The 72089-nt window shown below is 33.7% G+C and overlaps 1 long non-coding RNA gene across 1 annotated transcript, besides 1 other annotated feature; it reads right to left on the bottom strand.

The window, feature by feature from the left end:
* Positions 1–15757: 15757 nt before the first annotated feature.
* LOC124901176 (uncharacterized) lies at positions 15758–38354 on the bottom strand. The gene is made up of 2 exons (XR_007059127.1): positions 38297–38354; positions 15758–17980 (listed from the first exon to the last, which is right to left on the bottom strand). It is a non-coding gene; the product is annotated as an uncharacterized LOC124901176 (long non-coding RNA).
* Positions 53536–54037: an enhancer, noted in NCBI's record as "NANOG hESC enhancer chr5:25948319-25948820 (GRCh37/hg19 assembly coordinates)". NCBI's record gives its function as "activates a minimal SCP1, AML or CMV promoter by ChIP-STARR-seq in naive H9 embryonic stem cells {active_cell/tissue: H9 hESC(naive)}" and the evidence as "EXISTENCE:reporter gene assay evidence [ECO:0000049][PMID:30033119]".

Genomic DNA, 72089 nt, shown 5'->3' with positions numbered 1-72089 from the left:
AAACATTTAAAAAGAAAAAAGATAAAGCTGAGAATGTTGAGTGAGGTTAGTTCAAGCAGAAAATTAAATATCGGGAAACTACAATTGAGGAGTGAAAAAAGACACTGACAAATTTGTTGCCATTGCTTCTCTTTGTTTGTTTGCTTGGAAAGTGACATATTATCAGACCCTATGGGAGAGCTATGAAAAAGAAATAAAAGAAGAGTTTTATGGATATTCTAGGCAAAACACACTGAGAACAGGAACAAGAGAATTGGCAGTAGTGCTGTACCAAAGAATAATATTGGTTGTGTTTTAGAATTGCCTTTGTATCTCCTTAAGGCAATAAAATGGAAAACATATGCTATTTTTTTGAATGAAAAGTGAGGTAAAAGTCTCAACTTAGCTATTTATCTAATTTGAATTAAAATATGCACCATATCACAGTTAATATTGTACTGGTCATTGAGATCAAGTAATAAAAATATGATACCTAAATAATTTTCAGATACTGTGTCCTGTAAAGAACTTCAGTTTTCTGATTTACTTTTAAGAAAAAAAAAAGTCACATTAAAATAAAATGTCCCTTCGTCTTTGTCTCACTCTGACTTGATGATGAACAATAAATTTTTCTTAGAGAAGACTGAGTCTTATTTATGGTATAAGGATGTGAAAATGACCTCTTCCTTTCCATCACACATTGAGACATAACTCAAAGGCAGTCACTTTTCATATATGATCATATCAAACAACAGCTGTTGCTGCTCTTATTCCAAGGAGACTATCATCAGTATATTTCTCACAATTTAATACACTGCAAGGGAAATTTTAAGGGTATACACAGAGTGAAAATACCTTGTCTTAGAATCAGAGCAATGAAAACAAAGGATTATTCTAAATAGCACTATTTTATTGTTATTCATAATACACATTATATTTTCCTTAATGAATATGCCTAAAACAAAGTAACCATATAGCTAGGCTTAAGAGAGTTTGGACAATTTAAAACAGAAGAAATTCTACAACTATTCAGTCAAAATTATAAGATATATTAGTTGGTGATGGTGAAGTTCAAGGGTGTAAGGCAAAATCAAAATTGATTTCAAGTTTTTGTATAACCAGGAAGATAAATGTGTCATTTTGTAACTGGGTAGCAAGAAAGCACAGACTGTTTTTGGATAAGGTATCTTCAGGAGTTTGATGACAAATTTCATGTTGAAGGTTTTTTGAATTTTAAATGCCATTTTGTTGTTAGAAAATACAAAAGAGGAAAACTTCATTATAAGTAAGAGCTTGATTAATGATTGTGGAAGAATTGTAGAGTATTTGTTAGGAACCAGTAATATCAAGATGACTAGAAAATCTACATTAGCTTGTTAGGCTTTTAGCTTCATGGAGGCAAAACCTAACTATGTCAGATCATGAACATGGAGAACACGCCCCTTCTTTTCTTCTACAGCACTTATGTGGCACAAGGACATGGAATAAATATGAGAAAGTACTCTCTAGGAGACCCACAGAAAGAGTATTTTCCAAAAAAGTGGAGCTATTTAGATAAAAAAGTAGAGATAAAATAAAGAATGAAAATAAATAGAAGATGAGAAAAAATAAAATGTGAGAATTGATATAAATAATAACCTTATATATACTGGTGCTATATTGCAGTTTTATGTCAATCAGTATGGAATGAAAGTACCAGATTTCACAATCACAAAAGATAGAAGGGTGATACAAAGAAGATGTGTGTTAAGATCCTTGAGGAATGAGTGAGACGGTCACTCTAATTGCATGAACAAATAATTACACAGAATATCTCACATCTAGAATTGCCGCACCCCAGGTGCAGAATTAACTTTAGCATATTTATGTGATCTTGATAGGACAGTATTTTAGTTTTGTAGTCACAGGACTGACTGCCAAAATTTTAATTCATAGAATGTTTGCACAGGTTACTTACTGACTTATGGTTGAATTCAAACCATCAGTGTTGCTCTTTTGAGAAAGTTAAGAGAACAATTAAAAAGAAAATAACTCAAAAAGTAAAAATCAAAATATTTGGCACATATTAAAGACCTAAAAACTTCTCTCATACCAAAGGGCAAAAAAATGTTTTTATTCACATAGGGAGTCACTACTTTAATGAAAAGAAAACTAACTCTTCTGCTATTGACCAAATGCCCATGGACACCTGGAATCAACCTGCTCTTGGAGTTCAATGAAGATTTTGTGTAGCAATCAGAGTCACAACCTGAAGAGTGTTATTAGTAATGATTTAAAAGGATATTTGAGCAAGGAAGGTGGGAAACAATTTTGTAGTAAGCCAAAATTCAAAATGCTAGATATATTGGATTAATTTTATTTGGGGTAAGCACAAAAATATGATATCACCAGATTGCCATTCGATTTATGTGGACCTTAATGTAACACTGGTCCACCTCAAAGGGCATCTAAATGTTAGAAATAGTTTGTCAATTTAAGATAAAGGATATTAAAAGTTAAATGCCAGTTTTTAATAACTATGTATATTAGTTTGTTCTCATACTGCTTTAAAGAAATACTTGAGACTAGGTAATTTATAAAGAAAAGAGGTTTATTTGGCTCATGTTTCTACAGGCTGGACAGGAAACATGGCTGAGGAGGCCTCAGGAAGCTTACAATCATGGTGGAAGGTGAAGGAGGAGCCAGCACTTCAATATGGCCAAAGCAGGAAGAAGAGAGGTGGGAGAGAGGTGCCACACACTTTATATATATATATATATATATATATATATATATATATATATATATATATATATATATATATATATATATATATATATATATTATACTTTAAGTTCTAGGGCACATGTGCACAACGTGTAGGTTTGTTATGTATGTATACATGTGCCATGTTGGCATGCTGCACCCATTAACTCATCATTTACATTAGGTATATCTCCTAATGCTATCCCTCACCCCTACCCCTACCCCACAACAGGCCCCAGTATGTGATGTTCCCCTTCCTGTGTCCAAGTGTTCTCATTGTTCAATTCCCACCTATGAGTGAGAACATGCAGTGTTCGGTTTTTTGTCCTTGCAATAGTTTGCTCAGAATGATGGTTTCCAGCTTCATCCATGTCCCTACAAAGGACATGAACTCATCGTTTTTTATGGCTGCATAGTATTCCATGGTGTATATGTGCCACATTTTCTGAATCCAGTCTATCATTGTTGGACATTTGGGTTGGTTCCAAGTCTTTGCTATTGTGAGTAGTGCTGCAATAAACATACGGCTACACACTTTTAAACAACCAGATCTCATGAGAACCGTATCACAAGAACAGCACTGGGGAATGGTGCTAAACAATCAGGAACTGCCCCGATGATCCAATCGCCTCCCAGCAGGTCAGCCTCCAACACTGGGGATTACAATTGAACATGAGACTTGGGTGGCGGCACAGTTCCAAACCATATCACTATGTATGTCTCATAAAGCCACTTTTAAGTATGTCCTTGAAGAATCTTTCTTCCCCCACTTATGGTAAAGAATAGATTCAGCTATAGAATGCCAGAATTTTTTGGTTTTGTTTTGCTTAATTCTGCTCTCTTAGAAATTCTTGGGGCAGCATTACAATTACAGTGTTTTTTCTGATCTCAGCAATACCAGTGGATAGTAGAAATACAGGATGACCCAACACGGTGCTTCTCAGTTTTTCTGATTTCATGGCACATATAGAAAATATTATTTGTAAAATGGGTATAGCATGTCAAGGTAAGGCAAGAAAGTGGATTGTGTCCAAAGGAGACTGGCCAGTGGACTTGAGTTACCTCAGACCATGTCTGTCTGACTAAAAGAACTGAGTGTGTTGACATTACAGCACATCAGCAATCCATTTGATGCCTAACATTGTGATCTTAAAAACAACATTTTGTCCCAGAGATATGCCCTACCTATAGATGCTCCAAAGCCAGAATAAACATAATGTCATCACCCTGATGAAAAATAGGGTGGAGATAATAATCACATCTGCAGAAAAGACAAGTATACATAATTTTCACTGGCAATGAATGATCAATTATGGGGATTTTGAAAAGAAGGAAATAAGAAAGTTATATTATTTATTTGATTCATGTAAGAATGAATCCTACCAAATAACTTTAGTTTTGAAGCACAAACCAGAATTGAGCCATTAATCTAAATCTTAGGTCCTGTCCAATTTTTGAGATAAGTTGAGAGAACTTGAATGAAAAGGAACTGACGTACACTTGAAGGATTCCAATGTAACATCATAATTTTGTTCTGGAAAACTTCCCTCCAGATTATTTTAAGAAAACTGTGGCATGTAAACTGGTGACAATAGCCTGCTTAGGCAAAAGGATATGTCTAAGCATTTCAGAAATTTTGAATCTGAAATCCATGGAAATAGCAATTACTCCCATTTATGACTGCTTTAATTCCTTTATATATAATGCTCTTCCATAAATCAAGAATCTTATTTTTAAGATTGCCGTAATAGTAAGTCATTTCTTTTAGGATTGTTGCTTTTTATGTTTACTTTTAAAACACTTGTTTACCTATAGATATAAAAATAGGGTAATAGGTTTTGAAGTGTTTATAACTTTGCTTTTCATATTTAAGTTTAATCTACTGAAAGATGATTGTTATACATCTTGACAATTCTTATTATTTGATCATTCATATATATGCTGACTTTATTTTGTCAAATTCCAAAAAAGCATATTGATATTTTCACTAAAAGTTTTTCCAGTCTGTAGTCCAATTTTGGAATAATTGACATGCTTTCCTGTACATGAGCATGATGTATCTCTCATTAATTTAGCTTGTTTATTATGTATTTCTATAAAATGCTATATTGTTGTTAAAAGAGTTTCTTAATGTACCTTGTTAAAAATATTCTTTAGTACATTGAACTTTTGTTGTATTTGTGCAACTATTGGCCATTATTATATCATCATTTAAACTATGCTAATTTTTTTTTTTTTTTTTTTTTTTTGAGATGGAGTTTTGCTCTGTCACCCATGCTGGAGTTCAGTGGAGCTATCTCGGCTCACAGCAAGCTCCGCCTCCTAGGTTCATGCCATTCTCCTGCCTCAGCCTCCCCAGCAGCTGGGACTACAGGCACCCGCTGCCACGCCCAGCTAATTTTTTTTTTCTATTTTTAGTAGAGATGGAGTTTCACCATGTTAGTCAGGATGGTCTCGATCTCTTGAGCTCGTGATCCGTCTGCCTCGGCCTCCCAGAGTGCTGGGATTACAGGTGTGAGCCACCGCACCCGGCCAAACTATGCTAATTTTATGTTAGATATATGCACAAGTGAAATCTATTTTGGGAGTATTTATTTTATTTCAATAAAATTTGTAGAAATCCCTCCTGTTAATTCTAATAATTTGTTATTCTGATTTTATTTTTTGGATCTCAAATGTGTACTAAATTTTTTCAAATACATTTTCTTCACCTTCTGAGGTGATCACATGAATTAACATGGTGATTTAAAATGATTTATTGGTACACTAAGCTAAGATTCCTTGAGTAAATATTGTACTTGATATTTTAAAATTTAAATACTTCAAAATCACTACTGTTAATCCCCTCCAATTAAAAGACACTACAAATACTTAAGTCTGATCACCTCCAACTAGTTTACGTTTTCGTTATACATCATTGTAGTATTACTTACTACACTTTTTAACCTCACAATTATAAATATCATTGTTATTCTTCCTCCCTCCTCCTCATCATTTGTATACTTGTATTATTCAGTCAATATATAAATTTAGGCACTTCCTGTAGTGTGTTCATTAAATTATCTTTCTTTAATATTATCTTGACAAAAATAAAGTGGTTTTGATTATTTGCAGTGTATTTTTTACCCTCATGATTGACAAATAATTTCAGGAGCAGATGATCTAAGTAGACAGTTATTTATTCTCAGCTCTTTACAGTTATTATCATACTTTTCCTTTATATTATCGCTTTTAAAAACTTCCTGGCCATCATATTGTTTTTTGTCGTAGTGGTGGTTAATCTTCCTTTTTTCCCTGATTGATTTTAATGTAGTATTTTTGCCTTCATTTTGATAATGTTTCAGCTTAGATTTGTACACAAAATAGTTGATTTTTATTTATTTTCTAGTTGATTTTTTATTCATTTTATTTTTATTTATTTTCTATTTATGTTCTTTTAGCTCTAGTTTCGTATCTTTTATTCAGCCTGGAAAATTCACACACTGATTCACTTTCCGTTTCAAGCCTTTTCAATTCCTAATCCTTTTCGTCTGACTATTCTTTCATATTTAAAGTTTTTTATTTTCTTCAAAGTGTATTGTCGATAATCTTTTAAAATATATTGTCAATTAACAGAGTTTTTATTCCTTTGTGACTAATCTGGTGCTTTATCCATTAATTGATGTTTGTTTCTGAGTTAATTTTTCATATCCAGAGTTATATACTTTTTTCTACTTCTTGGTCATTGTAAGTGGTTCCATTTTCTCAAGTTGTCAACAAAATTTGTTATATATTTACTTGGTTTATCCATGGTTATTTTATATCCTATTTTTGAAAATAAAAGGCTTTGACAGCTTTGAGCACAAACACATTCCTGTTTATTGGTTATATTAATTCTTAGGCATAATAATCTGTTTTTTTGATTAGTGAACTATTATTAGATCATGTTTAATTAAATTTAGCATGTGAGAATCTATAGTTTCTGCATTGAGGATTTATTGTTTAATCCAGGGAAGTCTTTCACTTGTGTCTGTTAAGCACCGGAATTACAAAGTGCCTAGAAGAATTTCATCTCTCAGCCCGAGAATAATGTAAATTCATGAATGGACAAGCTAGCTCCTTCCTGGTTGAAAGTCTATGGAGAAAGATAGTGGGACATGTGTGACAGACAATGACTTCTTTCATAAGTGTTTTAAAAGGATAAATAATATGAACCTGTGTGCTAAAGCATTTCTGGATATATCTGGCCTGCAGTTTCTCCCATTAACTCTGGGAAAGTTAATGTAGATAACTAATCACATAATTTCATACAAATATTGTGTTTTATTTTCTTACCCATCAGCATTACTATCTGGAACAAACCAAGAGTTGGAAATACAGCAAGCTGTTACTCTCGGTGTCCAGCATTAGCTGGTCTGGGACGGGGGCGTCTATCTGCCTTTACTGCTATCCTTATTGCAACTATCCTAGAAGGTAGAGCATCCCCAGAGGAGACTAGAATCCTGCACTCAGCATTTGGAAGACAAAGCAATGTTACATGTTCCTGATCTCAAATCATGGTAATAGAACTCACAGATCCGTGTTGAGATGCACTCAGCTTAATCAGGTTCAGATACTGAAAAGCAGGATTTGGCTTTAAAGATTGAGTTTTCAGGAAGGATTCATTAAGCCCAGGCCAGTGCATATTTGATTTATAAAATGAATAGTTTCCAGAAAGGCTTCCAATTTACCTGAGAGAACCATGAAGGAGCTGATATAGTTCTCCATTAAGAGAGGGTTTCTGTAGAAGAAGCTAGAAAGAATTGGAGCCCAAGTAAACTCCTAGTTTAGGGGCAGGAAAAAAACTCTGGAGTTATAGCAAAACTTTAGACAAATTTCTTAAGGCTAAGGAGTTAAGAATAAGCACAAAATAAATGCTGCCTCTGAAAAAAATTATGATAATTACTTGATTAGTAGGAAAAGAAACACGGAGATAGATTGTAGTGATTACAGGAATGCAGCAGATTCTCCCTGTGAGCTCTGACTAGGCAACTTCAGCAATGAAAGGAAAAAATATCCATGATACAAAAAATAATAATCTAACAGCTTTCTTGATTGAAGTAGAAACTATTTAAAAAAAGCAGAGTCATAGGATGACATAAAGAAGAGACATTCTCACCTTATTCTATACTAAGAGATAGTCACTATCTCTATAATTCTCTTACAGGATCTTAGAGAATTTCAGTAAATTTCCAAAGTTCTTTTATTTAGGATGTGAATAGAAGACCTTGAAATTAACTGAAAGCTCCAGACTACGCTCTCTTTATCGTTAGTTTTACTGAGCCCCAGAAGAATTCACTGATATTGTAAAGCCAATGTTATAAGTAAGAATATTCTACAAGTCATTAATTGATGAAAACATAACTTGGGGTGAAATGTAAAACTACTTTTAAAAGTAACACAAAAATTATCCTTTTATATCAAATACTATTTTAAATAGCAATTTATTATAAATATGTAAAATAATAGTTATCAGAGATTAAATATGTCTCTCGAATTCATAATACCTACTTATCATGGCAAAGCAAAATTTTGAAAGGATGAATACAGTTTGTTATTTTTCCCCCTCTGGGTTGCCTAATAACCAGGTTGTTGACTGAAGTGACTGGTCGTTTTATTTATTAAGCAAACATAACCTAAATACTATGGAAAAGAACATCAAGTGTTTCCAGAAAGCAGATTTTAGAGCTGAATGTCTGATGCTAATGCTTCTGTTTTTCTCTCCTTTAAGGCGTCTACTCTGGAACATTTGAAAGTGTTAAATTCATAACCAAAGATAGAGAGCAAACATGGAAAGCAATGGTTTCCAAATTTTATTACGCATTTTGAACTAAGTAATATAATTGCTGAAGAAAAATCAAGCTGCCTGCAAATTGATAGGATACAGGACTGATATGGTCACTTTCTGGCATTCTTATATATTCATCAATTTTAAACATTTGATGAATATGCAACACAACTAGATTTTAATACCAATAAATTATTTTTATCACATATTGCTCTATACCACATATCCACGTCTCATAAAACATTATGAGACATATACAATTATTATCTCCATTTCAGAGATGAAAAACCTAAGACTGAGTGGTTAAATAATTCATTTATAGTCACATGTTTATGACATAGCAGAGCTAAGCTGTTAACATAGTTAACCACTATTCTATATTCCTTCTCTAAAAATACTTGTCTTATTAGGAAAAGAATAATTAATGCAAAAAAAATCTACATGTCGAAGCACTTTGCCAAAACTGTCTCATTATTATCAAAATAAATATATTTAATTATATGATATTTTATGAAAAGAAATCTAAATGTGAATTTTATCCATACATATATTTGATAATTTTTTTTGTATTTCTCCTTTGATTTGGTAATGAGAGGAAAACACTGGAGAAAAAATGACTTAAAAATAGTTTATTCAAAATATGCAGAGAATGATCAGTGCTCCATTTATAAAAAGAAATAATGTAAGAACTTTTAATTTCCAACAAATTGAAATATTTGTTTCAATTATTAAAGTATGCCCTAAACTCATTTAAAAGTGCATATCTAATTTAAATATTTCATTTAGATATATAACTTGTTTTTCATTGGTGCCATTTAAAATATTAACATTTATAAGCGTATGAAAATATTAGCTATTACATATGACCCTTCAGGGATATTTTATTTTCTTCAAAGGAGCATGCACCACCTGTCTTTTTCACTTGTGATATCTCTGAGGTATAACCTATGATAACTAATATATACCTATTAGAATGGCTAAAACAAAACAAAACAAAACAAAACAACCCTAGTAATACAAAATGTTACCAAAAGCTGACAAGAATGTAGAACAACTGTTTGCCATACTTTTTGGTGAGAATAGAAAATGGTATACCCATCATGGAAATCAGTTCATCAGTTTTTTATAAAGTCAAGCATGTACTTACAATGTGACCAGAAATTCCACTGAGACAAAAACAAAATTATGTCACACAAAAACCTGTATTTGAATGTTCATAGAAACATTACTTCCTCCTCCAAACTGGAGATAAATGTCTTTCGAAAAAAAGAATAAATAAGCAACTGTAGTACATACATTCATTGGAATACCATTCAATAACAAAAAAGAAACAAAATATGGGCACAGACAATGACTTGGAAGAGGACATATTTATGGGAAAATGGTGCTGATAGACTTGGCCAATGCAGGGCTGCCAGAAAACTTCAATCTGTAAAAAATGTAGTATCTGCGAAGCACAATAAAGCAAAGTGCATTAAAGTAAGGTATGCTTGTATGACTTGTGGTTTTAAGTTACACCTCCCTAATCACTAACAGTTTTGTGTAACTTAGCAGATTACATAATGCTAAATTGAAGAAGGCAAACTCAAAAGGTTGAATGTGGAATAATTCAATTTTTATGAATTTCCAGAAACGACAACTCTATAGAAATGGAGAACAATCAGTGTTGCCAGGGGTCAGCAGTGAAGGGAGAGTTTGACTGTGAAGAGTTAAGATGAATGAGTATTTGGGGTGAAGAAATTTTTCTGTATCTGGGTTTATGGTGATGGACACATGAATCTCTGCATGCATTAAAACTCACAGAAGGCCGGGCGCCGTGGCTCACGCCCGGAATCCCAGCACTTTGGGAGGCCAAGGCGGGCGGATAACGAGGTCAGGAGATTGAGACCATCCTGGCTAATACGGTGAAAGCCCGTTTCTATTAAAAATACAAAACATTAGCCGGGCGCGGTGGCACGCGCCTGTAGTCCCAGCTACTCTGGAGGTTGAGGCAGGAGAATCACTTGAGTCCGGGAGGAGGAGCTTGCAGTGAGCCAAGATCGCGACACAGCACTCCAGCCTGGGTGACAGAGTGACACTCCGTCACAAAACAAAAACAAAAACTGCAACAACAAAAACTCACAGAGGCCAGGCACAGTGGCTCATGCCTGTAATCCCAACACTTTGGGAGGCCGAGGCGGGTGGATCACCTGAGGTTAGGAGTTTGAGACCAGCCTGGCCAACATGGTAAAACCCCATCTCTACTAAAACTATAAAAATTAGCCAGGCGTGGTGTCAGGTTCCTGTAATCCCAGCTACTCGGGAAACCGAGGCAAGAGAACTGCTTGAACCTGGGAGGCAGAGATTGCAGTGAGCCGAGATTGCTCCACTGCACTTCGGCCTGGGTGACAGAGCAAGACTCCCTCTCAAAAAAAAAAAAAAAAAAAAAACCCACAGAATTTCATGCCAACCTAGAAAGAATAATATGCTAACCATAAAAGAATAATATCATTTTAAACTATCATTTAAAAATTAAAATAATATTTTAAGGAATTTGAGTATAAAATTGACATATATGTATAGTATAAAGCATTGATCTGTCCTCATTCATGTAGATTATGTCTACTAGAAAATTCATATTTTTAATTTTAGTATGTTTCATTTGACTTGACAGTATAGGAGTAGTATTCCGCATTAGATTTTCCAGCTCTAAATTCAGCCTATGTACAAATTAATGTGTTTTGGAATGAAAAAATTGCACAGATGTCATTTTCCTCAAAAGCAAGCAAACTATGAATGTAAATAATGCAGTGTTTTGGTTTGGAGCTTCCAGAATCACTTGGAATCTGAGATATTGAAATGTCAACAGTTTGAGACCATTTTCTGCCATAAAAATGAGTAGACTGATAGCCACTTTTCTTATTTGTTACTTTCATTTACTTTTTAAAAAATCCTTATTAATAAAATTTGGCAGAGTTTTCTGTATCTGTGATTGTTGTGACATTATACTGTTTTGAAAAAAAACAACCCAAATATTACAGTTATGTCAGATTTATTATGCATAATTATTATTATTACTGACATTATATGGGAATATCAAGGATATTATACAGGAATATAAAGGTGAAAAAAATAAAGTCAGAATACAGTTGCAGGCATTATTCGTATATATTGAGGGTTCGATTCCAAACCACCACAATAAAATGAAAATGACAATACAGCAAGGCACACAAGTTTTTTTTTGGTTTCCCAGTACACATAAAAAGCTGTTTACATATGTGTGCACGTGTCTTTATAGCAGCATGATTTATAATCCTTTGGGTATATACCCCGTAATGGGATGGCTGGGTCAAATGGTATTTCTAGTTCTAGATCCTTGAGCAATAACAAAGACTTTGAACCAACCCAGATGTCCATCAATGATAGACTGGATTAAAAAAAATGTGGCACATATACACCATGGAATTCTATGCAGCCATAAAAAAGGATGAGTTCATGTCCTTTGTAGGGACGTAGATGAAGCTGGAAACAATCATTATGAGCAAACTATCGCAAGGACAAGAAACCAAACACCGCATGTTCTCACTTACAGGTGGGAATTGAACAATGAGAACACTTGGACACAGAAAGGGGAACATCACACACTGGGGCCTGTGGTGGGGTGGGGATGTGGGAAGGGAGAGCATTAGGAGATATACCTAATGCTAATGACAAGTTAATGAGTGCAGCACACCAACATGGCACATGTATACATACATAACAAAACTGCACGTTGTGCACATGTACCCTAGAACTTAAAGTATAATGAAATAAAATAAAATAAAAAATAAAAAACAAAAAACAAAACAAAAAAAGCCATTTACATTGCATTGTATTTTATTAAGTGTGCAATAATATTACGTCTAAAACAACCAATGCACATACCTTAATTAAAAATACTTTACTACTAGAAAATGACAGCAATCATTTGAGTCTTCAGCAAGTTGTAATCTTTTTGTTGGTGGAGAGTCTTTCCTCAGTGTGACAGCTGCTGAATGATCAGAGTGGTGGTTGCTGAAGGTCAGAGAGACACAGCATCTTCATCAGAAGCAAACATCATCTCAAAAACACTTTCTTGGCTTACCTATCAAAAGCAACTCTTTATCTATTCAAATTTAATCATGAGATGACAGCAGTTCGGTCCTATCTTCAGGCTCCTCTTCTAATTTTAATTCTCTTTTTATGTTCACCACACCTGCAGCTGCTTCCTACACGGAAGTCTTGAATACCTCAAAGGAATCCATGAGGACTGGAAACAACTTCTTCAAAACTACTGTTAGTGTTGATAATTTGACCTTGTCCAATGAGTCACAAATATCCTTACTGACATCAAGAATGTTGAACCCTTTCCCAAAATATTTCAAAGGACATGGCCCAGATCCTTCAGAAGAATCAGTATTCTCTGGTAGCCATAGCCTTGGAAAATGTATTTATTAAATAATAAGAATTTAAAACAAAATTACTCCTTGATTCATGGGCTTCACAATGGACGTTGTGTTAGCAGGCATGAAAATAAGATTAATCAGCTGGGCTCATGCCTGTAATCCCAGCAGTTTGGGAGTCTGAGGTGGGTGGATCATTTTAGGTCGGGAGTTTGAGACCAGCCTGGCCAACATGGTGAAACCCCGCCTCTACTAAAAATACAAAAATTAGCCAGGTATGATGGCAGGCACCTGTAATCTCAGCTACTTGGGAGTCTGAGGCAGAATAATCGCTTGAACTCAGGGGGTGGAGGTTGCAGTGAGCTGAGATCGCGCCACTGCACTCCAGCCAGGTGACAGAGCGAGACTGTCTCAAAAAAAAAAAAAAAAAGGAAAAGAAGATAAATGTCCTTGTACAACTCCATCATAGCTCTGTGTTGGTTATGTTTGGTGTCTTATATGGCTGTAGTTATGGGACCACAAAATAATTACAACAGTAACATCAAAGACTACTGATCACAGATCACCATAACAAATATAGCAATAATGAAAACATTTGAAATATTATTAAAATTACCAAAATGTGACACAGAAAACACAAAGTGAGCACATGCTATTGTAAAAATGATGCAAATAGACTTGCTCAATACAGGGTTGTCAGAAATCTTCAATTTGGAAAAAATGTAATATCTGCAAAGCAAGATAAAGTAAAGTGCATTAAAATAAGGTTTGCCTGTATTACTTGTGGTTTTAAGTTACACCTCCCTAATCACTAAGAATTTTATGTACCTTTCATGTACTTACTTGCTTTCATCTTTCTTCTTTGGTGAAGTATCTGCTCAAACTTTGGCTCACATTTTTAATGCTTTTTTGTGTGTGTGTTTGCATTGACAAATTTGAGAGTTTTTTCACATTTTCAACACAAGTTATTTACCAAATTCTCAATTTTCTCCCAGCCCGGCTTGTCCTTTTATTTACCTTTGTAAATCATATAATACATGTAGATTAATACATATGAGACAGCTTATAGTAGATTAAGTAATACTATATTTTCTTGTAGATATACCTGTTTTATTCATTTAAATACCAATGTCTATAAATACTATTCCTGGAGAATTACTGTGTAGGTTGGAATTTTGCATTTAGTTTAGAAGCCATATGACTAAAGGTTAATTGATTTAATGTCTTTTTGCCATCGTGAACTTATATACAAAATGGAATAAAAATAGTGACTAAATTATAAGGCTACTGAAATAATGTATATAAAGGTACTTAACATAAAGCATAGCCTAAAATGCATCCTCTATGGTTAAATATTAGTAGTGAGCTTTAAAAATAACTTTATGAAGTAAGATAAACTTGACTCTTTTTCTGACTTTATCTCGTATTTTAAAATATTTCCAGGCTTACTCCTTTGTTGTGTTATTCTGTTTTTATTTTAACTTTACTGGATATCTTACTACTAGCCATTTATTAAATTGCTGCCACAATATATCAAGGAAATTCTATGGTAACCACATTGTGTATAGCACTATTTCACATATTGAGAACATTAAGCCCACTCAGTTAATTCCACATTTATTCATATGTTTTTAATGCATCTCATTTCTTTTTTATCAGTACTGCTATCTTATCAGTACTGCTATCTTATCAGTACTACTATTACTTTTAGTTCCTACAACTCAACATGAACTATATTTGTTTCTTTTGGTTTTTGTATTTCCTAGAATAATCATGTAATAATGGCTGTTTTGCTCCCCCCATCCATTTTTAGACAGTTGTTTTATACATGAGCAACAGATCTTTTTTCCACAAATAATTCTTATTGTTTTTGGGTAGAGGGTGTTTCATTTCAGAGCTTCTCAGAACTACAAAGGAGATGCAAGTGGGTTGAAAAAAGATTTCTCCTGAAGTTCTGATGTGTTATTTACTGAGGAAAGCCTTCTAGACTATGGTAAATGATGAATATGATATTTTAAGATTAATTATGTTGCATGTTAAAATGAATAAAAATTATTATTGTTACATAATTAAAACTGGCAAAACCTTCTATCAATTTAGGTCTAAAGTATAAAAAGTAAAAAGATAAAGGTGATTTTACTACCCTACTTAAGATTTCAGATTATTTATTTTCTGTGTCTTTACGTGTGGCTGCGAATGAAATTTAAGCTAATGCTATCTCTGAAATCCTTACTCATTGGGTTCTCATTTACAATTGTTTGTATTGTTCTTGAGTGGCAAAGCGTCAGTTTAAGCCTCAAAGTGTCATATGCCCCAGCCAGAAGAGCACTGAAGGTAGTATATTTCCTGTTTGTTGTTTAGCCCCCTGATAATCTCCCCTGTTTGCACTCCTTTGTCATCTGTTCTAGGAAACGTCAGATGGAAATTGCTTCCTGAAAACCTTCTATCATTATTTTCCTTCTGATTTTCTTCTGATTCAAATAATGAAAGTTCGGTTTTCCAGAAGGCAGGCACTGAGATGGAATTAGAATAGCCAATGTATCATCAATTTATTTTACCAGTGTCTCACTGTCTTCAGTGTATAGATCTTTCACCACCTTGGTTATATTTATTACTAAATATTTTACCATTTTTATGCTATTGTATATAGAATTGACTTTTTTCTTTCTTCTCCAGATTTTTTTGTTAGTGTATAGAACCAAAAAAATTTCTGAGTTAATATTATATCCTGCTACTTTACTGCATTTCTATGTTAGTTCTAATAATTTTGGTGAAGTCTCCAGGGTTCAAAATTGAATAAGACACAAATAAATGGAACAATCTCATGTTCATGGGTTGAATGCATCTTTATTAAATTCCAAAAAGATTTTTTACAGAAATAGAAAAAAAAAATTCTAAAATTCACATGGAATAAAAAAAAAACTCAAACATCCAAATAAATCTTGAGAAATAGGAACAAAGGTAGAAGCACCACACTTTCTAATGCCAAATGATATTTCAAAGTTATAGTAATCAAAACAGTCAGTTCTAGCATAAAAACAGACATAGAACCATGTGGAACATAATTGAGAATACAGAAATAAACTCATGCATATAGAGTCAACCAGTCTTTGACAATGACACCAAGAATATATTAGGGGAAAGGATAGTCTCTTTAATAAATTATATTGGCAAAAACTGATGTCCATATGCAAAAATATAAAATTGGACATTTGTCCAACTGCATATACAAAAATCACCTCAAAATGGATTAAAGACTTAAATATAAGATCTAAAATCATAAAACCCCCAAATAAAAAGTAGGAAAGAAAAGCTCCTTAATTTTGTTCTTGACAGTGATTTTTTGGATATCACATCAAAAGCATAGGCAACAAAAGCAAAAGTAGAAAAATGGAACTATATCAGATAAAAATCTTCTGCAGAGCAAAAGAAACAACCAACAAAATAAAATGATAGCCTGTGGGATGGGGGAAAATATTTGGAAACCATAAATCTGATTATGAGTTAATACTCAGAATATATGAGGAACTCATGCAACTCAAGAGAAAAACAAACAATGACAAAACTGAAACAAACCAATAAAAATGGGCAAAGAAATTGAAGAGACATTTTCTTTAAGAAGACATACATGTGACCAACAGGTATACAAAAAGGTACTCAATATTACTCATTATCAGAGAAATGTAACAAAACTACAATGAGATATTACCTCACAATTGTTAGGATGGCTGTAATAAACAAGAAGAGCTCACAAGTGTTGGCAAGGATGTGGAGGAAAGAGAAGCTTCATACTTTGTTGGTGGGAACGTAAATTGGAACAGCCATTATGGAAAACAGTTTGCAAGTTCCTCAAAAGATTAAACTAGCATGAGAATTTAGTAGTTCTAAAAATGGAGCTACTATATGATTTGGGAATCCCACTTCTAGGTATATATCCAAAAGAAATAAAATTAGTATCTCAAAGAGATATCTGCACCCCATATTCATTGTAGCATTATTCCCAATAGTCAAGATACAGAAACCTGTGTGTCCGCAACAGATGAATGGATAAAAAATATATATAATATATAAATAAAATTGTGTATATTTATGTGCAAACACACTATATATATATGATATGTCATTGTGTGTGTGTTTGTGTGTGTGTGTGTGAAATGAAACATTCTTCACCCATTAAAAAAAAAAAAAAGAAAATCCTGCCTGTATGAATGTAAAGAACATTACGCTAAGTGAAATAAGCCAGCCACAGAAAGACAAATACTGTATTATGTCTCTAATATATGGAGTTTAATAGTCTAAATCACAGAATCAGAGAGTGGATTGATGGTTACCAGGAGTTCGGGTTTGGAAGAAATGGGGAGATGATCAAAGGTTACAAACTTTGAGTTATAAGATGAATAAGTACAGGAGATCTAATGTAGTGTGTGGTTACTTAGTTAATAATACTGCATTCTTTACTTGAAATTTGCTAACAGTGAAGATCTTAAGTATCCTCACCATACACACATAAATGCACACACACAGGCAAGATATCTACGTTTGATGACAGATGAGTTGGTCAATTTGATTGTGGTAATCATTACACATCACTACAATGTATGTAGATATCACCTCATCACACTATAGACCCTGAGTATACACAATTTTTATTTGTCGATTATACTCCAAAAAGTCTGAGGAAAAACACAATTGCAAAATTATATTGGGTAGTAACACTTGTGAAAAAAATGAAAGAAAAATAGGTAGAATTGGGCAACGCCAACAATGAGACCATGACCCTGGCCCCAAAAATTCTGAGCCAGTCCAATGGACAGTCTTCAGAGCAAATATTGTTCCTTAAAGCAGCTCCTGTTTGGAGTGGAAATAGGCAAATCCTTTTAATATCATCTTGGTCAGCCATTGGCTGGGGGCCTCCTTGATACCTGCATGGATGCTGCTGGAAGGCATAGGAAGATTCTCAAAGTTCTGAGCACTGGAGACTTTGAGCCAATATGCACTTTTCAGGTGGACAGAGGCTTTCTTGAATGAGATGATCTAAGCGGTGTTTTTGCTTCTCCGTTTATGCCATGGCAAGCAAATAAATACAGTTTAACTTTTAGTTAATTGCTTTAACTGACATTAAGGGATAATATGAATAACATTGGACATTAATGCTTGTCAAAATCAACTTATATTCATGTTAATTACAATTATTAGCTCATAGTTATTGATCATTCAGAGTTTGTTATAAAAATAAAACATATATACTCTAAATATATTTGGCTTGAGAAACATGGGCTAAGAACAGAAGAGCCAAAAAATCCTAGTGTCGTTTTATAATTTCTAATGAGAATTTAATGTAAATAATTTTTAAAAGCATAATTAGTAGAGGAATATGAACTATTTTATATTTATGCTTAAATGTGTGTATATGTGTGTGTGTATATATATATATCAGAATGTACAGTATAATAAAATTATGACCTACTTTTGAGTAAATGTCCCAAAGGGCCTAATTATCCATATAAAATAATATATTACTCATTTTAAATTTTAATTTAACAACTTGACATACTCCTGCTTTTTCAGACTAGATAATCAACTTTCTTAGATATGTAATTTTAACAATAAAACTTTTATGAAATATAATTATGCACATTGTTAAAACAAATATTAATTTTTGCAAATCAATCATAATAAAGTAAATAATCAAAATAAATAATGCACACAAAGGAGATTAGAATTATAACCAGTAAATAACATAGGATATTTTCACATCAGAAAAATGAAACCAAAATTGATTCACCTTATACTGAGGTTTTAAAAAAGTATACAAATAAAACAATACATTCAAAAGGTTAAATTTGTCTAAATGTTACTTTTCTATGTATTATATCTTTCATATAATTTTAGAAAATATAAGATATTAAAAAGCACATTACAATTAGCACAATAAGTTATCACATAGTATTATTAAATAACAAGTGTGGTGTTCCATTTTGTGTGTTCTACTTACTGAGCAACTATTGATAATTCATACTTATTTACAATTTTGTAACTTGGTATTCTTATTTAACTCTCAGAGGAGAAGAAATGCATAATGAATCATTGATGACATCGAACAGAAGGATATCTATACTGAATACTTAAATGCGTATTAATGGTTTACTGTTCTAGCTTACATCAACTATTAAAAATTGATCTATTTTAATTAAAAAATATGGCGTAGATATTGAACTCAGAATGTTGTAAACACATTGGTATTCTTCCTCTCTGGTTGCTTTTCAATTTTCAATCTTTTAAGTGAGAAGATAAAATTTTCAAATGTATTTATACTAACATCAAAATAGTAATTTAACAAAATAAGTGCAAAACGTACACCTTGAAGACTATGAAACATTGTTGAGAGGAATTATAGAAAATCGAAATAAGTAGAAAACTTATATTTCATATGCATGGGATGAAAGTATCTATATTGTCAAGAGAGCAATTCTCAACAAATTGGTTATAAATTCAACACATTCCTTGTCAAAATTCCAACAGATATGATTGTAGGTGTTGACAAGTTGAACTTAAAATTTGTATAGACTTGAAAATAACTTATAAAGTCACAGTGATCAAAATAGTGTAGCTCTGGAGCAAGAACAGGTATAGAGATAAATCAAACAAAATTGAGCATTCAAAGATAACCTTTACATTTATAGTCATATTAATTAATCACAGGTGTGAATACAAATAAGGGAAGGACAATATTTCCAAACTGTTGCTGGGACAATTAGGTATGCATGTGCAAAAGAAATAATTTAGACAATTTGTTCCATACATAAAATTAACTCAAAATGATTCAGAAATCTAAATATAAGAACAAAAACTATAAAATCTCTAAAAGAATACATATGAGAAAATGTTCATGACTATGGGTTAGGCAAAGATTTCTTAGATAAACCACCGAAATATGATCTTTAAAAGAAAAAAATATCAATTTACCTTATCAAAGCTAAAAACTCTCTCCACTTTAAAAGACATCATTATTAAAACTAAAAAATAAGCTACAGATTGGGAGAAAGTATTTACACATCATATAGCAATAGAAGAATTGTATTCAGAACATATAAAAAAATCTTAATTCAATGATTAGATGCTAACCAAACTAATTAAAAATAGGTAAAACATGAGGATAGATATTTAACCTTAAGATACTTATGCCTAAACATAATTTTATATGTAAATATAATTAATTGTATTTTATTAGCCTTTATAATGTTTTCTAATGTGTTCCATTGACACTTAATAAAGCATATTTCTACCATTTTTAAACTCATGGTTTATGTAGATCTAAATATTTTTATTTTGTAAGTGAAGGCCACGCTTTTCTAATCTATTGGAAGTACACGTCATGAATGTGAATGGAGGTGACAGGGAGATATTTAGATATCTTTCTGAAGGTTTAGTTTAGTTTACATTCTATGATGATGTATTACTCTAGTGCACACATATGATTAGACTGAGAGAGAAATCATTTTGATCATGTGTTTGTTATCATGAACATGCTCTTCAACCTTTTTGCTGCAACAAGCAGATCATTCTTAAATGTAAGTCACAGAAATCAGGTTTCTAAGATAATAAGAAAATATTTAAAATGAAAAGAGTAAGATAACTTTAACAGTCGCAGCTGTTCCTTGATGGCATGGCTGCCTGACAAGAAAGATTTCCAACGCAGGAGGTAATAAAACAATTATTGTATAATCACCTTTGGGAATGTTGTAGAACAGAGAAAAAATGCTCAAACGTCTACAGAGGTTAGTATATAATACAAATGAATGAATCAAGCCAGATGTAAGATTCACGTTTTCAAGAATTGTGAAGAAGATCAATCTTTTTACATTGTTCAGTTTTCACGGAGTCATGGATACAGTAAAATCGTTTCTTTCTTTTTTATTTTTCCATGAAGAAAACACAAAAAAAGTATGGTAATTAATGGTTGTAGACACTGGGCCCGAATGTCAAAAACCATGAGAAGGGGTGGTCAGTAGCAAACTATTAAATTCTGTGATGTAGTTAATAGGTGGCCATTATTTAGCTGTGTAAGAGTGTTACAAAGGTTCCCTCCCCTCACTTCCACCCCTCAACAGGCCCTGGTATGTGCTAGTCCCCTCTCTGTGTCCATGTGTTCTCAATGTTCAACTGCCTCTTTTAAGTGAGAACATGCGGTGTTTAATTGTCTGTTCCTGTGTTAGTTTGCTGAGGATGATAGGTGCACCAAACCACCATGGCATACATATACCTATGTAACAAGCCTTCACGTTCTGCTCATGTATACTGTTTTTTTGTTGTTGTTTTTGTTTTTGTTTAGAAGAAAAAAAGAGAGTTACAAAGGGATGAACATGGATAATTGATATGGTTGGTCATGTCCCTACCCAAATCTCATCTTGAATTCTCTCATGTTGTGGCAGGGACCCAGTGGGAGGTAACTGAATCACTGGGGCAGGTATTTCCTGTGCCATTCTTGTGATAGTAAATAAGTCTCAAGAGATCTGATGGTTTTAAAAAGGGAAGATTCCCTGAACAAGTTCTATTCTCTTGTTTGCCTCCATGTGAGACGTGCCCTTTACCTTCCACCATGATCGTAAGGCCTCCCCAGCTGTGTGGAACCATAAGTCCATTAAACCTCTTTCTTTAGTAAATTGTCCAGTCTTGGGTATGTCTTTATCAGCAGCATGAAAACAAACAAATACAGTAAATTGGTACCAGTATAGTGGGGCACTGCTGAAAAGATACCCAAAAATATGGAAGCAACTTGGGAATTTGGAAACAGACAGAGATTAGAACAGTTTGGAGGGCTCAGAAGAAGACAGGAAATTGTGATAAAGTTTGGAACTCCCTAGAGACTTCTTGAATGGCTTTGACCAAAATGCTGATAATGATATGGACAATGAAATTCAGGCAGAGGTAGTCTCAGAAGGAGATGAGGAACTTGGGAACTGTAGTAAAGGTGACACTTGCTATGTTTTAGCAAAGAGACTGGTGGCATTTTGCCCCTGCCCTAGAGATTTGTGGAACTTTGAACTTGAGAGAGATGATTTAGGGTACCTGGCTGAAAAAAATTTCTAAGCAACAAAGCATTCAAAGGGAGACTCAGGTGCTGTTAAAGGCATTCAGTTTTAAAACGGAAACAGAGCATAAAAGCCTGGCATAGGACAATGGGAAAAATGTCTCCATGTCATGTCAGAGACCTTTGCAGAAGCCCATCTCATCACAGACCTGGAGGTTTAGGAGGAAAAAATGGTTTCATAGGCTGAGCCCAGGGTCCTTCTGCTGTGTGAAATCTAGAGACTTGGTTCCCTGAGTCCCATTCACTCCAGCCATGACTAAAAGGGGCCAAGGTAAAGTTTGGGCTGTTACAAAGTCTCAGGATACAAAATCAATTTGCAAAAATTGCTACCATACCTATACACCAACAGTGAAGCTGAAAAGCACAAATGAACTCTCATTCACAAGCTACACAAAAAGAATAAAATACTAGGAACACAGCTAACTAGGGAAGTGAAAAAATCTCTTCAAGGAGAACAACACACTACTAGTCAAAGAAATTAGAGATGACACAAACAAATAGAAAAATAAGAACCTCTTTCTTTAGAAATTCTTTAGTAAAGATCTCTTCAATGAGAATGACACACTACTGCTTAAAGAAATTAGAGATGACACAAACCAACCCAAAACTAGTAGAAGAAATAATAAAGATCATAACAGAAGTAAATAAAATTGAGACTAAAATCCAATGCAAGGAATCAGTAAAACAAAGACTTGGTGTTTTGAAAGAATAAACAATATTACTTTTAAGACTAAGAAAAAAAGAGAGAATACAAATAGAAACAGACAAAAATAGGAGATATTACAACTGACACCACAGAAATCCAAAAGATCATCAGAGACATATGAACAACTATACATCGACACATTGGAAAACTTAGAAGAAGTGGATACATTTTCAGACACATGCAAGTTGCCAACATTGATTCATAAACAAAGAGAAACACTGAACAAACAAATAATGAGTAATGAGATGGGTCAAAGGGTCCAAAGTTATAACTAGGAGAAATAAGTGCTAATGTTCTATTCCATATAGAATGGATAGAGATAACAATAATATATTGTATATTTCTGAATAGCTAGAAAACAGATTTTTGAATATTTCCATCACAAAGAAATCATGAATATTTAAGCTTATAGATATGCTAATCATCCTGACTTGATCATACACAATGTGTATCTGTATCATAATGTATTTTTGTACTCTAAATATGCACAACTATTACATGCCAACCACAATTTAAAATTCTGAAAAGTTATGTGATAACACGTATTTGAAAACAAATTTAATTACCACACACACACACACACACACACACAAACCCAGATATTTCCTGTGGACCAATATTTTTATATCCAAACACACTTTCAACTTAGGCAGTATAGAGCAGATGATTTGCCAGTTTGCAAACTTTAGGCAGTAGGGATACTTGAATTGGGTAGATATTTAAATTAAATGTTGCTATGACATCCTAAATATATTGAAAGTGACATAGTTCTGAGTCTAAAATATCAATGATTGGGTGTAAACTCTTAGTATCTATGATCCAAACACAATTACTATTTCCATTTGCAATCTCAGTTTAAAACATGAATAAAGTATGTTTCTTGAAAAAAGAGATGTGTCCATTTTATCTTCTCATATGCTTATCAGAGAAACAATAACATAGTAGGTCTGCTCTAAATATTTTGTAATAAATGAATAAAGACTCAAATTAGTATGGCATTCTTTATATGCTTAATTATTGTGTAAGACTTGGTGATTATATGCCTTTGTAAGACAAAGCACCTAAAATTATTCCTTTTTTCCCTAACTTTTACATTTCATCTTTGTCAAGTATATATAGCGGACATTAATTTTTGGAATCATACAAAACATCCGTTACAGACATAAGAGTAAGGGAGAATGAGTCTCCATGGACTCTTCTTTCTACTGCTAAATGAATTTCATAAAGAAGTCATGTCCATTATGAAAAGATAAAGTGATGGTGTAATTCTTGAGATAAAACTTATATCTACAGAACCAAGAAATGTTGAAAAATTGTACTTTTTTGTTAACTAGGTTAAGTTTGAGGATGTTATGCTTTGGAATATCTTTATCATAACTGTTTCACAATTTCAATGGATTGCAGATGCTAGGTGATAATCAGTGTAATAATTCTATTTAAATATGTTGGAATATTTGTAATTTATCAGTTATAATTATAAAAGTCTATTTAATATCATTAGACTTCAAAGAAGACAACTATTTCTATGATTCCCATCTCCACTTTAGTTAGACTGTCTATATAAGATATAATACCACTGGCCTGTGTGCTAGAGCATAGCTTTACTGGCAACACATGAGTATGTGACTGCTTATCTCCTAACAGTTTAAACAAAGCAAACAAATATTTTGAATATGTTGTTCCTTAAAGATTTTGCCACAAGAAAACTAGTCAATCAATCGAGATTCCCATGTTGGTCAATCTTAAGCCTCTTTGGCAATCCCCAAATAATTATATAGCCATTGAATAATACTTTTCAAAAGTCTTATCTTTAACATGAAATCATGAGCACTGTGGTGTAAGAACTTTATTCTACTGAAACTAGAACAAGACAGAATCAGTGCTGGTCACCTAGAGTAGAGAAATTTGGAAGTATTTTAAAAATGTGTTCTCAAAGTTTACAGCATAACCCTATCTCATCATACTTGGTGATTTGGTGAGTGTCCAACGTACTTATTACAAATAAAGGAAATACATTCTATTTAAAATACCCTTTCAGTGAGTTCCATAATGAAGCAAATATATTTATACGTATGTATCTTAATGAATTTTTTCATTTTCAGATATTTTTTCCATTTAGAAAGCAATACATTAAAATTTTATTTTTAAAAAGTAGGATAAGAATCAGACATTAAAGGATAGTTAATGCATGATATTGTAATCAGGAAAAATAGGAAAAAATTCATAGTAACTAGAAGTAGGAGTTGAAAGAATATACTCCTGCTTCCAAGTAGACTATCGCAACTGCAATTTATTCATTAACCGAAGTAAAAAGAGTGGAATTTATGTGGCTGCTTACTTAAAATATCAATTTTATTTCTCTGAAGTTTCAAAAGAGTCTGCATTCTGCTGTTTCTTATGAGAGAAAATCCTGAGCATTAACTAAATGGAAATATCACTCAGAGGAATATTTTGAAGCCGATAATGCAAATTGTGAATGAATATGGCCAAATTGTTTTTGCAACTCCAAAGAGAAAATTCTTAGCTGGGAGCAATGCAATGAAAAGTATAATCAAACAAGAAAATTAATTAATTGCTTGGAGCTTCCTTTTAGAAAAGTTTGAAAATTGCCTGATAAGTGAATTTTAAGAAATAGATGAAAACTTGCCATCCCTGTAAGTAGATATTTGTCATATATCAAAGAGAGTAGTCAGGGTCTTAACAAAATTACCTTAGGACACAACTAAAAATGCGTGCACTTGAAAGTGTTTAAAATATGCTTGAAATAAATAAGAAAACTAAGATTAGGTGAATGTTATCATTAGATAAAACAATGGATGTCATCCACTAAGTGTATTTTCTCATCTCTTTTTATTTTAGTGATATTAATGGCTTATAACAGTAACTAACAAAGTGCTTGATGGTAAATGTATATCTGTGAAGAACAGAAAAAAGTGACTATTCAGATGAGGCTAAATTGACTGGGGAAAATTAAGTGCTCGTAGCAGTAGTTGTAAACACAATGATTTGCAAAAAGTATCACTAATATTAAAATCCTAGCTGCATTCCACCCCTCTTTGTTTGTATTATTAATGACACTAAGGGGGAAAAGTTTAGTGACTTATGTCTTATATATGTGATTTTTCCAGTAACCACCCAAACAAAGATTAAAATACTTCTAGAATATTTCAAATAAAATAAAATTCAGATCACTTAAATATAAAAGACAAAATCATAATATTTAACCTTAGAAGATCATGGTAACATACGGCATACACTGAGTGTGGGATAAGCTGAGAACAACTTTAAATACTTTATATCATTTAATATTCAGCACATGCAGATAAACTATGAATTATTCCAATTTTAGAGGCAGCAGCACCAAGGCTTAGAGAGGATAAGTAAGCTGACCTAGCTAGCCCCTAGCGATACCAAGATTTAATCTCTAATCTGCCTGGCAACAAAACAAAGCCTTCCTGTATTACACTCAACTGACTTATCTGGTGGCATGGATGTTACAATTCCAGTTTTACTTAAAACTTTTTGTTTGCTTGTGACTGGTTTTTCATTATTTGGGACAAAGTTGTGGTGAATATAAATCTGTGCAGGGTGATTTTCTATGAGTTTACAAAGACATAGATATCACTAGACAAGTGTGCAATCTCCTTTTAACATCTGAGGGTGACATGAGGATAGCATGTCCAGAAATGTTTGTGTTATCTGTCTACAAAAAAAAAAAGTCTTCAGTTTTTTGTACATGTGATTCCTGAGTGACTTCAACTACTTTCCAGTAACAATGTTAGCAACTATTTTAGTTCAGACTGTCAGCTAACAAATTAATTTAGAAATGTCCTCTTGTGAGTGGATTCTCAGACTCATGCGTGCAACTGTGGAGCAATATTGTTAGGATTGTACTAGCTGCCTTTATACATCTAGAAGAAGCATCACGTGGCCCTTATTCTAAATAGTGATGAAGAAGATTTACTGTAGTTGACTGCTCATTTTTAAACCAACATTGGCAATTGAAATTTATATATCTAGTATGTGTTCATCTGTGTGTTGCGTGTGTATATCTTGATATCTGTGCATATTTGATATATTTATATATAAACAAGACATGGTATGCAATGTATAACATATATGGATGTGTGTATTTATTGTCTAATCTAGAATGGAGGTAATAACAGAATTTGTTTCATGAGCTTCAGGCAACCAGAATCAGAATTTCAGACAGAAGATAGATGAATATAATCTGCAGGTACAATTACAATCTCATGTGTCCTAAACAGCCTACATTTGCACAGTAACTGGAAAGAAACGTATATTGCCAAAATTATTCATACAATAACTAACCTGGTTTCTTAAAAGGGAAGTTCACTACAAAAAATTCTATTTTAAAGAACCAATGTTTATTATTTAAAAAATTAATATCCAATGGTGGTTCAATTTAGCTATGTGAATGTTATAAAATTGTGTTGAATTTTTTCTGCCATGGTTCTGAAGTCAGATTTAAGTCATTAAAATAATAGTTATTTTAAATAATTACGTTTAGAAATAAAACTAATTACTCAAGTTTTCTATTGGCTATTTTCTTGCAAAATATCTATTAGTAAATTTTAAAATATATGTTTGTACAGTGCTTGAATGATAAAAAATCACAAATACTCCTATTGCCTGTAACGAAAATAGATATGCAGATTCTGCCATTCAAATGTTCCTTTTACTTTATCATATTTTACAGAACTTTATATCCAAAGGGGAAAAGGAAATTTGCAAATATTTCTTATTCGATGAATAAACATAAGGACAATCCTCACAGCACTTTGCAGATTGTGCTAAGGCATCAGACTGGCAAGAATGTAAAGGCTCCAAATGCTTTTGTTGGTCTAATTGTTTTGCATCTGCCAGCCCTGCCAGCCTGTGTGTGTTCTAGTTGCTGACACCTGCTTCATTTCATTTTGCAAAATTCCACCTAATTTTCAAAAGAGAGGGAAACAAACTTTAATATTTGAAGAAAATATATTACATTTGAAAAAAACAAAAACACCTCTGGCATTGTGTCAAAATATAAAACTTTACATTCAAGAGAATCCTATACAAAGCCATCTTAATGTACATGTACACCTTAGAAATAATTCTTGCTTGCTGAACAACAGGGAATTCATGTTACATGAATAGAATTTTTAGGAATTCCATCTGCTACCTAGTTAACTGATCAAGAATATCTGATTAGTTTTATAATCACAAAGTATTTGGGGGGAAGAAAGAGGATTTTTTATGGCTATAAAAAGATTATCAGCTATTTCTTTACTGGACAAATATTATTTTATCAGGTACTATTCTAGCCACCTGAATTACATCATTAAACAGATCTTTGCCTTCATGGAACCTATGTCATTGGAAAAAAGTATAAGCCATAGAATGAATAACCATAGCCCTGCTTGCCTGTGATAACTCCAATGTATGCCTCTTGTCATGAGATACTGTGCATAGCAACCTCTTTCATTCCTCAAATTTTACGGGTTCAGTTAACACATTGAATGGTCACCTTAGCAATACACATAATAACTAGGTAAATTACTTAGAATGTTATGTAATAAGTACTTTGGGGAAAACATAAGTAAAGTGAGGTGGAGGGTTATCAGAGTGTGGGAGATGATGGAGAGGGAGTTACAAATTACAAGGGCTGCAGGGGTAGACCTCACTGCAGATTGATACCTAGCAATTACTGAAATGAGTAGAGGTGCATTTTTTTTTTTGAGATGGAGTCTCACTCTGTTGCCCAGGCTGAAGTGCAGTGATGTGATCTCAGCTCACTGAAACCTCTGCCTCCCGGGTTCAAGCGATTCTTCGGCCTCAGCCTCCCAAGTAGGTGGGATTACAGACACACGCCACCATGCCCGGCTAATTTTTGTATTTTTAGCAAAGAAGGGGTTTCACCTTGTTGTTCAGGCTGGTCTCGAACTCTTGACCTCGTGATCTACCTGCCTCGGCCTCCCAAAGTGCTAGGATTACAGGCGTGAGCCACCGCACCCGGTGAAGTGCCACTTTAGTGGTTCTGTGTCCAGGCCAAAGCAACTCCACTGCAAATATCTTAAAATGGGCATGTGCCTTAAGCCACAGGGTCAGTGTAGTTGGAATAGAGAGTAAATATATCCAGGAGAAAAAGAGAGCCAGAACATGTAATTACTTGTAGCCATTGTAGCATGTTTGGGTCTTTCTCTAAGAAAATTGAGAACAAAACTGGATTGGTTTCCACAGGGAAGTAACAAAATAATTTCTCTAACTGTTGTTGGAGACTTGACTGTACGCAGTAAAAACTGAAAAGGAAGACCCGTTTGGGGAATTTTCGGCTTCCTGTTTCACTGACTAAAGTAGGTAATAAAATGAATTGATTTAGTAATAGTGATATCTTTGACATTTTCACCATTTTTTTTTTATTTTGTTTTGAGAGGGTGTCTCGCTCTGTCTTGCTCAGGCTGGAGTGCAATGGCGCCATCTTGACTCACTGCAGCCTCCGCCTCCTGGTTTCAAGTGATTCTCCTGTCTCAGTCTCCCGAGTAGCTGAGATTATAGGCGTGTGGCACCACATCCGGCTAATTTTTTTGTATTTTGAGTAGAGACGTGGTTTCACCATGTTGGCCAGGCTGATCTTGAACTCCTGACCTCAGGGGATCCACCCACCATGGCATCCCAAAGTTCTAGGATTACAGGCATGAGCCACCAAGCCTGGCCATTTTCAGCATTTTTTATAAATGCTTTTTTATTTTAGTATATAGTAGCATATAGTAGCATGCTTATCCTGTCTTTTTCATATTTTGCTGTTTTGTTTGCTTTATAAGTATTTATAAAATAAATAATTTTATCAAATTACTTATTCAGCAACTTCTCATGTAATTGGGTTTTTTCCATTTAATATGTCAATATGGTGAATCAAATATGTATGCATGTGTCGACCTATAAAACAAACAGGGAGATATTTATTTGGGAATTGACATTGCAATGGGAATATACATGCCATAATAAACTGTGCATATACAGGGAGGCAAAGGACAACAAAGGTTTTTAAAGGAAAAATGAGGATAATTATTTTCTTGAGATAATTATCTTTGGCTGCAAGGATCAATAACAAATTGGCAACAGTCTGAGATTGGACAGAAAGTTGCTAGGAAAATGTCCTCACGTAAGTATATTTTTAGTTAAGTTTATGGTGGCTTTTGTGAAAAGTTGAATTTGTTGTCGTCTCTTGTGATAGTTCTTGTTACCAGATATTTGTGCATGGGAACCTTCCCTTCATGGCCTTATCTGGCTTCATTTATCAGCATTTTTTAGCACTAATGATTCCATTTTTATTCTGACAACATTCATATTTCACAGTTTTGGTCAGGGTCTTTCTCTGAAAGCACCACTGATCAGTCATTCTGTAGTTATGTTTGATGTCCCTTGGTACTGGGATGAACCTGTCCCAGGTTGTTGTTGCTCTAGCCCCACACTGGAGGTTGCAGTTGGCAACTAGCAGCCTGTGTCAAAACCTTTTTTGCCACATTTGAGTTACAAGGGAGATTCAGAAATAGTGGCTCTCAGGCTAAGTCTACCTAAAGTTCAGTGTTAACTTCAATTTTGTTTGTCTATTACCTTAAAATGCTGGGCCAGCATTATTCAGTTAGGAGTTGTAGTTTTACATACATTTAACAAATAACAGTTACAACATTAAAAATTAAAAAGAAAAAATATGAAGTGAAATTGATAATGAGAACATAGTTCCACTTTGCCTAATGGGTTTGAGCTATGAACCTACGCTTAAAGGCAACAAATTCAATAAATCAAATGAGAATAAGCAATTAGGTGGCATCTATTTTAACCATGTGCCCTACTTTCTTATTTTGTGTATATGGGTCTCAACTTTCCATGAGGAATTTATTTAGGTACAGCATGAAATATTAGCAATAGCACAGACTTTTTTTTTTTTTGAGACAAGTCTGTACTCCAAGGCTGAAAATACAGTGGTGTAATCACAGCTCTCACTGCAGCCTCAACCTCCTGGGATCAAGCAGTTCTCCCAGTTCAGCCTCCTGAGTTGCTGAGACCACAGACATGCCACTATGCCCAGCTAATTTAAAAAAATAATAATAATAGAGACAGGGCTGGTTTCAAACTCCTAGGCTAGAGGGATCCTCCAGCATTGGCCTCCAAAAGTGCTGGAATTACAGACATGAGCCACCGAGTCTGGCCAGATATTTATTTAGTTAGTTAGTTAATAGATAACTTTCAGGCCATTTTTGTTTTTCTGTAAAGATATACCTAAGGCTAGGTAATTTATAAAGAAAGCGGGTTTAATTGGCTCACGGTTTTGCAGACTGAACAAGCATGGTTCTGACATCTGCTTTGTTTCTGAGGAGGACTCAGTGAACTTTTACTCAAGGTAGAAGGTGAAGTGAGAGCAGGCACATCACATTGTGAAACCAGGAGCATGAGAGAGAGGGGGCAGGTTCCACAAACTTTTAAATAACCAGATCTTGTGAGAATTCCCTCTCAATCAGGAAGACAGCAGCAAGCCATTTATAAAGGATCCACCTCCATGACCAAAACACCTCTACCAGGCCCCACCTCCCACACTGGGGATAACATTTTAACATGAGATTTGGAGAAAACAAAAATCTAAACTACATCATAATATTGAGCAAATTTTTAATCTAGTATCCCATGACTGGGTTGAATTAGAGCAGATAGTAAGTGACAGTTGTATTATGGGTGTTTTCAAAGTTACCTTCTAGGTGGTAGTCTAAAGGATCTTTTAGGTCAGGTTCTGTCAGGATACCAGCAGAAGATACTAATTGTGAAATTTCAACTCTACCATTATCCAGACAATTGAAAAAGGTAGCCTTAAGGAAAGTAAGAGTCTCATTATAATATGGAGTCCTGCTCCAATGTCACAGAAAGAGCTGTGCACAGCATGAAGCTATCAACTTCTCATCCTGGTGTATAGTTTAAATATCTCTGGTTATGGTATCAGGTAGTTTGGTGAAATAGTTGTGTGACCCATGCATAAGACATGAGACTTGTTCCTTAAAATATATTTAGTTTCAGCTTACAGGGCTTTGAGAACCAGAACAGTCCCTGTTCTTAGTCATTACATGAAACATAGTTGGATTGAAGAAATCTAGAAGACTTCAGGGTGTAGTCCATTCTATAGGTAGATAATAAGACCTCAAAAACAATGAACAGAGCTAGAATCTAATAATAGATATAGTTTTTTCTTTAGAAAGACAACTTTTTCTCTCTATAATCTTGCCCATTATTTACCTAAGACAATCAAACAAATTTGTTTGTAAAATTTTAGGGTTATCAAATTTGGCCTGAAAGAATAGTGATTTGAACACATTGTAATCTCAGATTTAAACTTTTTTTAAGACTAAAAAGCCAAATCAAGAAAGATTTTAGAATTTCATCTGCAGTACCTAATATCTTGAGGTTCCTGGGACTTCCAAGAGGTCACAATTTTCTATTCACTCACTGTGAGGCTCAGAACCCTTGAAGCTAGGCAGTCTATGCATATTCCCAAATATAACATTCTAATCAAAGTCTTGGTGATATAACCAATGTTTCCATTTGTATCCTGTTATAAAGAGAGCATATTGTGATTGAACTTCTGCAAATAACAATATTGCCATAGAAAATAAGAATACTCATGAATAGTTTCTACATTTTGCAAGGATCAAGTAGGGAGAACAAGTAAATGCTCCCACTTTTGTTCATAAAGATATACTGTAAACTCCACATAATTTGAAAGAGAAAGTTTCTTTAAATCTGGAAAACAAAAGATTAAAGAACAGATATGTTTCAAATAAAAGTCACAAAAACATTATCTTTAGCAGTGATTTAATCTGATGCATCAGGGGAATCCGCCCCCGATAATTCAACGTTATTTCACATAGGTTCTTTTCTATTTCCCTAAGTGTCGGCCGGTCCGAGAAATAAAGAGAAAGAGTACAAAAGAGAGAAATTTTAAAGCTGGGTGTCCGGGCTAGACCTCACATGTTGGCAGGTTCCATGATGCCCCCTGAGCTGTAAAACCAGCAAGTTTTTATTAGCAATTTTCAAAGGGATGACATGCTTCAAGGGTGACAAAAGATCACAAGGCAGAAGGTCAGGGCAAAACTAGAATCACTAATGAACTTCCCTGTCCTGTTGTGCACACATTGTCAGGGTTCAAGAACAGAGAACCAGTCTGACTAGAATTCGCCAGTCTGGAATTTCCTAATCCTAGCAAACCTGGGAGTGCTGCAAGATACTAGGGCATGTTTCATCCCTATCTACATCTGCATAATGCAGACACTCCCAGGGTGGCCATTTTAGAGGCCCCACCCTGGGAATGCATTCTTTTCCCAGGGCTGTTAATTATTAATATTCCTTGCTGGGGAAAGAATTCAGCGATATTTCTCTTACCCATTTTTGGTAATAAGAGAAATATGGCTCTGTCCTGCCCTGCCCACAGGCAGGACAGACTTTAAGGCAGCCAGACTTTAAGGTTATCTCCCTTGTTCCCTGAAAATTGCTGTTATCCTGTTCTTAAGGTGCCCAGATTTCATATTGTTCAAACACACATGCTCTACAAACAATTTGTGCAGTTAACACAACCATCATAGGGTCCTGAGGCGACATATATCCTCAGCTTACGAAGATGACAGAATTAAGAGATTAAAGACAGGCATAGGAAATCACAAGAGTATTGATTGGGGAAGTGATAAATGTCCATGAAATCTTCACAATTTATGTTCAGAGATTGCAGTAAAGACAGGCGTAAGAAATTATAAAAGTATTAATTTGGGGAACTAGTAAATGTCCATGAAATCTTCACAATTTATGTTCTTCTGCCATGGCATCAGCTGGTCCCTCTGTTAGGGGTCCCTGACTTCCCACAACACTGATGTAGTTAATTTTTGTTTTGGTTGATATGGATTTGCAGTTTCACAAGTTCATCAATTTCTTCATTAATATTCTAGAACATTTTTCTTTAGTCTATTGGTTGTAAAGTTTTTAGAAATCTGCATTCAAGAGTACTATTATAGAGGTTTCCATGAATTTAATGGCAGAATCATTTAGATAATTCAAAACAATAACTATAAATAACAAAAACTGAAATCTGACAAGGAAATGTGGTTAATTTTGTGTGACGCCACATAACCCAAATTATCATGACATATTAGATTTTTTAAATATTTTATACATTTTTGGAACATTAATATCAATAATGTATACATAAATGTAATTCAAAGAAGATCTAGCATCTTTTATCATTTGACAAGTCTTTACATGTAACTCAATATTTCAGATAAATCCAATATAGTTCAATATCTCTTTTTTGTAAACATTTGAGAAGTACTGGGGCCTTTTAACATATCCCAAAGTTAACTTGAGGTTAAAAAAAAGGTCTTAAAATTTTGATACTGGGCAACCAAGCAAAGATACCAAACATTTAGAAACACTTGATCAAATAAGTTATTGTAAAATAATAGTCATTCACTTAACCAGAATAAGAAGTAAATACAGAAAGTTACATGGATGAACAACAACAACAACAATCTTAACTTTTTCAAAGCTCAGCTTTCTTAAGTAATAAAATAAAGACCTGAATAAAGACAGCAAGAAGCACAGGGTATTACAAAATCTGTATTTCCCAGGCCAGTTGCCAAAAAAGGTTTTTTAAAAATCAAACCAAAACCTAATTGCAGTATGATTGATTCTCCTTAGAGGAAACTCATTTAGATAACCTAATCCTGATGAAAAGGTACTTGAATTTAATCAGAAAAAGGAAGTGTGTGTTCAACTTTATGATTGCACACCATATTATAGAGGAATGTAAACAAATTTACTAGTGCCTTGAGCAGGGGAATACATGGCTCTTACTACGGACAGAAAGCATGGAAAATATCCTGGTTACATGAAACAATTCGGACACATCAGTGAAAGCTATGTGTACAGAACTGAGTTATATTGGAGAAAAACATTGTTTTTCTAAACCTTCAAGATAGAATATACAGTGTCAAGCCATAACAGTAGAATTAGAACCAGAAGAAAAATGTTACAAGAGCTGATGAAAAAGTTAACAGAGAAAGTTATCAACTTAGTCAAGCAATATAATGTACCTTTTCTAGGGGAGAAAGAGAAAAAGCAGAAAGCAATGATATATGACTGCAAATGACATGCAGTGAGATACAGCAAAAGTTGAACTTCTAAGATACAGATCTGAAAAGCTTCAAGAGGAAACCTCTACCTTGAGAAACAGAATTGCCATACTACATAAAAAAGATAATTTAACCTAGAATTAGGGGAATTATTTTATTTTATTATTTATTTATTTAATTTATTTATTTATTTTTAAGATGCAGTCTCACTGTGTCACCCAGGCTGGAGTGCAGTGTCACCATCTTGGCTCACTGGAACCTCCACCTCCCTGGTTTAAGCAATTCTCCTGCCTCAGTCTCCCGAGTAGTTAGGACTACAGACCATGACCTCGCCCAGCTCATTTTTGAGGGGTATTTTTAGTAGAGGTGGTGTTTCACCATGTTGGCCAGGCTGGTCTCAAACTCCTGACCTCAAATGTTCCACCCACCTCAGTCTCCCAATATGCTGGGATTACAAGTGTGAGCAAACACGGCTGGTCAGAATTAGGGAATTTAAATGGATACTATAAAACAGAAAAAAAGAAATAAGCTACAATGGAGAAGATGGTTGAAATTTTAAATCAACAGGTTTTCAAATTAAATAAAAACCTCTTTCAAATTTTAGTAAGAGTAGATCAATACTTCAAAACAACCTTGTTATTCTAACAAAGGGCAACAAATTGTTAGCTTTGTATTAGTGCATACTTAATATTAATGCTCAGTATTTAGAAAGACAGAAATAATTCCCTTCTAATTATAGCCAACTTGATAATGCACAAAATTTCTTCCATATATTTATGCTTCAAAAATCTTTCACAACTTACTAAGAACCTTCCACAACATGCTTTGACCTTTAGTTTTGTCTTATATTTCCTCTTTCCTAAATAACCATGCATGACTTTAGAACAATAAAAGTAGTTTTTCTTATATTTTTGAAAAATTATTCTCTTCTCTTTTTAACTTTTTGTACTAAAAATACATCTCTGTATGTATACTTATTTATTCATATCTCTGTCTTCTACTTACTGGTTCTTAAAATTTAAGAAACCAAGAACAAACCTATAATTATTTTCAGTAATTCATTTTAAGTATTTTAACTTAGTTAGAAATGACCCATGCATTTTATAAATATCTACTACTTAATTTCATATAACGTAATTTTAAGATTTTAAATTACATGATGTTTATTTATAAATGTTTATTCCATTTATATTTACCCAATATATTTATTTTTTACAATTATACCTCGACCACATATGAAAACTGAGATATTAGACAAAGCTAGTTATCACTGCAAGTTATTTCCCTGTTAATCATTTTTATATCCTGTGACTCTTCACCTGAATAAAAACCTTAAAGTAAATACATGATATTTTGTCAATAATTCTGAAAATACAATTGTTTTTATGAAACCAACAATATCAAATTAGTATTACGTATCAAAGATTTGAACGAACAAAGATCATTCTTTTAGGCTGTATTTAGAGTTCTATGACCTTAAAACATCTAGCAGAGACAAATAGAATTCTACTGAACAGTAAACCCAGGCAAAAATGTATGCTGCCAATTCTGAAGACATTTTTATTTTTACAATACATTTAAAATTAGCTTCCATATTAAGCATTTATTTAAGTCATGAGAACTAAAAGACATTTGGGTTAATTACTATAATTTTTAAAAAATTTTATGAAAGCTCTTTTATCTACACCAATGAGAATAGAATCCTGTAAGGGATTTCTGGCCAACTACTTCAGATTTCATCTTATAGACACAGTGTATAGTATAATATGCCTACATAGGAAAACACATCTAAGTATGCACACACACACAGACACACACACACACATACACAGAAAGATCTTATGGATTTCATTTTAGAATTTTTGTCATGAGACAATAAACTGTAGTAATGCAAACTAACCAGTTTATAAAAGGACACCTAGATCCAAATTTTGTTTTGATAAATTAGGACCTATTCACATAGATCAAATTTGTTTGTCCCAACAGATAATTTTATGAAGGCTGTGGACCAAATTTTTGGGTATATCAGTTTGTTTGTTTTTTTTAAACAAAATCTTTTTTTTTACCCTTTTTCCATTTTCAAATGATTTCAGCATTAAATTTTTAAATGTTTAGATTTTAGTTAGGTCTTGGTGAACTGTATAAGGAAAATAAAAGTTTCAAGCAGCTTTGAGTTAGTAACTAAGCTTTCCTTTATTTGTCTCGTTTGGTTGACTAGTATGCGTGGGGAAGCATTTTAGCCATTTTTTTAAATTTGCTTTTTCTGGCCCCTGCATGGCAAACAAAGCAATTTATACACTAGACAGATATATATTATTACTCTGAGTCCAGATTTTGTCCCATTTAATCTGAGAGTTTAACTTTTCTATAAACAGTTATCTAGCTTGCTATTCTTTTTAGATTGTTTTATATAAATTTAACTGTTGCATCACCGTAAGTGATTGTTAGGTAGGTAAGCCCAAATTTACATTAAAAGAAATGACTCAGTTTTTGAAGGCTATGTTGCTCATTGTCATGGAGCTGTTATAATTTGTAAAGCCATTAATTTGAAACTCCTTTAAGACTATTTTAAAAATCTTGACTGGAATGTTAAAAGCAGTGAGTTTATCTTGATAATTGCAGAAAAGTCAGTGAATTGAAAGTTGGCAAAGAAAAAAAAGAGAGACAAACAGAACTTACAAGGCTCAACATTTTAATATGATAGGTAGTTGCAATTTTCTTAGAGAGTTCAAAAAATGATCATTGAACTCAGTTTTTCTGAGTAATTGATAAATCACTTAAAGACTGTACATAAGAATGGGTCATAATATAGTGGCTGGAATCCCTGAAGGAAGTTTATTGTTGAATGTCTTCAGAATTTCAGAATCCTATTCGATTTTTCATTAGTATCCCAAGAACAAAATAAATAAATAAATAAATTCTGTTAGGAAATATCAGGAATTTGATCCAGTGTTTTAGATGGTCACTGTTTTTGTATTGACTTTTATTAGCCATATCATACTCTTCATTTAAAATGTTTACTCTTGTTCCGGAAGATGTTCAGAAACAAAAAGAGTAAAAATTGTAAAAGATCCAGATTTTTTTACAGACGTGTAACCAAACCAAAATGAAACCAAAATCAGACTGTTCCCTAAACTATTAAGCCAAGCATGCAGATCAAACTAAATATTTGTTTTGATCACAAGAACCAAAAAATGATTATGCAAGAAATGATAGGAAGTCCTCACAAACTAAATATAAATTCTGTAGAAACCAGAGTACTCGCTAAAAGAATGCTTATCAGAAAGGGCTTGCCAGAAAAGACTTATAGCCCCAAAAGGGATGCAGGGTCTTTCATTAAAGGTGGCTTATAACCAAATTAGATCCAGAATATAGTAAAAACAAACAAACAAACAAAAAACTCACCAAGAGGAAGGAGTCCGAGAATTCTAGACGAGATTCACAGGACAGAAATGTGACTCTTGGAAACAGAGAGAACAAAGGGCTCAGTCACCATTGTGCTGGATTCCCAGTGGACGCTGATTTGTCCAAGGTCAGTCAACTTCAGTTGCACTTCTGAGGCATCATTACGTCAATCTAAATAAGAGAGAGGGAGACTCTCCAGAAGATAAATAAATGTTTTTCAGGATTAGGCATTGCAATGGGAATATGCATGCTATTGTAAACTATGTGCATATTCAGGAAAGTAAAGAAAGACATAGATTTTTAAGGAAAAAATGGAAAGGATACATAATTATCTTGAGACACTTATTTTTGGCTGTAAGAACCAATAACAAGGGTGGCACCAGTCCAAGCTTGGACAGGCATTTGCTGGGCAGATGTCCTTGCATCAGTATTTTCTTGAGTAAGACTGTGGTGAGATAGAAATAATACAGGGTGGTCCCAGGAGAATAGAGAATTCCAGTCAGCACTTTCACAATACTAGCAAAAGGAAACTTGAAATAGCTGCAGCAACTAGGGACTGATAAAAGCGTGAAAAACCAGGGTGTGCACCAACCTGGCTAAGGCTGACTGGACTCAACATGGCACTGGATTTGACCTAGGTTTCACCTAGGACCTCATTATACACTAATGAACAAACTAAATCACATACCCACCAGCAGCCTGACAGTTTCCAGGACACCTATATTTGGTGTAAAAATAAGTAGTACTACAGTTTCAAGAAATCTTTACCTTTTTCCAGGAATCTTCATGAATATTCCACCCTTTGATTAAAAAAAAAAAGAAAGAAAGAAACCCATAAAGAAACGGGCACGGTGGTTCATGCCTGTAGTCCCAGCACTTTGGGAGGCTGAGGCAGGTGGGTTCCCTGAGGTCGGGAATTCAAGACCAGCCTGGCCAAGATGGTGAAACCCCGTCTCTACTAAAAAATACAAAAAATTAGCTGGGCGTGGTGGCAGGCACCTGCAATCCCAGCTACTCCCGAGGCTGAGGCAGGAGAATCACTTGAATCTGAGAGGCAGAGGTTGTAGTGAACCAAGATTGCGCCATTGCACTCCAGCCTGGGCAACAGCATGAGACTCTGTATCAGAAAAACAAAAACAAAAACAAAAACAAAAACAAAAACAAAAACAAAAAAACCCTAAAGATAGAAACCCCAAATCCCCTTTGACACAACTCTCTCTTAAGTATGCTCACATTCTTTCTTCAGCGTGTTTTTCACTTTGTAATAAATCTCTGTACTTTCACTATTTTATGACTCATTTTTTAATTCTTTCTTAAAATTGTGTCAAGAGCCTGGACACCAGCTGGGGTCGAGGTCTTACCGGCATTTGGGGTCCTCCCCTAACCCACCAATATCACTGGTGGCTTTTGTGCAAGACTATGTATTTTGCAGAGTCTTTTGTAATAGTTCTTGTTATCAGGCATTTGTGCATAAGAACCGTACTTTCATGGTCTTCCCTGGATCTACTTGTCAGAGTTTTTAAAACACATGGCTCCATTTTAATTCCGATGACTTTCACATGTACGTGTATGTGTGTACTATCCTTAGTATGTTTAAAATATGTTTTATATATATTTCTATTCCCTTTGAGATTTTTGCATGTATTTTATAATAAATCTTGACTACAGTTGTATTCATCCATTCTGCATTGCTATGAAGGAATACCTGAGGTTGGATAATTTATATAGAAAAGAGTTTTATTTTGACTCACATTTCTACAAACTGTACAAGCATAGCACAAACATATCCTTGACATCTGGGGAGGCATCAGGAAGCTTATGATCATGGCAGAAGGAGGAGGAAGAGAAGGCGCATCATGTGGTGAGAGACAGGGAGGTCCCAGACACTTTTAAACAATTGGGTCTCATGGTAACTCATTACTATAATCCTCATTGTAATAGCCATTTATGAGGCATCCTTCCCCATGACCCAGAGACCTCCCACCAGGACCAATATTAGGACCTGCAACATTGGAGATCACATCATCAACACTGGGAAGCCTCCAACGCTGGGGATGACATTTCAGCATGAAATTTATTGACCATATCAATAGTGTTTATTTCTATTATGGTCCTTGTTTTATTTTAATATCATGGGGAGACTAGACTCACTGCAAATATTGAGTACTTTCACTTTTTGTATTTTTTGAAAGAATTAAGGTATTGTTGGAATTTCCTTCCTTGAAGTATGTGATATAACTCATCTGTAGGACTGAATTTTCTATTTGGTAGGTAAAACAATTTTTTAACATTAATGTATTTGATTGGATTGCTGTTTTTACATTTATACTGGAGTTTATTTTCTTGTTATATTTTTCTTTCTTTAAATGTAAATTATCAAATATGCTGTCGTTATATTGATCATATTGTCTTACTTTTTTAATACTTTTTAAATACATGCTGCTTTTATGGCCTACTTCTTTTTTTCTTCCCTAATATTATTTCTCCTTTGAGCAGAGAAGGAAATACTGTAAAAGTACTTCAGTTCTAATTTTTAAATTTCTTTTTAGTCTTAGAATTTTTGAAAAATTATTTATATGCTTTTTTGATCCTTTCATTTTATTTTTATATTCTTTTTAATTTCTTTTTTTTGTTTTAATTAATTTTTTTTTCCTGTTTGGGCTACCCAGTAGTTTATATCTAATCATCACTATTTATACATACTTTCTTTCCACACTGCTCCCACAGCTACTTTTAACACATTTTCATTGCATTTGCTGCTTTGCAACTTCACTATGATCTGAACAAATGAGAATCTATTTATTTCTTCCTGGAATTCATTCTTTTTCATTTAAGAATTTATGACTTTAGGCCGGGTGTGGTGGCTCATACCTCTAATCCCAGAACTTTGGGAGGCTGAGGTGGGGAGATCACTAGGTCAGAAGATCAAGACTATCCTGGCCAACATGGTGAAACCCCATCTCTACCAAAAAAAAAATACAAAAATTAGCTGGGCATGGTGGCTAGTGCCTGTAGTCCCAGTCACTTGGGAGGCTGAGGCAGGAGAATCGCTTGAACTCGGGAGGCAGAGGTTCCAGTGAGCCAAGATCATGCCACTTCATTCCAGCCTGGCAACAGAGTGAGATTCCATCTCAAAAAAAAAAAAAAAAAAAAAAATATATATATATATATATATATATATATATGTATATGTATGTATGTATAATTTGTGACTTTAAACATTTCTGGAAAACATTTAATCAATATACCTTTCTATGCTGCCTCTCCAACATTTTTCTCTATTAACTTTTTCTGGAACTATAAATAGAACTATGTTAAACTTTCTTCTTTTATCCTTCATATATCTTGGTATTCCTTCCATATTTTCCATTTCTTTGTCACTCTATGCTGCATATTACTGTTTTTCTTTTTTTCATATCTTCTTTTGGGAACATCTATTTATTTTATTTATTTATTATTTATTTTAAATTTTTGATAAAATGTCTCCTAAATAGAAGTGCTCCAGTTTCTATACATCTTCTGAACATTGAAAATGGTTGAGACATGTCACCTGCTACACTCTCCTATTCTATTAGTTCTTTTCAAATTACTTCTGAAGTTTTTTATTCTTCTTTTTAAAATTTTAGTCAATTAAGAAAATCATCATTTTGGAAACCTCACAATCTTGAACAGAGGTTCTTATAACAAAGCTCCCAACTTTCTAACCCTATGACTTGTTTAGCACTCCATATAGAAGTTATAATTTGATTATCTGTGTGCTTATTTATAACTTTGAGTTCCCTTTGGTGTTTTGGTGGTGGAATTGTAAACAGTTTATGCATAATAAAGTATTTTGACTATTGCTCTAAAACACGAGAATCCTTCTACATTATTTCAGACAATGCATTAATTGTTAAACTTTTCAGCTTCTAAAGACTTACCAAACTATGGATGATAATGTCTGTTCTAGGCATTTTCACAAATGCTATAAAAGCAAAATTTACATTTTTGCTCTTGTTTTAGTTTGATAATAAGCTGGTTTTTCTTAGAGGAATTTCGTTTCAAAAATATTATAACTGGAAGTTACACAAAAATGGAATTCAAGAAAAGTAAATTTGAACATCAAAGGTCATAAATGAAGAACTCTGCATTGACAGATGGAATAATTAGGTGAAAATAAAGTGAGTTAGAAATATATAAAGGTTATCCTATATTTTCAAACTTATTATAGAATTATCTGTTAATACTGATATCTCCTCTAGCATGTTTCTAACTCTAAAGTAAAATAGACAATATTATGTCAAACTTATAGATTGGTAAAATGAATGGCACAAAATCTTGCCTAAGACAATAGGTTGGCAACAAAGCTAAAAATGGGAAATTGATAATTATTTTCATAATATAAAGACATGAGCTATTTTCCTTGTCTTGCATCTACTAGACACTAACATTATCAAAGAAATGAATAAAACAAAATATTTTCAGTTGCAAATTTGGGTAAAAAATATATTTTTTCTGATTTCAAAAAAAAAGCGTTACAATGAGCCTCTGAAATGGAAAAAGAAAATATGTAACTTTAGTTACAGCTCTAAGACTGTTCAATGCTTGGTAAAACCAAATAAAAACAGAACATTAAATTTAATACTGAGGAAGAATCAATGATAATCCTGTTAGTTTCTGTTGTGTACTACACACTGGCTTCAAACATGTAAGGCCTGAACCTAAGAACACAATTTCCTCTATTTCCTTTACTATTTTCATTCTGCTAAAATAACTAACTCCTTAGCTTTTCTTTTTCAAACTAGTAAAGTTAGTAAGGAAAGGAGTTTTCATTTTAATTCATATTCAAAACCCAAAAATAAAAACAGAGAACTTTATTAATTGCTCATATTTTCCAATAGTAGTTGAAGCAATGAGATAAAAACAAAACCTAAAGGTAAAAAAGTATCTTACTCTCAGACATTTATTTCAGTAAAATACAGTTGTACATTGTGATATATGATATAACTTTGATTCAAAAAGATGAGGAGTGCAATTTCCCATACTCTGGACATCTGACAAGTATGTAGATGACACCTTAATATCTGTGTGTGTGATAATCAGCCACTGTTTACTTATTATAGCAACTAAGAGGACCAGATAAAATAATGTACAGGAACATTACTTGGTAAACCACCAAATATACATTTTAAGTAGACAACTCCTACAGCAGAGACAATTATAAAGTGTATCTAAGTATTAAATTGATCAAATCTTGCCCAAAATTCTACTTCAATATTCATTTCGCTAATGTTCTCCTCTGCTTGTATACACTGAGGTACAGCCCCTCACTAAATATTATTTTGGTTTCTATTAGCTATTGACTACCAACCAATGGGAAATATGATGGTATATATGAGTGACTAAAAATAGACAAAATTTTGTCCTCTGGAGCTTCTAGTGTTAGAGTAAGGCATCAATCAAAATAGCATATTATGTTAAAATTATAATTAATTATAACAGGAACTAAACAAAAGTGGTGTACTGATTTTGGAAGGTTTCCCTTAAAGGTAATACTTGTGGTGAGATTTAAGGGAAAGTAGGAAGTAAATAAGTGAAAATGATGAAAATAACATAGAAACACTCTACTTTGGGTGTCTGGCAATGGTGAAGAAATGGTACATGGAATTGGAGAAGGCAAGCCAGAAGGCAAAGAAAATTCCTCACAGATGACTCTTTGCTGGTAAACAAGGGCTCAGAGACTTTATCTCAAGCACTTTGGGAAGCTGATGAATAGTTAGAGTGAAGATGTTACAGATTTGTGTTGTTTAAAACATTACTCTTGGATTGGGGCAGGGAGGATTCTGGAGAAGCCATAGATACATGAATTAGTTAAGATATTATCTTACCCTAAAGTTGCATGTAATTGTTCAGTATGTTTGTCTAGTAATAAAGAAGAGATTGTCTTTTTTTCCCATTTTAATCTTATCGGATATACAGATAATCCCTCATTCCCTAAAGAAAGATAGAATAGCTTCTTCCCCTCACTACGGTCTTGTTTCATGGGGTATGTGTGTCCCACTTATTACCCATATCTATGGAATGTTAACAATGGCCTATTTTGCAGCATTTCCAATTCTTCTATAAGCAACTGGATGGATTGATTGAAAAACCAACTGACACTAACTATCCATGTACTACATGTAACTAGAACTGGAACTGCGTGTCAGTAAACATAAAACTCTTTGAAAGCAAGCACACAACTCATATTAGGCTCTCAATAAATAATTATGAAAATAAATAATTATCTATCTAACATATGTATATACACCTCTGCTTTTCTATAATAGAATGAAAAAATCCCATAGGCTCATGCACATCCTTCTTACATGAGTAAGTAATTGCAGAACTAATTCAGGCCAAAAGAAATTAGCTGAGAAATCAGGGAATATTAAGATTTTATGCAATAAAATCATTCTACAGAAAATATGTTCCATGACTAGCATAGCATAGAGTGTAATAAAATAGTCTTTAAAATAAATATGGCATAATTTTCTCCCATCTTCAAAGCAATCAGAAATTGCCGTATGTTGTTTGTTCTGACTTTGAGTGTTTTTTGACTTATTTAACATATACATATTTATGCATATTTGATTAAAGTAATGCCAAGACTTAAATTTTTTTTTGAAATTAGAAAGAATAACTTTTGACTAGTTAATACTGTGTTAAATCTCATTCTATATTCTTTGAAAGAAAATGGGCCTTTAAAAATGTGAGACTTTTAATGTTAAATTTACATATCTATTTTGAGGAGCACGCTTTCATTGTTCTGTGTCACTTCATATCCATTATTATTCACAGACTTGTATCAGAAATGTATTTGTATAGAGAGTATCTTTGAAATTACTTTTCTTAAAGTGAAAAAATTGAATCAATATCTTTCATGATTCCATTGTATCCTGATTTGGGTGGCAAGGAATTAGGAAGGAGAAAGTGCAGTTTGTCCTCTCTCTTAAACTTATGCAAGTTATGAGCTGTCCTTTCTTCCTAACATTTAATTTAAAGCATATCTAGGACATTTGGAAAAGTTGTAAACTGACAAGTAAGTCAAAATCCTAAGAAACATTTGACATCCTTACAGATAAACTTGTGCTTTTTTTTTTTCATCTTGAAGTCTCTGGCACCAAGAAGCAGATATGATGGTATCTCTCTTGACACTAAATTGTGATGAATGTATCATGTCAGTTCAAGATTAAAAGCTACACTTAGTAAAAAGTGTCCTTTATACACAAAACTGGACATTCAGATCAGACCATGAAATATGCTGACACTTCTAATAGCAACACATTTTTTGTGTTTGGTCATTGTTTCTGCCACAAATGCCTATATTCTTGGGTTCTAATATCATCTACAAATAGATACTTTATAAACATGCATAGCAGTACATTTATTCCATGATTTTTATTATCTATAGTCACTCTACACAGTGACTATATTAAAATGAGCATGAGTTTGAAAGTTTGAATGACTTACTCTTTCTGCCACTGCTCATTAAGGTATATTTCCTCATCTTTCTCATCTCACTGTTTTTCTTTATAAATATAACAAAATAAGTTAACATGTAAAGAAGAATAATAACCTGCCAGCCCCAAATATTATCAGTGTAGTCCAAACTGCTAAGGAATACAAATTATCTTTAGCAGTGAAAGCAGTTTTAATGGCTTCCATACACAAATCTGGGTTAACAAAATGATGGTGTCCATAATTGCCTTTTCATGGGCAATTATGAGGTTATAACTTCCTTGCAATATGTTTTTTATTTTTGATTATTTCAGAGGAGTTAGACATTATAATGGTCTTGTTGATAACGACTTGCCTACCTGCTCAATTCTTACTTCTAATGTCTTGTGGAACATAAGCCTATTTAGTACACTTAATGTCAGTCAGAAGGCTATATTATAATTACACTGCTAATAATAGCACACTGCTAATAAACACAAATCCTATTGGTCTATCAATAATTTCTCTATATAGATTTGTTTGTAAAGCACATCCTTGGAAAGTTACTGAAAAGTTACAAGATTTTATTTTGGGAATGTTTAAAAAGGAAGCAACAAAACTAAGTGACTTCTTCAAGAAACATGGAAACAGAATTTGAATCAGGCATCATTTTGAGAGCTGTATCCATTTTGATGCACCAGTGCCCATCCCTTCACTAAATTAATTCACTTTTTAGAACTATAATTCGAAGTTCTGTCAAAGCCCTTGCAAGCCAAATATTACATGTTCCCAAATGCATTGCTCTTCTCTACATGCCATCTGCACCTGTGTCTAGGGTGAATTACACAAGGAAAATGTAAGCACGGTGGGTAAAAGATAGCCTACGAAAACAGTATAAAGCTCAACTTAGAGCAATTTGGCATAGTTGCATACAGCTGGGAAGTGAAAGCAGCAGATGGGTTATGTTGACTTCCTGAAATCAGAAATGAGAAGGCTTATATCTAACAAAAATTTGCATAGCCTCTAAGGCAAAGGCATTGCAGACTTTGCAAATGATAACCACAGAACTGTAAGGTGACATTCTTGAAGTGGCATGTGAATAATAGTATAATTGGCAAGAACTGTATAGATACAATTTCAACTACAACTTCATATTTTTGTAAAAAAAAAAAAAGGAAGGTACAGATAAATGGGACCAAGAGTTATTTTTATGCTACAAAAAAAGACTTTACAAATGAGTTTTCTCAGCCATATATAGAATCTATAGACTATTGGAATTATACCGCTAGAATTGAATATTTAGTTAGGAAACTAATAAAAATTCAAGAGCAGGAGCACTTCTAGTACTACTTTTTGGTTTTGTACATTTTGTTTTCCATTTTTGTGTTGAGCTATAGTGTTCCAAGAATATAATCAAACAAATGCTTGATACTTGCAAATTTAATTCACAGTGTATTTAACAACAGCTTGTTTAAAACCTGTAAGATCCCTTGACCCCTTCTTTTAATAATGACTTGATTCATTATACAAAATATATGTTAAGGTAAATGATTTCACTTCCAACAATGAAATACTGTGCTATAAAATTGTAATAATATATTGCCTTATTAGAATGTTATATGAAATTAAACTAAATATATAATTTTATTAATTATGCAAATGTGTATTACTTGGTTTCTATGTGCTACATCAGGAACTATATTCAACCAAACTGCTGCAGATTGAAATCTACATAGCTAAGCAATGTTATTCTTTATTTAACACAACAAGTTCAAATTATCCAAAAGAATTTTAAATATTTTGCCTAGATATGATTTTAGGTACCAAGATATTACTATACTATTACTTGATTTGAAGTGCAATGTAGCTTTTTAACATTTTCTAATTTTTCCCAGCTCTGTGTGTTTACTTGATTTTGTGTCGACTCCTGGTGTCTCTGAGATGATTAGACTGGCAAAGGTCAGATGCTAAGTGGCTTCCTGCACATACCGTTTCCCCCACTTATATCATTTTGGTATTGTTGGTTTTATCATAGTCACTTGAAAATCTATATAAATGAGTTTCCCTCTTCAACTGCCCTTTCATTTCTGTGGCAAGAATAACTTTTCCCCATATCTCAAAGGAAATGTTAGAGTGTGTATGACTGCTTGTGTAATAAAAAATGTCAAAATACACATTTCTCAAATTAGTTTCATATTCCACAACCGCCCATCTCTGTTTTAATGGTCATTTGGCTGTCTGGAATCAGTATCTCAGCCCATTTGAAACTATTTAGTCCTTGGTAAAATTGCTCTGCTGTTCTCTCTCAAATGGTTCAAATGGAGCAATCATTGTCAAGGTGATCTTGAGTTTCTGAAAGAGAAAAAAAATACACAAAAGTTATACTTTCTGAAAAGCTGTAGAAAAATAAAACACACACTCAGAGGTGTGAAACATGGCTTCTCCGTAACAGAAGCACAAAATTTCTCCTGAATTTCTTCTCATTTCCATACTGATAAGAAAGAGAAACTAATTTTCAATTTTAAAATTGCATTCACATTAAAGTTAGACTAAACTATGAAGGCAGTAAATACAGGCAGAATAGGTCATTATCCTCAGGGATCAAGGGAGTTGGAAATAATTTTTTTCTCTTGACTATTTTGTAAAATCTTTGGATATTTATTTTATTGTGTCATGTTTTGGTACAAATTTATCAAACTAGATTTATAATGAAAGGAAGGTAAACAGATATGCATTACACTATGTCTTAAATGTATTCCCAAATTAATATACATTGCATGTTTTCTTTTTCTAGTTGTTAGTTAAGTAATCCAAAATATTCACATTAGAATTTCCATGAATTACATTGAGAAAAATAAGGTTAATTCTAAATGCATCTCATTTTTTTCCATATCAAACCTAGATAGATTGAGTAGGTCCTAGAACAGGATGTATCTGGATATAAAAGAACTAATCAGAGAGTTACCTAAGCAGAGAGAAGAAGGTAGAATACCAAAAATATCTTTATCGATTTGACACACTTGCTGAGAGTTTTCCTTGAGTTTAATCTGTTCTAAGGATGGAAATTATCTTTTCTTCCATGCGCAAATGGTGACCTGCTGGTAATAATCCCAAAGACTTTGTTGCAATGAATTTTAAGGTTAAGTTGAAAAAGCTCAGTGATTTATTTACTTTCTGTAGCAGTGGGGTCAGAAAAGAATTGTAGCAGGCTGACAGAAAATTTGGCAGTCTTTCTTATTTCACTAATCTGTTTTGTTGTTGTTTTTCTCTCAAATATATTTTATTTTTTCTAACTAAAAAACATCATACCTCATTTAGTTTTTTTTTTTCTTTCTTTCAGGCTACAGTCTATGCCAACAGTTTTACATTTCTGTAATCCTCCAAACTATGATATTTAGTCTGTCAAATTTGCTTTACCTGTAGTCCATGATACTTTTTTAAAAACTGAATATTAAATACATTTCTGCCAGGCCATACCCTGGCTTTTGATTCATTCTTCGCAGATGTAAATTTAGAGGAAATGCAATTATTTCCTTTTCAAATTAAACATTTTTATGTTTCAGACTGACATATATTTATATTAATGAAGGATGAATATGTCCAAAAAATTATGTGCTCTTACTTTTTCACTTAAAAAATTGGGTAACTGAATTTTAGAATGCTTGAGATTTATTTTGTTCCGAGATGTATAATTAATAGCATGGTAGAATTTGCAGCCAAGTTTATAAAGATTATTTTTTTTTTTTTGAGACAGCATCTTGCTCTGTCACCCAGGCTGGAGTAAAGTGGAGTAATGTAGGTTCACTGCAGACTCTGCCTCCAGGGTTCAAGTGATCCTCCCAGCTCAGTTTCATGAGTAGCTGGGGCTACAGGCCCATGCCAACATGCTCAGCTAATTTGTAAAAAAAAAAAAAAAAAATTGTAGAGACAAGATCTTACTGTATTGCCCAGGGCTGGTCCTGAATTCCTGGGCTTAAGTGTTCCACCTCAGCCTCACAAAATGCTAGGATTTTAGGCATGAGCCATCGTGGCTGTCTTTTTCCCAATGCTTTTCAAGATCATCTGTGATTCTCTTAATACTATACACCTTCCGGGACTCTCTTTGACCTAATACAGCGTCCTCATACTTTTGGTATATTGGGTGGTAACAGATCAGTTTTAAAGTGTCAGTGTTTCCATACCCATGAACTCAGGAATGAACACTCGAATGTGATCATTCTCAGATGCAACTTGCACTCAGTTATTATGGTAGAGCATCATCCAGAAGTCTGGGCTTTAGTAACTGCCTAGGCTTGCTCTATATTTTATTTAAGGGCTATTGGGCACAAGTACTAGGAAATTCATTGCAAGGAAGATAGGCTTTGCAGTCACAGAGATCTGGGTTTGAATTTATTTGCACCTAACAAATATTTGATGTTCTAGAATTCCCCCAATTCTCTCTTCTAGGATGTCCAGTTTTTAGCTTTCTATCCAAGAATTCTTACTCTCAAAAAAGGTCATTGATATTGGCTTGAATTAACTTTCTGGGGAAACTGACTTATAAACAGACATATGTGACATCTCATATTGTGATATTTAATTTATTATTTTTGTTGATGTAACAGTGAGTTCTGGAGAGGTAGATCAAAGTAAAGGTAAGGAATTACAGGCTGTTATTTGAGAAAATAATTGTAGGCATAGCCATGTTTCAGCTAACATAATTCCCTTGCATGAGAAGGCTATATTTGAGGGTTATAGGATTAAGTAGAAGTGGAGGTTGAATTACCAGTGATATTTATAAAACGTAGTAACCATTTAGCAACTTTGATAGGCTAGGTTTCTGTCAACTTACAACAACAGATACCTTGAGGATAACATAAGGGTAGTCAATGTTGTGTCTCTAATTACTAAAAGGTAACTAATTCCCTTTCTGATATTTGAAAAACAATTTTTTAGCATGTATCATTTATGGTGATGCTGCCATAGTGTGTGCTTGGTTGGTACACCAGATACAATAAGCCAAGGGCATTAACCAGTGTAAAAAGTTGAAATCAAGTTGTATGCCCCAGATCCTCTGTTTATATGCCACATAGAAGATAATGGAAGGAAAAATAAATTGGGCTTTAACAAGATTGGAGGCCATTAACATATTTAATATATCTCTGAAAAATTGGTCCACAGATCCCAACAAGTTAGTAAGCATCCTGTGTAAACGGCTTGGTAAATACATAGATCTTCTTTAGAATAAATTCAGTCTGTATTAATATAAATATTGAAACTGGACAAAGTGTCTCATAGAATTCATGTTTACAGCCTTTTAAAATATAGATAGAAATTGACCTTCCCAAACTTAAAGCTTGAAACTTACATTTCTCTTATCTAAGTTCCTTCCTCAGGAAACAGACCCTCAGTCCTCCAAGATAATATCAAGGAACTGAAACTCACCAGATCACCACATCCAGACCATGAGAAGCCAGACCCCACATCTTCATGATTTCCTTACTCTTCCCAAATTCCCGTTTACTGGCAGGTAGCTGCATTATTTTCCTGCTATATAAACCCCCAGCTTAGTCAGTGAGGCAGATGGATTTGAGACTGATCTGCCATGTCCTCAACTGCAGCACCTGATTAACGCCTTCTTCCGTGTCAATACTCATTGTCTCAGTGATTGGCCGTCTGTGTGGTGAGCAGCAGGAGCTAGACTGAATGCCTGATGATTTGATAACATTACCAATGTCATAGAGTTCATGGCAGGAGGCACTTGAAGTTTTAAAAAGTATGAATTTGCCTCTTTTTTCCCAAAGAAAATTATCTTCATAGGAGAGGGAATTAAGGCAATATAGTTGGCAATACTGGCATTGAGTTAGAAGCCTTCAGGCTTCAAATAATTTGAGTCGCCTACATTTTTGCCTGAGGGCATATCCCACAAATATTATAGAAAAGTCTAATACATTTTGGCTCTTTCTATAAAGGAAGTTTGTAAGAGAAACAATGTGTATTAAATTGGAATTTTTTCAGGCCCTTCATGAACAGCATTAAGAAATCCTTTACAGAAGAGAATATGGTTTTATTGAGACTCAATGGAAAAATCCAACGTAGGTGTTTAAGGCAAAGGAAACAACATGTCGAATGGCAGGGAACATGAAAATCAAAGTCCAAAAGTTTGAGAGTGATCGAGTATACAAAGAAATTTAAAGAAGAACTTTGTTGTGTGCATACTATGAAGGGATGTGGAGTCATCTTTGATGCATTTTCAAAGTTAAAATGAACCATTTCAAAACTGTGAGCAAAGGCATAACACAACTAAATATGTATGTTAATGAGAAGATATTTTAATGAGAGTGTAAAATGGAATGTGAGGAGACAAGACTAGATAAGAAGCCAAGAAAGTAAAGATGTGGCCCTGAATTAAAGTACTAGCATGGACTTAGATAGGAATAGGTAGATACAATAGAAATTTGTGAGACAAAATTGTCAACTTCATTGAAATACAGAAATTAAAAGAAATAGAGGAAGGCATGTAAGATGTCTTCTTTTCTGACTAGGATGTTTTCAGACCAGTTGATAACTGGGTGGATTGCAGAGTCATCCACTAAGGAATGAACTATAGGGGATAGGCATCTTCGAAGTATGAAAATGTAAAATTTTAGGTGCTCATGGGCCATCCAAGTGGAAACGCCCAATAGATACAGGGATGAAGTTATGGAGCTTGTGAAATATTGTTGGATGTGTATGTAAATTTTGGATTCATCATTGGGTTGGTAGGAGCTAAAGAAATTCAATTCCTAGAGAAATGGCTTTACTGAATTGTCTCGTAACTTTAATGAAATCCACATTATAGTTATTTCAGTTTGTATACGCTAATTAGTGTGGGACAACTGGAAATGCTACTTAAAGCAGAATCTATATTGCAAATTCAGATATACCTTTAAAAATGCATTTTATGATTAAGAATAAAAATTAAGAGATTAACTACAACTTTAAAAACACCTTATGTGGCAAATTCTAACCACAAAGATCCTATAAGTATTGCAATGTGATATGTATATTTATAAAATATATGTATATATGCCTGTATACATGTGAATATGTATCTATGTATCATATATTTTATAGTCATGCATTGCATAGTAATGTTTCAATCAACAACAGACCACATACACAATGGCGATCCCATAAGGTTATAACAAAGCAAAAAATAATTCTACTTCCTAGTGACCTCTTAGTCATCATAAAGTTGTAACACAAGGCATTACTTTTGTGTTTATTGTAAAACAAACCTACTGCCCTGCCAGTCCTATAAAAGTGTAAGATTTGTACATGCATACAATTATATACAGTACATAATACTTGATAATTATAATAAAAGGCAATGTAACTGGATTATGCATTAACTATACCGTCCTTTTTATTGTTATTTTACAGTGTAGTTCTACTCATTTAAAAAATAATATGTTAAATGTAAAACAGCCTCAGGCAGGTACTTCAGGAGGTATTCCAGAAGGCATTGTTATTATAGGAGTTGGCAGTGCCATATGTGTTATTGCCCTGGAAGACTTTCCAGTGACACAAGATGTTGTAGAGGTGGAAGACAGTTATATTAATGATCCTGACCCCGATTGCCCCAAGACTTTCCAGTAAGGCAAGATGTAGAGGTAGAAACAGTTATATTAATGACTCTGACCTGTGTAGGCCTGGATTAATGTGTGTGTGTCTTAGTTTTCCACACACAGAAAAAATATTTGAAAGTTTAAAAAATTAAATACAAAAATATTATAAAATAGAGATATAAAAAATAGTATTTCTGTACAGCTGTAAAATTTGTGTTTTAAACTGTTACTATAAAAAAGTAAAACTTTAAAAAGCTTAAAAATTTGTAAATTTAAAAGTTACACTAAGGTAAGGTTAATTTATTATTGAAAAAAGAATTTTGAAAATAAATTTTCTGTAGCCTAAGTGTAGCGTGTTTATAAAGTCTACACTAGTAAACAGTGATATCCTAGGACTTCACAATTTGCATAACACTTACTGACTCACTCAGAGCAACTCCCAGTCCTTCAGGTTTCATTCATGATCAGTGCCCTATAAATAAGTACCATTTGTTACCTTTTAAACTGTGTTTTTACTGTACCTTTTCTATGTTTAGCTATATTTAAGCACACAAACACTTACCGTTGCGTTACAATTGTCAACAGTATTCACTATATTATACGGACTACACAGGCAGGAGGCTATACCATTTAGGTTTGTGTAAGTACACTATTATATGTACAAACAATGACAAAGTTGACTAAAGAAGCATTCCTCAGAATATATCCCCATTGTTAAATGACATGTGACTGTATACATATGCATTTATATGTAAATAATTTGTTTTAAATGTTGAAATTCAAATGATTTTTTTCAAACTATTTTGCTCTACTATAAGTAATTTTCTGTGACTACCTTCCTAGGTATATTTTTGTTGTTGCAATGGCTGTTGGAATTATCGATAGTAACCTTTGAAATGCAAGCAATTTCATGTATAGAAAATTGTGTCTTTGTATTTCCTTTACCGCTTGCTAAGGATCACAGCAATAACTCTGATCCCTGGCTTTCTTTAAATAAATATCAAATGTGTTACTGCTTATTCTAAATTCTAGAGATCTAATTGTTTTTAATAATATTATAATGCACTTTGCACTTAGAATCACTAGGGCATATTGGCACCTTTAGTAATAATGAAAAGTTATGAGTGTCTAATATTTCCATATTAAAAAAATAAATTCATTAGCAACTTTTATTTGTTCATATTTTCTTAACGCACACTGAAAACACTTGTGTATTTTAAATATTGTTGCATTACAGAAAAGAAGTGATCAGAAATATATCTTACATATGTAACATATTAGTAAGCCTCTCTATTAAATGCATTTGTTATACAGTTTTCAACATAGATCAATTTATACTACTGGAACTCAAATTTACAAGATATTAGTAAGACATAAATGATCTATTCTACCTTATTTATAAACAAACTCCCCATAACCAATAACAATTATTTGCCATTTGTAACCTCACCTCATAAATTTCTATTGAAAGCAGTAATTGACATTTCCTGTTATTCCTGTTTTTCACTTCCATGCTGTACATTAGAATTTTATTTTTAAACTCTTCCTACTCCTCCTCCCTCTCCTATGTCTCCTCCTCCTCTTACTCTTTTTTTCTCCCACCTCGTTTGCTTCTCTCCTATTTCTTCTTCAGATTTATGTTTGGTTTCCTAATGGTGAGAAAGGATCACCTTTTTAGTTATCTCTGCTGTCCTTGGCTCTGCTTTTCCCACTTTACATGCTACCCTTTCTGATACCAATAATTTACTCTCAGTTTTTTATTCTCACTAACTCCAGTTTTGGAGTTTTTATTTTTTTTCCTGAATCTTGTTATACGATTTCCTAAGAGACTCTAACAACAACTCAGATTGTTCTGTTCAATATTTTTTCTTTTATTCTTTCTCACTTCCTAAGCCTTGAGACTTTGAGGTTTTGTTTCGTGTTTGAGACTATAATGTTTGGCCACCTACCGTGCTGTTTTCCTTCCAAAAGCTTTTTTCAAGAGACTTAATTTAGCTAAATTTCATTGTATACTTTAACTAATATGATGATAATATATATTGCAATCAATGGTTAAATAAGGGCGTGTTTCATTTTGAGTCACACAACAAAATCTATCACATTTTAAGTTAAATTTTTTTTTATTAATAATCCCTCCAAAAGAAAACCTCATTCAGTTGGAGATATTTTTAAATAAAGCTATAGCACAATGAAGATAATAGCCAGTCATATCATAATATTAAGGTAATTATTTCACTTATATACATAATAATGATATCATTTCATGAGAATAGTAACAGATGATTATAGTCTGATTTACATGATTTTAAGCATGCTCATAGTTGTTTAATTATTTCGTCGAAGACTAAATGATTAAGAATTTCATAGGAAGTGGGTAAAACTAAGTACATTCTGCATGTTAAGGAACATTACAAACATATTGAGATCTTTACCTTTGGGGATATATTAGAACTGCTTTTCAGGCACAGTGAAAACATAAGCTGGGTGCAAGATAAACTTTACATTTATTAAAGCCTAATTGCTTAGGCCATGAACTCAGATAAAGTGTATACTTACTGCGTGAACTAAATTCTTTCTTCTAGGGACCTTTGTTTTTCTAACATCCTTATTATTACACAAACTGCTTACTACTAAATTTTCTGGGCAGTCTCTTCTGAGCAGGTAAAAAAAGGCTGATAGAAAATAAACAAGTGACTTCTAATTCATCACAGCCCTGTCAATGCCCTTTGTCAATAGTGTTGCTATAAAACATAGGGAATGAAAAAATATTCTTTTTTGATAATTCCAGGTTTAACCATATTTCAAAGAGCAATGTTAGGTAATAGTGTTTATTATTTTCTGGTAAAATGTTATTAAAAGCAAAAATAAATTAAACATAAAAGAAAATCATATATGCAGTTTTCACTGCATGATCTGCCAGTAGGCACTGACATAATTCATGAGAATAATAAGTGAATGAGCTTATTTCTTTTCAGTTTAACATTCAAATGAATATAATTCCACATTGTCTGACAACATGATTGTAATGCCAGAGGCAGAAGACTTGAGGATAACAAAAGATCTCAGACTAACAAAATGGTCGAATTCTTCAATGTCCCTACCTTTCACCATTTTTTTTTTCAACAATAAGTAGCTGGATGGGATAAAGTAATGCCAACAAATTGTGGAAAAAATTTTATATTTCATGGATCTTGCCAACCTCCCTGGTAAATAACCGCTTATGATCTGCTGGACAGGGCTGATACAAAGGTTGTTTATGAATCGCACAATAATCACGATTATGACAGGAAATCTACCACACTGAGGAATGAAATGCTGTGCCATCCAAAAAGACATAGAAAGTCACACCTAAATATCAGTTCATGGCCACCTGGAAATTTGGCTCAGTTTTGGGATTTTTGAAAGGGAAACTATTATAGTAGTTGAAATAGCTGTTGTTCAATTTATCTCTGAGTTCAGTACATTGTAAAAGCCTTGGATTTCTGTCAAACTGAGAAGTTTGAGAGAGTCAGGAAATAGGGAAATGAAGGATGAGGGACTCAAAATCACTGGGTAGAAGCTAAGTTACCTCTAAGAGTCTGTTGCCCATAACATCCGTATAGAAGGCTTTCTACTTTTATGGCAAAAGGAAAACTTCCTGACTGGCCTAGTGAGTTTAAAATAAATACTAGTAACATTTTTTTTTTTCAGTAAAAAAGCAGCACTTAATTTCTAATGGCTGAACTCTGCCAAGGAGAAAATTTATACAGAGTTATAAGGTTTGTTGTAAAGGGTAGACAGAAAACTATATAATCAATTTACAGGTAGTAAATCAGGATTTCCTGCTAACAAAGTGCCAAGAGAGCAAAATTAAATTACTTCTATAAGATGCACATGCAATTGCCTGGGGGTTGGAACGTCTTGCTAGTGGAGAGAACAAGATACAAAAAGCAGAATACCAATAATAGAGAGAGTATGACCTAACCCTTTATTGTCTTGCTAAACTCTTGCCAAAAGTATTGGATAATATCTCAGCGTCTTTGGCATACATCTGAACAATAGACAGTAAGTCAAAGAAATCACATAAAAGCACATTATCTCATACTGCAACCTTAATTTTAACTCCAACCCAGTCATATTTTCAGAAGATTTTTAACAGTCTGAGTGAAGTAATGCTTAGAATTCCAATGAACTAATGCTTACGTCACTGACCGAGTATTAAGACGCAAAGGAACAGTTGAAATGATTAAAAGAGTATGAACCTCTATATCCAGGAAACTTATCTACTAATATTAACCAAGAGACGAAAGATTTCATCATGATTTCATCCCTTCATTAATCTAATTACCAATGTTCAGGAGGCAATTGTTCCTCTGATATAACACTTTGAATGCAATCTTAAAGCCCTGGTAAGTCTATTTAATGAGGATCCCAATCGACTTCCTATCTAAGAGGATAGACTATAATGAATATTTTAGACCAGAGTCAACATGCTAACAATAGAAATTTTCTAAGGACTTAAAAAGCATTTTGCTGTAACTCTTTGATCTAAACTATGTAACTATGGAGACTAAAACAAAAGCACTTAACACAATTATGACTGATATATAGGTCAATAGCCATAAATTTGGTATTGAGTGATAGAATTAAGTCTGGGAAGAGAAGGTGTATTTATGGTCACTGTACTACAGAATCTATATTTATGTCTAAACTGTATGGCAGGAGTCAGGTTCTAAGGAGATTTAGACAATCCTGCTTTACTACTGGTAGTGTGAGTCTTCAGAATATACGAACCATAGGTCCTAACAAGATTTAAGATCTGATGCCTGTACCACCATACATTATAGTTGGGTAAATATTCCAGCTTTTTTAAGGGCATCAAAAGTACTTTCCAATATTGCACCAATAATTTGAAAAACTACCAAGTAAGGTATATATGTGGAAGAAAAATTACCTAATTGTAACTCTCTCTCTCTCTTTCTCTCTTTCTTAAATTCAAGTTGTTATCAGGAATGGTGGCTCAGGCTGTAATCCTAGCTACTTGGGAGGCTGAGGCAGGAGGATTGTTGGTGCCCTGGAGTTGAGGCTGCAGTGAGTTATGATCGCACCACTACACTTCAGCATGGGCAATAGAGTGAGACCTCATCTCTAATAAATAAATAAATAAATACATACATACATAAAAACTTTGTCACATGCAATTTTTAATTCAACTTACAGGAATAGTTCCACAATAAGTCTTTGGGTGATATATGTTCTTGATCTCTTATCATACAATCAATTAATTTTAGTTATTTAATAATGGCAAAAAATGGTTGATTTGTGCCACCATAAATTAACACCTTTAGCATCTTAGGTCCATAAAGTAACCATATGAAATATATCAATTCACAGTGAACTATTTCCATATAGGTCACATATTCTCATATTACATAAGGAACAGTAGGCATTATTTTAACTTGGAAAAGAATTTAACCCAGCCCCAGGCAAGCTCTATACTATTTTGAATTAAGCTAATGCACAATTTTCATCACCAGTGTACCTGGCCCACAGATCTAATTTTATTGATATGAGGATGACAATGATCTACATCTTTTTATTTTATATCAAAACTGTATTAGTATTCTGTTCTTGTCTTATAATTTATTTGGAAGGAATATGAAGTGGACCATTGATTAAATTCCACTAGTTGCCAACCTGGCATGTGAAATCAATGCATACTATTTATCAACTGAACTGGAGATATCAAAAGAAATACTTTAGATTTCATTGACTGTATATACTTAATCAAGTTGAGTTATAAATCCAAATAAACCCAATGCATCTAACCAGTGACAAACTCATTAGATTTCTACATATGGGGGCTATGTTTAAAGACCTGACATTGCACCTGCCTTCAAATATGTCCTTTTGGATACTATAGATAGATCATGCATCCATAGAATATTATTTATATGATTATGATGGTTCATAAGCAATGTCAATTAATACAATAGATCACAGAACTGAAAGAAGAGCAGCATAAGTGCAATTTGAAATTGAGCATATATTTCTAAGAATGTCTACATTCTGTCTACGATCTGTCTACAGTAAATGGGCATGCCAATATCTTAAGCCTTTGCCCCATTAGGAAGTTAAAGATGATATTCTCTAAAATTAGGGATGCAAAAAATGAGCATATTAATTAAAATGGATCCACAACATTTTCCAAAAGTGCAAAAATTAAAAGAATCTTTATTCTATGCTGAGTAATATTATCTTCAAGGCAAAGAGAGACCAGTAGGGATTATGTTAAAAAGAAATACTACAATATTATCTGTATGATTAAGCACAACCTGAACTAGAAAATTAAAGTAGACTAAAATCAATTTTTTAAAAAAAAAAAATCCATGTCCACTTTCACTGAGCTTCATCCAATATTCTTTATCACACAACATTCTTGATATGTTTTGGATTAGTGTCCCTGCCCAAATCTCATGTTAAATTGTAATCCCCAATGTTGGAAGTGGGGCCTGGTGGGAAGTGACTGGATCAAGGGGGCAGATTTCCCTCTTTGGTGCTTTTCTTATGATAGAGTTCTCACAAGATCTGATTGTTTAAAAGTGTGTGGCACTTCCCACCGGACCCTCCTGCTCCAGCTATGTAAGACGCACCTGCTTCTCCTTTGCCTTCCACCATGATTGTAAGTTTCCTGAGTCCTCCCCAGCCATGCTTCCTGTACAGCCTGCAGATCTGTGAACCAATTAAACCTCTTTTCTTTATAAATTACCCAGTCTCAGCTATTTCTTTATAGCAGTGTGAGAACAGACTAATACTTTCAAGAATCTCTATAATAAAATAACGTAATAATTCTCAGTGAGGGGCCAAACCTCCTATAAGATACATCCAAATCTACAGAGAAGTATTTTTAATATGTCTCTCTTGGAAAATTATATGCTATGCTCAATATTACTGACCTTATGACATGGAAATTTTTCAAATGTGACTGTTCATCAAAATATGAAAAAGAAAGTCCATTTAGTATGAATCCTGGCATACTAATAATTAGTAACCAATAATGAAGCAAGCCCTTCTAGCTTGACTTATATGTTTGTTTTGTTTTGTTTTGTTTTGACTTATATGTTTGGATAAGCAAGTGTTTTTCTTCTTGGAAGAATTAGTAGAATTTTTGCTACTGCTCTGGCTTTAGCCAGCAGATCAGAGCTTGGAATGGATACCATTTCAGTTGGACCTTAGAAGCAGCAGAAGTGGAGGTTCCAATGCAGGTTTTAAATAAAGTAAAATTAATTTGACAGATGCCCTTAAGCTATTCTGCTCTCTGAACTATAGCAGCCAATTGGCTTTGTAGGCAATTGGCCTGCATGAACTAGTTCTCTAATGTCAGGGTCTGATTTTGTTTTATGTTATGGGTTTCCAAGAAGAAAGAATATGTTGAGAGAGCAGAATAGTAACTTTGGAGGTGGTAACAATGTACAAGGCAAGCACTAAATTGTGCTGCCCATTGCTGAGCAGAAAGGCCATTCGGTTGGTGTGTGAAAATAACCAGCAAAGAGTTAGAGAACTGGAAGGAAAGTAGTATTCTCAAGAAGCAGCCAACAGTAAGGCTAAGAAATGATGAAGAAAATGATCTAAGTGGTAACAAACAGGAAAAAAAAATTGGTATAGAAAAGCTGTACTATCAGTCAGTAGAAGGTTTTGCAAGGGAAAGTTGGATATCAGGGTTAAATAACTGGGTTATAAATTAAAAGTAATGTAGGTAACTTGTTGCTGTGTAACAAGTCATTCTTGAACTTTCAGGCCCACACAAATCACCTGAGAATCTTACTAAAGTCCAGATTCTTGTTCTGGAGGTCTGTAGAAGCCCCAAGATGTTGAGCCTTTTACAAATCCCCCACAGGATGCCAGTGCTGCTGGTCTTTGGATGATGATTTTGGCAGCAGTGCTTTGGCCAGATGACCGGTAGGCTTACCCTGGACAAAAGCAAAATGAGAAGGTTGGTTGCATCTTTTCTGAGCGCTAAGCTTGATGGTCAAGCACTGATAATACTCTGCCAGGATGGCTGCTTGCATGTATATTACATTAGAACTCTCAGTGATTTGTGAGCTACTGGAGAGAAAAAGTCATGTGGAATTTAAAAACTTTTCATTATTTTTAAAAATATGTTTGATTCAATGAAGATTCCAAACAAATATCTCTTTTTTAGATTAATCCATTTGTTTGTGCCTTTTATCTAAAGGGAAAATATATTTGATATATTTGATAATGAGTTGATTGTATTAAGTAATAAGCTTCATAATAATGCAGTTTGCATTTTTAAACAATTTCAACTTGCTCATTATTTTGAATTAATATAATGCCACTTCTAGTGATTTGTTTTTATTTTTATATTTGTTATAGCCACTTATCACGATTTTAATTATACCAAATTTAATTTAATAACATTTTCCAAATATACTTTATTATTATTCAAGGCAGAAGTATTCCATGAAATAAATTATATGAGGAAGTAGTATGATGTATAATCTCATATTTCAAAATATCTGTATATGTGCAGATTATGAAACTGTATATAGCTATTGTTTATCTTATATAAATTTATATATTTGCCCAATATAGAATTTCTAATAACTACAATTACTGATAATATTGACTAATTTACTCTTCTAAACCAAATAAAATATGCATCAACTTATCTACAAATAAGTGTTGAATGAGTGTATACCTGATCCCACATATTTTCTTTTATTCTATGTTTTTGTCGGGGTTATATTCAATTCCATTTAATAGGCAAATATTTGCTGCACAACTATTATTGCCAAGGCATTATATATTATGTTCTGTGACGACAATAGTGAGTTAATGGTGTTATTCACATTAGAATACATAGAGGCAGTGGATCTACAAGTGCATACCTTTCTATCTAAGAAGTATAAAAGCAGAACAAAGCAACACTGCAGAGAATTAAGATGATATTCAAATTTATTATTTTTGTAGAGTCCTCAAGAAGAAATTTCTGGATTTGAGCTGAACCTTGAAAATTAAATAAGGTGTATGTGAAAAAAATTGTCATACTGAGAAAAAAAAAACATAGGCAAGACCACAGACATGTAAATGTAGTGTACACAATAATTTATACAAGCAGCCTGGTGAGCCTGGAAAGGGGAGAGGTAGCCAGAATAGAAGTTTAGAGGCACAAATATATTGGTGCATTGAGACAATATCAGTATGGCTCCTGTTCAGATGATATATAAACCCTGGATTATTAATGTGAAAGTAAATGAAAACAGAGACCAAGTCTAAAGAATCACTCAGCAGACAAACCTAGCTAGGCCCCATAAGTGACATTAACTTTGGCTTGGTTTGAAAACAAAAGAGAAACTTAACTTGAGTTTCTTTAAATAAATGTTTATATCAAAGAAAAGCAAAACTTAAACTCATTCAGCCTTGCATTCCAGGGATGAAGCCCACTTGATCAGGTGGATAAGCTTTTTGATGTGCTGCTGGATTCAGTTGGCCAGTATTTTATTGGGGATTTTTGCATCGATGTTCATCAGGGATATTGGTCTAAAATTCTCTTTTTTTGTTGTGTCTCTTCCAGGCTTTGGTATCAGGATGATGCTGGTCTCATAAAATGAGTTAGGGAGGATGCCCTCTTTTTCTATTGATTGGAATAGTTTCAGAAGGAATGGTACCAGCTCCTCCTTGTACCTCTGGTAGAATTCAGCTGTGAATCCATCTGGTCCTGGACTTTTTTTGGTTGGTAGGCTATTAATTATTGGCTCCATTTCAGAGCCTGTTATTGGTCTATTCAGAGATTCAACTTCTTCCTGATTTAGTCTTGGGAGAGTGTATATGGGTCCAGGAATTTATCCATTTCTTCTAGATTTTCTAGTTTATTTGCGTAGAGGTGTTCATAGTATTCTCTGATGGTAGTTTGTATTTCTGTGGGACCGATGGTGATATCCCCTTTAATATTTTTTATTGCATCTATTTGATTCTTCTCTCTTTTCTTCTTTATTAGTCTTGCTAGTGGTCTATCAATTTTGTTGATATTTTAGAAAAACCAGCTCCTGGATTCACTGATTTTTTGAAGGGTTGTTTGTGTCTCTATCTCCTTCAGTTCTTCTCTGATCTTAGTTATTTCTTGCCTTCTGCTAGCTTTTGAATGTGTTTGCTCTTGCTTCTCTAGTTCTTTTAATTGTGATGTTAGGGTGTCAAGTTTAGATCTTTCCTGCTTTCTCTTGTGGGCATTTAGTGCTATAAATTTCCCTCTACACACTGCTTTAAATGTGTCCCAGAGATTCTGATTATCTCAATAGATGCAGAAAAGGGCTTCAACAAAATTCAACAGCCATTCATGCTAAAAACCTCTCAATAAATTAGGTATTGATGAGACATATCTCAAAATAATAAGAGCTATTTATGACAAACCCACAGCCAATATCATACTGAATGGGCAAAAACTGCAAGCATTCCCTTTGAAAACTGGCACAAGACAGGGATGCCCTCTCTCACCACTCCTATTTAATATAGGGTTGGAAGTTCTGGCCAGGGCAATCAGGCAGGAGAAGGAAATAAAGGGTATTTAATTAGGAAAAGAGGAAGTCAAATTGTCCCTGTTTGCAGATGACTTGATTGTATATTTAGAAAACCCCATCATCTCAGCCCAAAATCTCCTTAAGCTGATAAGTAGCTTCAGGAAAGTCTCAGGATACAAAATCAATGTGCAAAAATCACAAGCATTCTTATACACAAATAATAGACAAACAGAGAACCAAATCATGAGTGAATTCCCATTCACAATCGCTTCAAAGAGAATAAAATACCTAGGAATCCAACTTACAAGGGATGTGAAGGGCCTCTTCAAGGAGAACTACAAACCACTGCTCAACGAAATAAAAGAGGATACAAACAAATGGAAGAACATTCCATGCTCATGAACAGGAAGAATCAATATCATGAAAATGGCCATACTGCCCAAGGTAATTTACAGATTCAATGCCATCCCCACGAAGCTACCAATGACTTTCTTCACAGAATTGGAAAAAACTACTTTAAAGTTCATATGAAACCAAAATTGCCAAGACAATCCTAAGCCAAAAGAACAAAGCTGGAGGCATCATGCTAACTGACTTCAAACTATACTACAAGGCTACAGTAACCAAAACAGCATGATACCAGTACTAAAACAGAGATATAGACCAATGGAACAGAACAGAGCCCTCAGAAATAATACCACACATGTACAACCATCTGATCTTTGAAAAACCTAACAAAAACAAGAAATAGGGAAAAGATTCCCTATTTAATAAATGGTGCTGGGAAAACAGGCTAGCCATATGTAGAAAGCTGAAACTGGATCCCTTCCTTACACCTTTTATAAAAATTAATTCAAGATGGATTAAAGACTTAAAGGTTAGATCTAAAACCATAAAAACCCTAGAAGAAAACCTAGGCAATACCATTCAGGACATAGGCATGGGCAAGGACTTCATGTCTGAAACACCAAAAGCAATGGCAACAAAAGCCAAAATTGACAAATGGGATCTAATTAAACTAAAGAGCTTCTGCACAGCAAAAGAAACTACCATCAGAGTGAAAAGGCAACCTACAGAATGGGAGAAAATTTTTGCAATCTACTCATCTGATAAAGGGCTAATATCTACAAAGAACTCAAACAAATTTACAAGAAAAAAACAAACAATCCCATCAAAAAGTGGGCGAAGGATATGAACAGACACTTCTCAAAAGAAGACATTTATGCAGCCAACAGACACATGAAAAAATGCTCATCAACACTGGCCATCAGAGAAATGCAAATCAAAACCACAATGAGATACCATCTCACACCAGTTAGAATGGTGATCATTAAAAAGTCAGGAAACAACAGGTTCTGGTGAGGATGGGGAGAAATAGGAACACGTTTACACTGTTGGTGGAACTGTAAACTAGTTCAACCACTGTGGAAGACATATGTAACAAACCTTCACGTTGTGCACATGTACCCTAGAACTTAAAGTATTATAATAATAATAATAATAACTTAAACTTATCCAATCAAAAGCAGCCAACAAACTTATAATTTTATAACTAGGAACTTTCCAGTGGGGTAGACCACATAAGGCAACAGTATAACTGCAACCAGTCAAATACATTCTGTGTTTTACTTCCACATTTGCACCATAAAACGCTGTCCATTAATTAGGCTTCTTTTTCCAAGCTCCTGATCCACCTCTGTTTTGAAGCTGCATAATTTATGAATCACTGGTTGCTCAAATAAAGCTCTAAAAGTTTAATAGTGATTCAGTTTACCTTTTTAACTGTTATAAAGACAGAAGGTCAGGTGTGTTGACACTGACCATTATTAGATAATGACAGTTATTATTAAAATGCTAATGTGAAATTTTCCATGCAATTATTATAATATTCACAACCATATGAGATACATAATATCAGAAATAACTGAATTTCAAGACTAGCATGTCATATAAAGCAGTCTATTTATTTGTTATACTCTTTTATCCATAAGAATTTCTTATTATTATGAATTTACAGCATCACTTAGTCATTTTAGGAGATATAGAAATAAATATAGATATGGATATCAATAAAGATATATAGATATAGATATAGAAAATCAACCCCAGTTGATTTTGTTTCATCGGTTACAATGATTAACATGAAAGTATGGGATTTTGGTGAGTCTTATTCTAATCATCCTTATCTGGGAGAAAACAGAGTGAGTGATCTCTTTAGGGCTGGATCTAGTACAGAAAGTGTCATGACATTAGAACCCACTTGATTTAAAGAACTGTGCAGGGATTTTAATGGCTCTGTATGTATATAACATATATATATATATATGCATTTATGCAGCCAACAGACACATGAAAAAATGCTCATCATCACTGGCCATCAGAGAAATGCAAATCAAAACCACAATGAGATACCATCTCACACCAGTTAGAATGGTGATCATTAAAAAGTCAGGAAACAACAGGCGCTGGAGAGGATGTGGAGAAATAGGAACACTTTTACACTGTTGGTGGGATTGTAAACTAGTTCAACCATTGTGGAAGGCAGTGTGGCAATTCCTCAGGGATCTAGAACTAGAAATACCATTTGACTCAGCAATCCCATTACTGGATATATACCCAAAGGATTATAAATCATGCTGCTGTAAAGACACATGCACACGTATGTTTATTGTGGCACTATTCACAATAGCAAAGACTTGGAACCAACCCAAATGTCCATCAGTGATAGACTAGATTGAGAAAATGTGGCACATATACACCATGGAATACTATGCAGCCATAAAAAACGATGAGTTCATGTCCTTTGTAGGGACATGGATGAAGCTGGAAACCATCATTCTGAGCAAACTATTGCAAGGACAAAAAACCAAACACCACACGTTCTCATTCATAGGTGGGAATGGAATAATGAGAACACAGGGACACAGGAAGGGGAACATCACACACTGGGGCCTGTTGTGGGGTGGGGGGAGGGGGGAGGGATAGCATTTGGAGATATACCTAATGTTAAATGACGAATTACTGGGTGCAGCACACCAACATGGCACATGTATACGTATGTAACTATGCTGCACGTTGCGCACATGTACACTAAAACTTAAAGTATAATAAAAAAAAAACTATTGATTCAATTGATGAAAAAAGTGAACCAAAGACAACAATTCTCAACAGTGGTAACCAAGAAATTAGTGTGTATTAATGCATCTGATAAGATTTCCCTAATGATTCCTCTATGATTAAGTGAACGTTGTAATTTTTTTTTCTGCAGTATATAAAGAACTCTAATAAATAAATTTCAAAAGAAAAGTAAGATAATAGTATATTAGGTAACAAATATGACAGACAATTGAGAACTGAAGAAAACTAAATATTCAATAAAGTTACCAAAAGATGTTCAACCTCACTGGTAATCAGGGTAATAATATTCAACACTAAGATGTTCTATTTCATAAATATGGCAAATTTTTAATGTTTATTTATTCGTAAGGATATGGGAAAATGAAATATACTTGTATGCTAGTTGTTAAAAAAGAAAAAAATTGGTGGCAAATTGTGATAAATTATATCATACTTATGTGAATACCATAAAAGAACAAACCTACCAGCAAAATGCCCTGTGAAAATATTTAACACATTCACTCAAGGTGTTATATTTAAGAATATGTATCTGAAGATTACTGTAATTGAGAACATGTGTAAATCACCTAAACTGTTTATAAAATAAGATATTAGATATATATTGTGATATATGCATGTAAATGAATTAAATGAATGAATGATAGTTATATGTATCAGCATGGATACATTTTACATGTACGTGTACATGTAGGTCTGTGTTTGTGTATGTGCATACATACAGAGTAGACAAATGACTTTGTTAAGAAGGCTTTATATATTAAACTTATAAAATAATTCAGGAGAGCGATATTGCCTAGTGATTACAGAGTGTTAAATCTGTCAAGGGGCATAGCAATGGGATTAAGAAAGCCACAGGAGATTGAAGTTTATCTATAATATTTTATTTTTAAGTGAAGCAAATATTGAAAAACATTCATTTTGTCTTTTATTAGATTTTCTATGTTTTACATATGTCTTTTATTAGACAAAATGTCTTTTATTAGATTTTCTATGTTTTACATATACGTAATAAAATAGACTTTGAAAACTGTGGGCAGATTTTAGATAGTTCTGGAATAAATTAATGATCAATATCATTCCTGTTACTTGGCAGGAGCCTGTGGATTGAGCACAACTATTCTCAGAGGGCCTAGTCCAGCAACATTGATGTTATGGTTAAAAGAAGGTTAACTGGGTATTGGGATTTCCTATTTACATTTCTCTGATCTATTCTATAGTGAAATTAAATGAAAATTTTTACTGAAACTTAAACTCCTCAGGGTGAAGATTTTTGTCTGTTGTGTTTACTTCTGTGTCACCAGTACGTATCTAAACATTTTCTGACTCATAGATATCCCTCATATATTTGCTGAATATAAAAATGCCTTATAGCAGGAGCAAACTATTTTAATTTGCAAGGTTAGGGATTATTAAATATTAATCTATACATGTTATTTTTAATAGTATAAGAAAAAATATAAATAAAATAAGCTCCAAGCAAAAATATTTGCTATAGCAAGTTTCTTGATGATCAAGTATTATTTCTGTTTACTTTTAGTCACAATAGTAGTCTAGACCATCACTCATAAAGACAATAGGTGAATAGAATTAGAATAATAAGGGCATCCTTAGATAACCAGAGTTTCTCAAGGGTATGTGACAATGAGTTGCTTGTTCAGATTTGCATCTCAGTGAGCAGAAGGTGGAGTTTCAAGGGGATTGTCCAGCTTCCACCACACCTCACCAAGGTAAATAAAGACAATAAATGTTTGAAACAAATCCTGTAACAAACTCCATGCCATGTTTGAAGTAATATAATTGTGGCCAGTAAATATTTCAGTAGTTTCCATTAGCAAGACATTCCAAACTGTAGAAGCAACTTCTTGAAGACATGTATAACTTCATCCCTGTTCAAAGACAATAGAAAATGTCCAAATAAAGAATCCACCCTTAGGAATCCAGATCTATCCATGAGATTCTCATATAAATATCAGCAATAACGAGCTGTTAAAAATATGCTAAGCAGAAAATTTATAGGCTGGATAAATATGTAATCTACCATCAAAAAGGAGATAGTAAAAACACATTAAAATTATGTAATTTTTGAAATATTTATTTATTGGCCAATAGAAACTGGCCCAATTGTTTCATAGAAATTAATGAGTTTTTGAATACACATGGAAATTGACCCTCCTGGTTTTAAAACTTGAAATTTACATTTGCTTTACCTGAGTTTCTCCCTCAGGAAATTGACCATGAAACAAGGGACTGAAACTCAACAGATCACTGCCTGCAGAAAATGAGACATCAGACCTTCTCATGTATCATGATTGCTTCCTTACTCCTCCTAATTCCTGTTTTACATTCCTCGCCCACTATATAAACCTTCAATTTTAGTAGGTAGGGGAGACAGATTTGAGACTAATCTGTTCTCACTGACTACAGCACCTGAATAAAGCCGTCTTTCCTGACGATACTCATCATCTCAGAGATTGGCTTTCTTTGCGGCAAGCAAAAGCACCAACACCAAATCTCTGATGTTTTGGTTACAAAACTGGTTGTATAGAAGTTGATATAGACGTTTTCAAAAATGATATTACAAAATCAAGTTCACTCTAAAAAAGTAACGTATTCATATAAAGTTAAGTATATTATATCTAAACAGAAAAATACACACTAAAATTATTTCTCATACGTATTCCCATTTTTTAATCAGTTTCTTAACTATAGTTGTCTTTAAAACTATGTCCCTGACACTTTTCTGAATAACACCTTTTTTTTTCCCTAACCATAGTCTTTTTTTTTTTTTTTTTTTTTTCCAAGAGGGAGTCTTGCTCTGTAGCCAAGGCCGGAGTGCAGTGGTGCAATCTTGGCTCACTGCAACCTCCACCTCCTGGGTCCTGGTTTAAGCAATTCTCCTGCCTCAGCCTCCTGCGTAGCTGGGATTACAGGCATGTGCCACCACGCCCAGCTAATTTTTATATTTTTCTTAGAGACGGGGTTTCACCATGTTGGCCAGGCTGGTCTTGAACTCCTGACCTTGTGATCCACCCGCCTCGGCCTCCCAAAGTGCTGGGATTACAGGCGTGAGAAACTGTGCCCAGCCAGTCTTTTATTTTTTTCAGCAAATATTTGTGGGGTAATCATGAGTCAGAAAAAATGTTTGTAATCTGCTTCAGTGTAGAATTCTAAGATTAATACATTTGAAAATATTAATACCTCTGAAAACTAATATACTTTTGACTGAATCTTACATTTGGACTATAATTTTTTAATTAAGAAAATGTTCTATACCTTTTCTACACTGACATAGTAGGATGGCTTCTTTCTCTCTCTCTCTCTTTCTCCTCAGATATGGAAATATTGATTTAGACGCTTTGTTGTGTTTTCTCTGGCTGTCCCAATACCATGTGAATTAAAGACAAGCATCCTTTTGTAGACCCAACACGACAAGATATATTATGGAAAATCTCACCTCACACTGGGAGTAGGGACACCTGTTACTCTCATGTCGGGTTTCATGAATAGTCAAGTCTTCAGCTTGAAAAACTGGGGCAGAGGAAGAAGCCTTAGCTCTTCTTATTTATTCACATTAAGTGACTGCTCTTAGATGAGTCTGTGCAGCCATTACACTGGGTCTCATGAGCAAGGTATGAATTGGGCAGTCTGGGTTTCAATACAGGAGTTACATTTACTTTTCTTTTGTTACTCTCAATGCACTTGTTCATTCTCCTTTAAAGGTTGTTGTTTTTTTTTTTTTTTTTTTTTTTTTTCATTTGGAATGATATTTTTCCCCTGGATTTAAGAAGTTCTTAACCGCACAACATCTGAACTGATTTATTTATTTTACCATTCTTTTTTTATATCAACCCAAAAGCCCAAAATATCTTTCTAGGACTAAAAGCTTTATGTATCTGGGATCAAAAACTAGCACAACTCAAATCGTCTCCTGCAAACCTCAGCACACACAAATCTCTAGGACCAGACCAGTTGAACACCAAATGTTGCTGAGCCTTATGGGTTTGAATTTACTTTAACTCTCTGGATGTGGTGTCTTAGACTCCTAGTAACTCCAGGGAAACCCTAGCCCATCTGCACTTGACAGCCTATCTAGTTCTTCCTCTCAATCTAGGATTTTCCCCATATTCCAAGCAATTGTATTTGGAATTATATCATTTTGGCGTATGAACTTTCCCCCTATTGAAAAATGTTCTATTTTGTATCTGTCTAACACATTCAACATCATATATTTGAATGGAAAAGTTCATTAAGACAGTCATGCAAATAAGAAAAATGGTCTCTTTTAAAGTCACAGCTCCTCGTTTTAATTTATAATCACCGAATTCCTTGAACAGTTCTATGATTATAATCACACGAAGTCAACAATCACACACAGTCAGTAAGCATCTATTTATCTTGACTAATAATTTCCGATACATATATTTTTATGTTCATGTATTTTTGGGCTTATTTCAGATTTGTCTGTTATTAATGAAGCACCAGTGCAATTTCCTTTCAACATAAGAAACTATTTCCAAATGTCCTTTTATATATGACTCAGGGTTAGAATTTGCAAGGACAGAAACTGTCATCAACTTGGAAGGTGGAAAGGAGGCAAAAGGCATTACTCTTTGGAGCTGGTGATGTGCAGAGACAATGGCATTAGGACCTCCCCACTAGTTTTGATTTTCCACCTTGCAACCACTTTCCACTTCGGAGAGACTTTGCAGACTCCTCGTCAAACTTACTTCAAAAAGCTTTGGCTCATTTTGTTCAAGATTCATTTCTCTCTGTTCTAGTTCTCCACTGCTCTAACTAGCCCACCGCAGTGTTTCAAACTTCACTCCACTAGTCTCCACTGCATCCATGGATGCCCTAATTCTGAACCTATATCCACCTTCTTTTCATGCCTACAATGACTCTGTTTTTCTGATTGAACTTAGGAAGACCATATGTTGATTGTGCCACTGGTTGGCAGTGAACTTGAATTCTCTTTATTCTAAGAATTCTGGTTGTTGGGCAAAGTTTGAATTTATACTGGTAACCTAATCAATAGAGGTTTCTGTGTTTGTCCTTCCCAAAGACATAGATAACTAATTAATAACAACTCCA

Source organism: Homo sapiens, chromosome 5 (genome assembly GCF_000001405.40).
Source record: "Homo sapiens chromosome 5, GRCh38.p14 Primary Assembly".
Lineage (NCBI taxonomy): Eukaryota > Metazoa > Chordata > Mammalia > Primates > Hominidae > Homo > Homo sapiens.
This window is presented reverse-complemented; position numbering and strand designations above follow the sequence as displayed.